The sequence below is a fragment of the Cyprinus carpio genome, chromosome A8 (genome assembly GCF_018340385.1).
Source record: "Cyprinus carpio isolate SPL01 chromosome A8, ASM1834038v1, whole genome shotgun sequence".
NCBI classification, from domain to species: Eukaryota; Metazoa; Chordata; class Actinopteri; order Cypriniformes; family Cyprinidae; genus Cyprinus; species Cyprinus carpio.
The window spans coordinates 2,681,949-2,754,037 of record NC_056579.1 but is presented as its reverse complement, the minus strand read 5'-3'; the positions used below and the strand labels follow the sequence as shown (position 1 = coordinate 2,754,037).

The 72,089-nt window shown below is 37.5% G+C and overlaps 2 protein-coding genes across 2 annotated transcripts; one reads left to right on the top strand and one right to left on the bottom strand.

The window, feature by feature from the left end:
* Positions 1-23,516: 23,516 nt before the first annotated feature.
* lhx2b (LIM homeobox 2b) lies at positions 23,517-32,728 on the bottom strand. Its single transcript, XM_042761600.1, has 6 exons — positions 31,790-32,728; positions 30,290-30,492; positions 30,105-30,106; positions 28,752-29,120; positions 25,766-25,971; positions 23,517-24,841 (listed from the first exon to the last, which is right to left on the bottom strand). Exons 1-6 carry the CDS (start codon positions 32,000-32,002, stop codon positions 24,551-24,553), a joined length of 1,284 nt encoding a protein of 427 aa, XP_042617534.1. The 5' UTR covers positions 32,003-32,728; the 3' UTR covers positions 23,517-24,550.
* LOC122145894 lies at positions 32,687-44,739 on the top strand. The gene is made up of 2 exons (XM_042761599.1): positions 32,687-32,868; positions 43,865-44,739. The coding sequence occupies exons 1-2, from the start codon at positions 32,844-32,846 to the stop codon at positions 44,446-44,448; spliced, it is 609 nt and encodes a 202-aa protein (XP_042617533.1). The 5' UTR covers positions 32,687-32,843; the 3' UTR covers positions 44,449-44,739.
* The last annotated feature ends 27,350 nt before the right edge of the window (positions 44,740-72,089 follow it).

Here is a 72,089-nt window from a genome sequence, read left to right as displayed (position 1 = left end):
CTCTGACACTTTCCACAGATGTAAAGTTGAGTATTACACTAAATGTAACTAACATACTTCTACATACTAACCCTGCTGAACATTTATCAGATTGGAGATCAGATGTGTGAGGTGATCCTGTGTATATATCGCTGTGTTTAAACCTCTGTAAATATTGCAAGAATAAGGTCATTACGTCAGATGCGGATGAAAGGAAAGCCATGTCTGTTCCTTTAAAATTTGATGTCAGATTTATAGAGTTCAGTGCTTTTCTTTCATGTATTAATAAGCCTGTGAACATCTGAACATTAGATATTAAGCTCATTATGAACAAGTCTGCTTGTGCTGATTTGATCTAGACCTTTACTTTTCATCTTCCTGCCCAAAAGAAACACTGACGCTGCATTTGGCGAATTTCAGACTAAATGGTTATAAGAAAAAAAAAAATGTATGTGTGTGTATATATATATATATATATATATATATATATATATATATATATATATTTATATATATATATATATATATATATATATATATATAATAAATCTATCTATTTATGATATATCATACATATGAACATATTTAAATATATTATTTATTGTAATAGGTTTACAATTAAAAAGAATATATATATATATATATATATATATATATATATATATATATATATATATATATATTATACTGTAAATTTTTTGTTATATATATATACACAATAAAACATGAGTTGAAAAAAACAATATATTGAACTATATATTATTTTTATCGTTATTACATACAGTCTGTGTGTGTGTTTATAATGTATTTTATATATATATATATATATATATATATATATATATATATATATATTATATATATATATATATATATATATATATATATATATTCAACTATATAATACATAAATAATATATAATTTTTGATTAACAGTCAGCATCACTGTTGATTGTAGTATTACAGGTGTATATCTTTCAGTTTGATTTTCTATGCAGGTCCCAGAATCGTCTCTCGTCTCTCGTCTCTCGGGTCTGAAAACATTAAAAACCGATCTGCGTATAACACCACTGTAACATGCAGACATGAAACGGTAACACAAGAGCATGATGGGAATTGCTACAAAGACTCTACATGTTTCATTCAAATCAACACAACCGTGCGGTTCCTCTGGAGACGAATGTACATCACACACCCGGTAGATCGGGATTTATTTTTACACAAATATCTCGCAGCAGTCGAGATGTGAGTTGAGCCGGGAGCGATTATCTGACATCAGCATTTGTGAATCTAATATCTCAATAGTTTCTCCTGTACAACAATGGAGAGCAAATGGGACTTGCTTTAACTCTCCTAATTTTTTCCTGTGAAAAAGGTCTCAGTAATCTCACCTAAAATTCCTAGAGTTGTGTAAGAGATCTAAATAATGCCTCAAACTGTGCACAGGTTTGCCAGGAAACCAAAGTCTGCAGTCAAAAGAGATCTAAATGTGAACTCAAACATTTCTCATCAACTTCAAATCCGTATTATTTTTTTATAGCTTGGTACTCTTACTAAAAGCTCTTACTATTGACTCATTTGGGTGTTTTTATTTCCCTACAGGAAGTTTAGGAGAAACATCTGACACAAAGGGAATGCTTACATGATATTTCAGAGCAGTGTTATTTTAGTTTTATTCATATGCTATTAATTTATTAATATTTTGAATTAGCTTTAATTTTTATTTTTAGTGTGTTACTAATCTTATTATTTGCTTTTTTTTGTATTATTGCTTATTTGTATATTTGTATTTTTTTATTTGATTAGCTTGCATTTATTTTAGTTTTAGTAATTGTTTCTTTTTCCATTTTTCTTTTCTTTTTTAAATATTTCTGTTTAACTGCAATTTATTCTAGTTTAAGCTTTACTAATTTTATTATGAGAATTTTTAAAATCTTTTTTATATATTTCTGCTTATCTTTAGTTTTAGTAATTTTATTGTGAGTTTCTGTTCATTTTATTCATTTTTGTTGTTTGTTATATTTCTATTTAGCTTTAATTTATTTTAGTTTAAGTTTAAGTAATTTTATGCTCTGATTTTTTATTTTTTATTTTAATTAATTGTTGTTGTTTTTTAAAATTTGTATTTATCTTTCATTTTGTCAGGATTGTGGACATGTTTTGTTGTGTTTTGCACCTGTCTTTGTTCCTGGTTTCCCTTATTTGGTCATGTTCCTCTCCTCGTTTCTTTAATTAGTCATTCAGTCCACCTGTGTTTGTAAATATCCTGTGTTTATAAGTTCCTGTCTGTTCCTTTGTTTTTGGTCGGGTCTACTCGTTGTGTACATGTGTTTGCTCCAGCGCCCTTTGTGTGGATTTACCCTGTGTTTTTTGGATCAAAGACTGTTTACATTTCCTCATGCCTCCTGCGTGCTCCTTCCTACAGCGTACCGTGACAGAAGACACAACCAAGTACAGTTACTTCCGTGTGTTCCCTCCGTTTTTGTTTCCGTTTTTCCTCAGTGTTTTCTTTTGTTCCCGTTGTTTCCATGGGCCCCCTCCTTTGCCCCTAATTCCTCCTCCTCCTGCTGGAGCAGTGGGACAGATCTCTCGAGGACCATACAAGACTGTTCCGGCTGTTAGCTAGCACCACCAGCTTCCCAGACGACGTGCTCTGCTCATTCTATTCAGAGCACTGTCGTCCGAGGATGGTCCTCGAGAGGATTTTGTTGCCTTCGTGGAGTGGACTCTGGTGAGAAATGGATCGCCATCCACCACCCGCCCCGTTGATGATCTCGTCAGATCCACTCCAGACCCATAACCAGCCCACCATCTCCCTGCGGTGCTGAGCATCAGCCCGAGCCCACCGATGATGGAGAGCCAATTGCCCCTGCGATCAGCAAGCCAGCGCAGAGCTGAGTGACTGAGCAGAGCATCACCCCGGACGTAGAGCTGAACCTGTCAGACCAGGTACGAGAGCTTGTGACAATGCCCACCACGAGGAAGAAAGCCGCAAATGGTGTGAGCGCAGAGAGGAGCTCTGCCCCCTGCACTGCGGCTGAGCGAAGTATGGCAGGGCGAATGTGCCCAAACGAAGAGGAGAGGGCTCCAGTCCCCAAATCCAGTCCAGAGCGCCCTCCAGTGCCTGCTCCTAGAAAGTGCCCTCAAGTGTCTGCTCCTCCAGAGTGCCATCCTGTTCCCGGTTACAGCCTAGAGGGGGCTCCCGATCCAGAGTTTAGCCCTGAATGCCCAGAGGCTCACAAATGCCCACCCTCTCACCAGCTCCTGCCTCCTCCACTGCTGTTGTCTGGCAGCCCCTCTGCTCGCCCTCAGTCCACCATCATTACGGTGCGAGCTCCGCGGGTCTGCCATCCTCCAGCATCGCCATAGCTGGAGAATCCCTGGTTTAAATCGTACTTATATGACCACCATCAATTCATAGCAGTGAATGAAAAAGAGGTATTATATCGATCACAAATGCAGCATGGAGTACCTCAAGGCTCAGTACTAGGGACGTTGCTCTTCACGCTTTACATGTTACCCTTGGGAAATATCATCAGGAAACACTGTGTTAGCTTTCACTGTGATGCTGATGATACAGCTCTATATTTCTTTGCGGCCCAGCGAAACATACCAATTTGAAAAACTAACGGAATGCATAGTCGATATAAAAAACTGGATGACGAGTAATTTCTTACTGCTAAATTTTGAATAAACAGAGGTGTTAATTATAGGACCTAAAAGCTCTGCATGTAATAACCTAGAACACTGTCTACGACTTGATGGCTGCTCTGTCAATTCTTCGTCATCAGTTAGGAACCTAGGTGTGCTATTAGAAAGCTTAGAAAGCCACGTTTCTAGCATTTGTAAAACTGCATTTTTCCATCTCAAAAATATATCTAAATAACGGCCTATGCTCTCAAAGTCAAATGCAGAAATGTTAATCCATGCGTTTATGACCTCAAGGTTAGATTATTGTAATGATTTATTGGGTGGTTGTTCTGCACGCTTAGTAAACAGACTCCAGTTAGTCCAAAATGCAGCAGCTAGAGTTCTTACCAGAACCAGGAAGTATGACCATATTAGCCCGGTCCTGTCGACACTGCACTGGCTCCCTATCAAACATCGTATAGATTTTAAAATCTTGCTTATTATTTATAAAGCCCTGAATGGTTTAGCACCTCAGTATTTGAACGAGCTCTTGTTACATTATAGTCCTCCACGTCCGCTGTGTTCTCAAAACTCTGGTAATTTGATAATACCTAGAATATCAAAGTCAACTGCAGGTGGCAGATCGTTTTCCTATTTAGCACCTAAACTCTGGAATAACCTACCTAACATTGTTCGGGAGGCAGACACACTCTTGCAGTTTAAATCTAGATTAAAGACCTATCTTTAATAGGTCTATCCAAATCCCTTAAAGAATTTTTAGGCTGCATTAATTAGGTAAACCGGAACCGGGAACACTTCCCATAACATCTGATGTACTTGCTACATCATTAGAAGAATGGCATCTATGCTAATATTAGTCTGTTTCTCTCTTATTACGAGATCACCGTAGTCACCAGATCCAGTCTGTATCCAAGTCAGAGGGTCACTGCAGTCACCCGGATCCAGTACGTATCCAGACCATATGGTGATTCAGCACCTAGAAAGGACCTCTACAGCCCTGAAAGACAGTGGAGACCAGGACAACTAGAGCTCCAGATACAGATCCCCGTAAAGACCTTGTCTCAGACAACCACCGGGACAAGAACACAGGAAACAGATGATTCTTCTGCACAATCTGACTTTGCTGCAGCCTGGAATTGATCTGCTGGTTTCTTCTGGTCAGAGGAGAACTGGCCCCCCGACTGAGCCTGGTTTCTCCCAAGGTTTTTTCTCCAATTCTGTCACCGATGGAGTTTTGGTTCCTTGCCGCTGTCGCCTCTGGCTTGCTTAGTTGGGGACACTTCATTTACAGCAATATCGTTGACTTGATTGCAAATTATTGCACAGACACTATTTAAACTGAACTGAGCTGCATGATGACATCACTGAATTCAATGATGAACTGCCTTTAACTGTCATTTTGCATTATTGACACACTGTTTTCCTAATTAATGTTGTTCAGTTGCTTTGACGCAATCATTTTTGTTTAAAGCGCTATATAAACAAAGATGACTTGACTTGACTTGATTCACTTCCGCCTCCAGCCTCCAAAGCTCGGACTCCGCCTCGGCCCGTAGACCCATCAGCTCCACCTCGGCTACTAGCTCCCTCGCCTCCACCGTCAACTGTTAATCCTCCAGCTCCACTGGGCTCCCTTGTCCCTCTGGCTCCACCTTAGTCGGGTGTCGACTCGCCATTGTCTCCGCTCCTCCTGCTGCACCTCGTCGCAGGTCGCCAGAGCCCTCGGCTCCACCCTGGCCCCCAGATCCTCGGTATTGGCTTGGCTCGTTGGCTCTCCGTCTCCACCTTAGGCTCCTGCTCCACCGCCATTGGTCGGCACCCTGGAGTAGGCAGCCATTCCTCCTCCATGGCTCCTCCCTCCCACAGCCCCACCATGGGTCGACATCATGGCTGTGGCCTGGGTCCAGCTGGGCGACTCCTGCTCGAAGTCCCTCCTGTCTCCTCCCTGGACTCTGTCTGCCGGCCCCCTCCCAGGTGTCTGTCCTCCTTCTGAGCTGCCTCACAAGTTCCCACATGTGGCCCCCCCACCCCATTGTCCTTCCGCGCAAGGACGCGCCTTCTGGGAGGGAGGTGATATGTCAAGATTATGGACCTGTTTTGTTGTGTTTTGCCTGTCATGTTCCTGTCCTCGTTTAGTATAATTAGTCATTCAGTGCACCTGTGTTTGTAATTATCCTGTGTTTATAAGTTCCTGTCTGTTCCTTAGTTCTTGGTCGGGTCTACTCGTTGTGTATGTGTGTTTGTGCCAACACCCTTTGTGTGGATTTATCCTGTGTTCCTTGGATTAAGGACTGTTTACATTTCCACATGCCTCCTACGTGCTCCTTCCTACAGCGTACCGTGACACATTTATTTTAAAGTTTTAGTCATTTTATTGTGATTTTTGTTTTTGTTTTAATTTTTATTATATTTTAACATTTCTGTTTAGCTTAATTTTTGTTATTTTATTTCAGCCAGTTGCAAAAGCAACATTTAAAAAAAAAGTTAACTTATTCATGTAAGATTTAAATTGTATTTTATTTCAGCTTTATTTCAGTTAACAGAATTTTTAGGAAGTCAAATGTAGCTGATCAGTCTTGATAACATCAGTACAGCATGTGAGTCTGTCTGAGAGAAGCATTATCGTTCAGTCACCATATATTTCGACTTCTGTTTTTGTGTCTCCTCTGCAGGTCATGGCTGTGGTTGGCGAGGGTGAATGTAAAGATGCCTCCGTCTTCATTTCCATTTCCACAGTTGTCCTCTTTCATCATGGAGCCAGTGGCCATTTACCTCCAAACATCACTTCAGTTTTCCCAGAGGAGCTCCGTCACAGGACCACGGAGCCTCGCTTTGATCATCACAAAGACCCCAGAGTCTCTCAGGGGGACAGGTCTCTGTTTTTTTTCTCACTCTCTTTCTTCAAATCTCTTATTTTCCCCTGAGAAACTCTCATCTCTCAAGACAAAAAGGGCCATGGTGGTGAGCAGTGAGGCAGAACTGGTTTTTCCCAAGTAACAAACCAAACCAGTCCTACTTAGCTCTTCATCACAGTTTAGGTGAGAAAATCTCAAACAGTAAGCTTCTGTTCAACATCATACATGTATTTATTTTTCCCCTTGAGATCCAACTAGAGTGCTAGTCAAGACTTCAAATCACATAATAATTTCCCATTCTCTTTCTGACTCTTTGATGTCGTTGACATGCAGATGGAGACGTTGTGTTAATGGATTCATCTGTTTCTCCAGCTTAGTTTTAATAGATGGTGTGTTTCACAAAAGATCATGTAAAAATGTGACTTCAGTTTCTGTAAGATATTTATTAATGGTTCTGAATAAAGGGTCTTATTACTCACCAAGGATGCATTTATTTGATCAAAAATACAGTAAAAACAATGAAATATTAAAATTTTAAATAACTGTTTTCTATATGAGTATGTTGTAAAATGTAATTTATTTTTGTGATCAAAGCTGAATTTTCAGCATCATTACTCCTTAATCCTTCAGAAAGCATTCTAATATTCTGATTTGTTGCTCAAGAAACATTTCTGATTATCAATGTTGAAAACATTGAAACATTGAAAACCTAATGTTTTTGTGGAAACTGTGATTACATTTTATTTTTCAGGATTCGTTGATGATTAGAAAGTTCAAAAGTACAACATTTATCAGAAATATAAATATTTTATAACATTATAAATGTCACTTTTAAACAATTTAATGCATCCTTGCTGAATAATATTAACCGTAATATTACAAACACAAAGAATGTGAGGAAGTCAAACCTGAACCAAATTTCATTGTAACATCAGCCGTTAAAGCTCTCAAGGCCTTGTGTGGGTAATCAACATTAATTTCACACTGAATGAGCATGGAATTGTTAGCAAACTGCAAAGCCAATTTGTCCAATATAATCAGTCCTAATTGCCATGCATTTAGTGTTTCCTCTAATCAGCAATTGACTGACAATAGAATATCCATCTCACTGTTTTAGTTGTAATCAGGGGACTGGGTTAAACTTGTCTACACTCATTTGAATCTAAATATCCCTTCATTTGAAAGAGACATATTAAAAGACATATTGAATACAGTCTAGTTTATGGGTTGCATTAATTGGAAAACATAAAAAAAAGTTTACATTACAGTATATATTGATGTACATGGAAAGAAATGTGGGATTGATGCATCCCTGTACAAATACAGCAAAACTTGTCTGTCTTACTCAGTATTTCCCTCTTGTTTTCCAGAACAAATATCTGAATATTCTTAAGTCAAGCTGTGTTCACTTAAGATGCAAAATGACTTAACATATTAAGCCTAATATCAAAATTATAGCAAATCTTATATCTGATATCAAAATTAATATCAAAAACAAGTGAGCGTATACTTAAAACAAGAAAATATGTCCACAAGTGGTGTTAAAAACAAACAAACAAACAAACAAAAAATCTTGTTTTCGCTTTTAAATTAATTTATTTTTATTACCAAATTGATGGATGTGTTTTCTTGTTTTACGCATAAACTCACTTAATTTTGGTGATTTATTATTATTATTTTTTTTTTTTTCAGAAAGCAAAACTTAATATTATCAGTCATTTTGCTTCTCAAGTAAATATATCTTCTTGATATAAGGATATTTGTACTAGATTTTTAGATATTTGTAACTGGAAAACAAGACAAAATTTATGATTTGCAAAACTTAATAAAATCATATAAAATTACATAAATAAATATAATATTATCATATTAAATGACATTATGAAATTTGTTTATGTTTGTTTACATTATGAACATGCCCTTTTTTAAGTTGATTTACGCATGCAAGTAAGTTTAGGAATATCGACTTTAAAAGTTATGTGAATCTCACAGAAACAGCTGATTTGAGCAGAAAATCATAACCGGGCCCTTTAGCTTTCAGTGTAAATGTAGCCGTTGTTTCTCTCTCTCTGTGTCCTTGATGAAGTAAGACATGAACTCTATGCAGACAGGATGGATGTCACCACTTAACTTTGCAATATATAATAATAGCCAGTGAGGAAACCAGTGGAAGCAGATCGCAGGCGCTCCTGAGCCGATGTGTGTGCTTTCTGAGATCATTATGTCCCATTACGTCTCTCAGGGCTGCTCCTGCCTCGGCAGCGCTCGCCTTCAGTTGTATTTCAAGGTGGAAAAAAGAAAGCTCTCCTTTATGAGAATAATTTATCACTATTAGAACAGTGACTCTCTAGAAAACAAGCTCAAATGCTTTTCCAAAAGAATTATGTATCAGAAATTAAGAATGCAGTGGTTTGCCAGCGTGCTCCGGCCCGTGGGGAACCATTTACGGCACTCGAAAGAACCCGCGCTGCCAGGACGGCGTAATAAAACATTTGTGCTTCTAAGCCGCTCAGGATGGCTCTCGTTTTCCTTCCTGTCAGCGAGAAATGCAGTATGAACACAGCCGTGTGTGCATCGCCCGTAAATGCTTTCATAATTCATATCTGTGCAACTGGAAGTCGAGTAAGTTGTTTTGGAGATCTTTAGCTTTGCATGGCTTTTGTATCGCCGGCCTGCAGGTAGATTTGTTTAGTTAATAGCTTGATATTGAAATTACTGGATCATAAATACAGTGGGTATAGACAAGAATCACCCTCCTTTAAAATAATCACATTTTGTTGCTTTGCAGCCTGAAATGAAGACAGACACAGTTTTTCTTTTATCCAGCTGTATTTACTCAGTTCAACTTATAACGTGCCAGTGAAAGATATAATGCCAACATGTCAGAAGAAAAATAAAAATAAATAACTGAGTTAGAAAAATGATCACCCCCCTCCAATAAATGACTTGTAAACTCAATCAGATGTAGCTAATCACCTTCTCAGTGGCACACAAAGCCAGCTGACCTTCATCTGTGATCAGCTGTGGTCATTTTGATTAGCTCTGCACGCTTTCCTAAAGCGTTTTAGTCATTGGTAGTGCAACTGAAGCAAACAATCAACTATGACACTGTCAGAAATGTCTCCGTGATAAAGTTGTGGACAGGCACAAGTCAGGAGATGGAGACAAATAAATATAAAAGGCTTTATCAATGCCTAGAAGCACAGTAAAGAAGTTGAAGGTATTTGGTAGAACACAGACCCTCCCTGGATCAAGATGTCGCTCCGAACTGGATGAAAGAGCCGGAGGAAACTGGTCAGAGAGGCTACCAAGAGGCCGACAGCAACTCTGAAGCAGCTGCAGGAATTCATGATGAAGAGTGGTCATTGTGTGCATGTGATGATAATATCACAAATGTGGCTTGTGTGGCAGGGTTGCAAGAAAAAAAGACACTCCTCAAGAAAGGCCACATGCAGTCAGATTGAGTTTTGCCAAAACACACCTTGAAGATTCTGAGGCAGATGAGACTAAAATTGAATTATTTGACCTCAACACCAAATGATATGTCTGGTGGAAATCCAATACAGCTCAGCATCCAAATAACAGCATTCCTGCAGTAAAGCACGGAGGTGGTGATGCTCTGTTATGAGGTGTTTCTCTGCAGCAGGGACTGGAGCACTTGTTAGGATAGAAGGAAAAATGGATGAGGCAAAAAACGTCAAATTGTTGAGGAAAATCTGCTTCCCTCTGAAAGCTGTCAATGGGAAGAAGGTTTACATTCCAGCATGACACTGACCCAAAGCACACAGCAAAACTGAGCACACAGAGGCTGAAGGAGAAAAAGGTGAATGTCCTTGCATGGCCTCATCAGAGCCCAGACTTCAACCACACTGAAAATCTGTGGAATGACTCGAAGACTGCAGTCCACAAACACTCACCATCAAATGTAACTGAACAAGAAGAGCGGGGTGTGTCAAAGTCTGTCAATGAGGTATGAAAACTAATTTTCCCTTTGAATTGAATTGATTTTTCTGAGCCCGTTGGTAGATAATTCTTCTTTTAATCATAAAGTTTTAATCAACTACATTACCTTTTTTTCTGCTTTTTTTGTAAAATTAATATAAAAAGTAATGCTGAAACAATTAATTTTCTGCTCCCTAGACAGTTACATTTAGATGCTATTTTGACGTACTGTACTATGTTTTCTTTAATTTGGTCCTTGAATTTTCTTTACTTGGTGTTTAAAAGAAACCCTTAACTCTTAAATTGACCTTCATAAAACTTGCAGAAACTGTTCTGATTATAGCTGTGATATAAACTTCCATTTGGTCAGAAATAGAAAGATTATTAATACAACTTTACAGTTATCGATTTTGGTGTGAACAGGCTTTATGATTTGCTCACTATTACTATTGTAACTGCTGTAAGTATTACATTTTGGCATGTAACTTGTAATTCTTCAAATTAAAGTAGTTAAAATCTAGTTTTTAGTCCATATTCCTTACACATTTGTGATTCAACACACCATTGGACATTTTGCAGAGTTGAGTGGTAATGTTGGTGGAAAGCCCCCTCTGTAGTGCACTAGATGAACTGTCCCATTGTGCACTGCGATCTGTCACAGAGAGAGAGGGGAAGGGGTAGATGCTTGTGGCTTCATAGGAATGTGAGCTTTTTGAAAGACATACACGAGACAATGTGACACGCAGGACTGTGGACACCTCACACCCTCTTCACTGCTGTCTTGTGTTTTGTTTTTGTTTTTTTACTTTTTGTTGCTCTAGTAAATCACCAAAGGATTTTGTATTATCTTGTACTAGCTAGTTATGTCATCCAGAATTGTTAACTATATTATCGTCCAGTGATATATAATACATCCTACTTTACCTGTGTACATACAGTACACTCACATTAAGCAATATATACTAAATGACAAATCTCATCTGTGTGATTGTTTTATATCATTGCAAAAATATTAAGTGTGTTATCGCACAGCTCTATATATATAATGTTGGGTGTTTATTGTGTCCAACATTATCCACATGCATGCATACAGTATCACATGAAGCAATATATACTCTATGGCAAATTTCAACTGCCTTTTTTTTTTTTTTTTTTTTTTTTTTTGTCACACATTGGACCTGTTATCACCCAGCTCTTTATATTAAGGTAAAAATATAAGTATGTCATACTTTATCAGCATTAATGCAGTGTATATACACAAATCTCAGCTGCTTGTATCATTTCTAAATGTAAAACTATATTATCACTCAGCTCTTATCTGCTAAATGCAACTATAATGCATGAAAATTTTAAGATATTGTAAATAACATGACTTTCTGTAAAAAGTTGCTTTGAAATGATGTGTACTGTGAAAAGTGTATAAATAAATTACACTTGATTATTCCACCTGATTCCAAAGTTTGTTAATCATAAAGTAGATTAGTCTTAAAGGGACAGTTCACCCAAAAATTATCATTCTCTCATCATTAACTTGCCCTCATGTTGGCCAAAGGAAATATTGTTAAACTTTTTTTTTTATTATTGACTGTGCAGAGACAGTCCTTGAGGTCCAAAACAACACTGAACCCCATAAACTTTCATTATAAGAACAAAAATGCACACAGACATTTTTCAAAGTATCTTCTCTTGAGGGTGCTTTAATGGCAGAAGTTGTAATTTTGTGGTGAAATTTCCCAAGAAATGAAAGTTACAGCACTGTAATTGTGATGCTCAATTGTGTGTTTAACATTTTATAAAGGAAATGTGAGTGTTGTTTGCTTGTGCTAAAATCTCCAACATCAGTGGTTGCCAGGGTGTTGTGACTGGTTGCTAGGTGTTTTCTGCATCTGAGTCCTGCATCCTCTCATCTCTGTGATATTCTGGTTTCTTGATATGACTCGGGTCCTGAACTTCACTGGTTAAGTATGAGCTTGGCTTAACAAACATGACTAATTATCGTATTGTTTGGAAGTGTTTAGTGTTGCTGAAGTGCTCACACACCCAAACACCAATCCTCAAAGCCTGTTTGGATTTCTTTGCGGGAAGGGGGTCTCGAAGTCACATGTCTGTTTACAAGCAGAAACAGTGAAAAGATACACCTGGACGTCTTCGAAGGACACCGTCCCCGGTGATTGGACGCCAAATCCTCCTCATTGTATTTCGCTACATTTCTGATGCTAAATTCACGAGGGAAAGGAGATAGGCCTCAATAAACATGAGTCGTGGTCCATTCAGGCGGCGAGCAGCGTATTGTTTGTTTGCTATGGCCTGGTTTCCAGAGACCCCAAGAGTGGCCCAGTGAAGAGGGTTCAGAGAACAATGGCGCTTCTCATTGAACGGGGCGAGGACCGAACACCCTCTCTGGAAGTATCGCCTGGCCTGTGCTCACGGATGAGTGACAGCTGAATCGCTGGGTGAATTTTTCCCAAGCGCGGGCTCATAGAGCTTCACTGCGCAGGCTGAGTGTGTGTGTTTGAGCGAGTTGGTGGAACTAGGGTGAAAAAGTGTGTGGCAAAGGGAGCGAACTTCCCATTGCCTCTGTGTGTGTGTGTGTGTGTGTGTGTGTGTGTGTGTGTGTGTGTGTGTGTGTGTGTGTGTGTGTTGAGGATGCAGCTGCGGATCTGGGAGGTCCTGTGCCATTGTCAGCCACACACAATGGTAAGAGGAGCAAGAGATGTTTCTTTACAAAGCGACTGCACTCGCTGCCACAGAGCGCCGAGCACCAGGAGAAAAGAATAAAGATGTCATTGATGTACAAAGAGGCTGCGTGTGATGACTCATGTGAATCTGAGACGCTCACTGACTCAAACACACACTCACATAGAGATAGGGCAACAACACACATATCCATAAAGAATGTTCCTGAGCTCGCTCTTTTTGTATCAAGCTACCAATTAATAATTCCCATTAACTATGTTGAGTAAGAATACCTTAATTTCTAACATAAACATATTTTTAAGTTTCTGGTTCTGGAACCCATTTATATTATCTTTTTTTCAATTCAAATCCACAGCTATCATAGCACGTGCAAAATGTAACTTATTTAAGATGTTAACTGTCACTTGCATTAGCGCAGTCGCTGCTAATAGAGTCAATGTAGTATTTACTTTCATGTGCTCTACTCTTTAGCACAATGGTAACCACAAAAACTTCAACATAACAGAAACTCTTTAAAATGTCAAACATAACAGCATTAATCACTAACAGGTTTTTCCCTTTCTAGTCCTATGCAAAGCATGCTGGGAACTAGAAATCCTTAAAGTTAACAAGTTTGTTGCATTACTACAACTTAATTTTTAAAGAAATTCAAATAACGCAGAAATTTGAGTTTAAATTATAAACAATATTAAAGTTAATGCACTGATCAACATTATGCCAACTGAACTCACCAAAATAATTTTTGTAACTTAAAAGGTTTATTTAAATTATTAAATTAGAATGTTTAACTTGCAACCATGCATTTATTTCAGTTGTGGTAAGTGGTCCCCTGAATCATTTTTTCAGAGTGCATGCAGCTTGTGTGCAGTTTTCTGAAGTCGTAATTGTTTTGTGTGAGAAAACGACTTTCACTCAAAATCTTGCTCTTTGTTGCAGTTCTCACATCATACGCACTTCTGCGTGTTTAAACAAGCGGTCACGGGACACATGAAGGACACCGTTTGACATCAAACCTGGTTTTCACATACTCAGGTATCAAGTATTATTGAGATTTTAGAGCTACAGCATAGAGAAGATATTTCTAATTATTATTATAATTAGATTTATGACCTTTTTTATAAAAAACAAAAACAATATATGGATTATTTTATATGTATATAAATAGACACACACACACATATATAACAGTTTTATAACTTTTTATTGTTTCTATAATATAATTTGAATTCTGAGTTTGTTTTTTCTAATATATATATATATATATATATATATATATATATATATATATATATATATATATAAAATTGGATTCACAAATACATACAAATGTAAGAAATTTAACTGTAATAGTTATAATTTTTTAATTATATATATATATATATATATATATTATAATATATATATATATATATATATATATATATATTATATATATATATATATATGTGTGTGTGTATGTAAACATATATTTATTTGGATTTAAAGTTTTTGATTTTTTTTTTCTTTCATCTTTTTCTCCTTGTGCATGCTGGTAGAACTGAATAGAGGAGGGTGACACATCCTGACATGGTTGTTGAAAAAGTAACTGGACAAATGTCTCAAGCATTTCTCCACCAGTGTCAGTATGTGCCAGCAGCAGATGAGACTCGAGCACGTTGCTCAATTTAAGTTGTTGTTCTTTAATCCACAAACTACTCAAAAGCACAAATCTATTTCTCTAGCTTTTTTTGCGGTTCATCTTATTATGGCTCTGCTTCTGTTGTTCCGCAGGTGATGCATGCGGTGGGGCTCCGTCGGCCCGCGGCCTGACCTCGATGCAGCTCCATGGATCAGCACCGCCCTAATAGCAGAGGCAGCGGCGCATGGCCTTTAAAAGCATGCGTGGAGTAAAGTTCAGGTGTCAGTAGTTCAACTGATTTATAATGGTGAGGCGCGTCTTGATTAAGTGCTGATGTCACCGGATTCCTCAGCGCTCGTTTGCCGAATCAAGTTGTGCAGATCCAACAAACAAGACAAATGGCCGAATGAGCCACAGTAACCTTTGTGCTTCCCTTTCAGGCTTCATCCAATCATGTGCCAGCGGAAGTGCAGTGCTCTCCCATTTGTTTTATTTATGGCTATGCTCCTGGCGTAATGCACAGTCGCGGGTGCAGGGACTTTGGGGAGGAAGCAAATACAAATGAGCAGCGTGTTTTCATGCACGTGTGTGTTTTTTGCTCTGCGGGCCTGTCACGGCGACAATAATCAGCCATTTTTTAAAGCCCGTTCTCCTCTAACTATCAGCCGTAGACGTGTCACCTGCCGCAGGTATCTTCGTTTCACCCTCCCGTTCGCTCTCTGCTGCCGTCAACGTTCAATTATTCTCCCCCGTCCTGTAGCACCTACAAAGGGAACATCACAGGCTCATTCGAGGGGGGAAATGGGTAAAAAAACCAGCAGCGACACAGATCGGTTGGCGGCAGTGTCATTTGTGAATAAACAGCATGTCAGTCTGACTGGCTTTTTTCCTCTGCTGGTTGCAGACAGGCCTGTCAGCCGCTGGAGGATCCTGACAGCTAGTGCTACAGCGCTAACCAGAGCACATTACACCACCGTTCACCTCCGAAATCATGAACAGGCATCGGTTTGGTCAATGATGACCTGGTTGAGAGCGTTGATTAAGGATTATTTTAGTTAACTGAAATTTTTTGATTTATATTTCAAATAAATGCTGTTCTTTTGAACTTTCTATTCATCAAAGAATCCTGAAAAATAAAATGTATCACAGTTTCCTCAAAAATATGAAGCGGCACAACTGTTTTCAACATTGATAATAATCAGAAATGTTTCTTAAAACTGTTTTAAAACCATTAAAAAGCATTTGTTTCTTTTAATAAAATATATGTTAGCTGGAATGTTATACAATAAAATATATTTTAAAAATGTTAATATATATATAAAAAAACACAAATAAAAAGGAAAAAGTTTTAAGACGTTAAATTAAAATGAAAACAGAAAATATAAACAAAAATATATTACCAAAAACTAAAATATTATCTCGATACTAAAATAACAGGAATTGTAAGTGACAAGCTCTAACCTAATGAGCTAATTGATGGGTTTTTAGCATGTCTTTTAGGTTACATCAATATAAGCTGCATTACATGAAAAAAATTATGAGACTTTCTTGTGAAAAAGAATTAGCATACATGTAAAAAGAGCACTTATTATGGAAATAATGTACTTTAAAACAATGTACTTAAGTGCAGACTGAATGTTAAGAAACATACTTATGAAAGTGTAACTCTTTAAGTACACTTAAGTACGCTTTTATTAAGTACACTTTTGTTTAATATTACTATCCGCAAGAACAGTTTTATACTTGAAGTACACCACAAGTGCACATTCAGTACTATGAAGAACACTTATTTTTTATATAAGGGCAAACTTAGTCTTAGTATATAAAAAAAAACCTAATAATTAGTGATTTTCATCTCAAGTAAAATTCATCAAAGATGCGGCGAGAGCTCACTATTTAAACGCTCCGGTTGGCTCCCATTGTCCTGTCTGGAGATGGGAATGACTAATTGGTCATAATTGTTGGTAATTCCCCATGCGTCCGTCTCCTTTAGGCCGTTCCTGTGTGGTCAAGAAAGAGATATCTGTTATTGATGTGACAACGCAAAATTGAAAACCTTTGGCGGCGCATCAACCCCTAATTAATCGCTCTAATTTAATCTCACCATGGCTCTTCAGCCATCAAATGAATGTGATTACGATGGCGAGAGCCATTTTGTTGCTCAAGCACAGGAGGTTAACCATGCTAATTAGTGGCTAGCCTGGAGAAGACAAGGGCCTGAGGGTCGGCCAGAAGAGCCTAAATAGGGCTAAACGGTCACATAATGACCTCAGGAACACGTAGCCATGCTCGGTCTTATTTTCATAATGTATTTCACTCAAGTCCACTTGGACACAATGGGGCAAGAGGCAGTTAGCAAGCGCTGTAGGGCTGTGCTAACCGATACTTAGCCTCCGTTTAGTCGCATGGTGCTCATCTTAATGAATTTTGGTCTCATGGTCATTCTATGAAATGGCCTAGTTTGAGGATTAAAGTAAGATTTTGAACACTTTTTATTAGAGAATTTGTAGTGTTAATGCATTTATACAAAAGCATCAGAGATTAACTCTTTAATTTGACATTACAAAGCTACAAGGACAATTTAATACTATTATTTTTTTTATATGTACAGTATTCATTTGGTTACTATACAAAATTATGGTAACAGAATTGACAATGAAACACAATAAAGTGGTAAAAGTTGCTGGATTTTTTTTATAGCAATTAATACTTTTATTCAGTAAGGATGCATTAAACTGATCAAAAGTGAGAGTAAAGACATTTATAATGTTACAAAATATTTCTATTTCAAATAAATGCTGTCCTTTTGGACTTTCTATTTATCAAAGAATCATAAAAAAAGACGTATCACAGTTTCCACAAAAATACTGATAATAATTGATAATAAAATATTAATTAACATTGATAATGATCAGAAATGTTTCTTGAGCAGCAAATCAGCATATTAGAATGATTTCTGAAGATCATGTGACACTGAAGACTGGAGTAATGATGCTGAAAATACAGCTTTGCATCACAGGAATAAATTCAATTTTGAAATATATTCAAACAGATAATAGTTATTTTAATTTGTAATAATATTTCACAATTTGTGCTGTTTTTATTGTAATTTTGTTCAAATTAATGCAGCCTTGGTTAGTGTCTCTCTCTCTCTCTCTATATATATATATATATAAACACATACACACACACACACACACACACACACACACACACACACTAAATCCAGGTTTTATTTCATTTCTATGTGAAAATTATTTTTCCTCCAATTTCTTTTTCTCCACCAGTGTATAAGCCTGGTTTATTGGGACTTTTGAAATGAGGAAAATGCAATAATCCATATCATTTTCATTATTTAGAGTGAGCGAGAGAGAGAGAGAGAGAGAGAGAGAGAGAGAGAGAGAGAGAGAGAGAGAGAGAGAGAGAGAGAAGATGGGAATGCAGGGAAGTCTAAAGCATCTAGAAAACATTTAGAAAAGGTTATTGAATTCTAGTCAATGTTGTCAATTTTGACACATAGTAAATTTAAAATCAGCTATTCATTGTTAAAGGCTTTTTATCCACATGTACATGAGAGACGAATGGCTCCCATTTTGCAGAAAGTGTAGTGGACTATTGGTCTTTTCATTAAAAGCGGCAGACAGGCGACGTCTTGCAGCCGTTCCCTCAATATGCTTAAGATTTAAACGCTTAACATTTAGTCAAAGATCAATAATTGATCAGGGCATGTTTATTTAATGTGCTGTAATGGAATATCACTCTCTTCGCCGTACACACACAGGCCAGAGAGTTTACTGCTTATCACCACATGATAAATATATCATGAGAACATCCTTCAATTATTGACATAATGCAAGTGCTCAGAATGCCACCATTGGTTGGCATCAGAGTGTGTGTGTGTGTGTGTGTGTGTGTGTGTTGTATGTTGTGAAGGTGATGTGTTTTCTGTGGATGGAAGTGCTGGAGAGTGACTAGCAGAGGAAAGACGAATGCTGTCTGTTTAATGATGCCCACCAGTCCAGGCAGAGCACAGACACGCTCACGTGTGCTAGAAGCTGAAGGAGGCCGAGCGGTGCAGACAGGTAAAATACCCACCGCACATCAGCTTTAACCAACACAGCACCTTTCTGTTCTATAATTATATCTTACACAAGAAATGGAAAAAATATCTATTTTAGATTAAATATAAAAAGTGTGTTGTGCAAAGTTGTAACTAAAACTTTTTTTAACAAGAAAATACTATTTCAGTTTTCCACTACAAAATTTTACGTTTAATTCAATGCGTTATTTGCCATTTCTTTGTAATTGTTAGTGAAATTTTTTAGCAATTTCTGAGTGAAAATTGTTTTGGAATTGTACACTCTAAAAAATTATCATTATAAGTTGAAAATAAAACAGATTATTGAAGTACTTTTTACATAAACATGCAGCTTCAATCTTTCAACTATAAAATTCATGTTTAGATAAATGCGTGACATGGTGTTTCTTTGTAATTATTTGTGTGAAAATTGTTATTAAGTAAATAATACACTCTAAAAAACGATTTTTCTAAGTTGTAAATAAAACAAAGATTAATGGAGTATGTTTTGCAAGAAAATACTGTTTCAGTCTTTCTACTCCAAAATTTCACTTTTAATATAGGAAATAACCCTTATTTATTGGGACTTTTGAAATAAGAAAATCATCTTATAAGCAATAATTCTTTAAGCATAAAAAATCTCTCAGAAAAATACTGGATACAATAGTCAATTTTGGATTAAATTGAATAAAAATTGTTGTTATTACTCTTCAGTACTTACTCAATAACATTTTGTAGCTATAATCTACATTTCTCTTGCTTGTCCACCATCTAGGATTTATTATTTCAGTCTTAATCGTAAGGGTTTAAATGAGCAATGCATCCTTAATCAGGTGCAAAAGATTTTATGCGAGATCTTTTGCACCTGATCTTTTATTTGTTTATTTATTAAGTTGTAAGTAAGATAAATATTATTAAAGTATGTTTTACAAGAAAATATTATTTGAATTTTCTACTTTTTAAAAAAATCATGTTTAATTCAGTGTGTTACTGGCCATTGTAATAATTTTTTTTCCCCTATTGCATGTCTGTGGCAACTCTTCACAGCAATGCATACATGCAAGAAGGAAGAAGACATTGCGGCTTTCACGTCGATAGAGAGCCCTACATTGCTGTCTAGGTATAGCTATTAAGCAAATCTGAGATCAGTTTAAACTCCTAATTATTTTCAGCAGTGAGTCTGCCAGAAGCTACATGAGGATGGTTAAATGCAGCTTGTAGCCAATCTGTGCGAAGCCTGACCCAGACCAAGGCTAAGTTTGTTGTTGACTGAAGTCAGTCTGCTCTGAACTGGGGTGGACTGTTGCTTTGCCAAACGCTGAGGGTTTTGTAGCCAAAGGCAATGACCATCCTTTGCCCTGGGCAATGATATGAGCGATGCAGCGAGCGAGGGCTGAAAACATAGCTGCTTCTACAGAGCGGATCTCCTGCCATCACTACTTACGAGGCATTGCTTATATTAAAGAGAAAATTACATCTTGCTATACTGTTTGACATATATATGCAGTAATTATTATTTTAAGAGTTGCATGCCAATGAAACCGAAATCAAGAAAAAACTAGAATGTTATCACCATGATTTTTTTAGACATTTCATTGCAATACCAACTGCAAAAATAATGTTCTTTTTCAGTATTTTTGTCTTGTTTTCCATTACAAATATCTAAAATAATCAAAAATCAAGATACATTTACTTGAGAAGCTTAATGGCTTAAGATATTAAAGGTAGGGTAGGCGATTTCAGAGAGGCTAGCAATAGCAAGCTAGCTTTGGAAGCATAAGATCCCACCCTCCCTGCAAATCACTCTCCAAAGCCACGCCTCCTCCAAAACACAAGAACGCACACAGGCAGAGCAGAGGCTAACCAGCGACACGATGAAAGATGGCATTGGTGGGGGGTTGAATGCAGCTCTGTCAGATTACCTCACCGGTGAGAATACATCACAGTACACAGAGCATAATATTACAATTATAACACCTTCCGTTCTCGCTCGTTCTGCAATAGCATACTGGAACGTGCTAATGACGAATAAAGAGGTATGCAAATACATATGTTGACAGACAGGTAGGACATGATTGGTGGGATATGATTGGACAAACATTTTATGGTCCTACGCCTTTCACAGATGATATAAATACATGTACAACTCTGAACTTAGTGATAACTATTGGAATGTGAAGAGACTTTCAACCAGAATAACAAAAAAAAAAAAAATTTTTTTTAACCAAATCACCTATCCTAACTTTTTTTTTAACCATCAAAATGAAGTGAGTTTTTGCTTAATTCAAAGGGAATGTAAGATTATTTTTCTTATCCTACTGGCAATTTCTTTCTTGTTTTGAGTATAATTTTGATCTATATTTCAATAAAAAAGACTTCATATCTTAAGTCATTTTGCTTCTTAAGTAAATGTATCTTGATTTAGGAAAGTTTTGATATTTGTACTGGAAAACGAGAAAAAATACTGAATAAGAAAATCATTTTTGCAGTGTTGAAGTGTCATGTAAATACCATGGTATAAAATTGGTAATCATTTAGTATGATTGTATATATTTTAGTACCATGATATTGCACCATGATATTTTTTGTGATGCCATTTTTAGATTTGATTAAATAAATGTTTATCGGCCAACTTCACAATTATAGGAAATTATATACACTTATTTCTGGTAATTTTTTGAAGGATTTCCCAAGGAAGCACAAGCAGAGATTGACCTATTGCACTTTTGTGATGCATATTTAGCGGACACTTTTATTCAAAGATCAACCTCTAATCTCTCATTTAGAAAGCATTTCTTATTGTATGGCAGTCGAACATTTAAATTGGCCTGACCAGGGTTATGTTTCCCAAAAGCATCTTTAGCTAACTATGGTCGCAAGTTCCATTAAACTCTTTTGTTAATGACAGAAGTTGCAACCAGTTGCTTTTGGGAAACGCACCCCAGATCGACAAAGAAAACAGCCCTTGGAAAAGATCTGTGAAAAACCACAGACACTTTGCATGGTCTGAAAGTCTTTGTCGCATATAAGTGCACGTCACAAACATCCGAACCGATGCGATGAGCCTCGGATTCTGCATAGTCAGAAATGAGGTAATAATATTCCACATTAAACTTTATTGGAGCAACTATTTCCAAAAAGGCTGTAGTGTGTTTTAAATAGAAGGCTCTCTCTCCATTAAAGTCTTCATTGTGTGGCTTTTTGTGGGAATGCGCTGTACATCTGGGCACCACATTGGCTTCCACGGTGGCTGGCTGGCTTTGGCACCCATCGTAAGCCCATTACAACCCCAGTCTACCAGGCCTCCAGGAGCCCGAGCGGTGGGCTGCACGCCAGACCACTCCACACCACTCACTTCAACAAACATTGGCGAGAGAAACCCGAGATGCCGAGAGTCACTGACCTAATGTTCATTGAGACCAAGGGCCAAGGCCTAGTTCACACTGGGAAACATCGCGTGTCGAGACGGACGTGTTGATGTGCGTGAAAACAGGAGTTTCTGCTTCCGTTCAGCGGATGTCTGTGAGGGCCAAACATGCAGGTACGATGACTGGGCGACCATATATTTCACATGGGCTGTAATAAACTCACATTCCAAATGCTCCACCGTTCAACCATTTAAAAATAATTATCATAATAAAATCCAATGCAGGTTTTCTACTCTACTAGTCACTGGAGGTTTTCAGCTCAGAAATAACACACACACACAAACACACACATGTTGTACAAGGACACCAACAAAACAAAACCAACAACCCAAGAACAGAACATTTTGATGCATTTTCATTTCTTGTCATTTAAAAGGCAAAAATTTATTAAAAGTGTTATTTTTATTTATTTTCTCAGTTTTATGTATAGAAGACTATTTAGATTGCTCTCCTATTAATCAAAGCTATTTTCATATTATCCCATTTTTTTCCCTGTGATGAAGCCAGATATTGTTCTGATTACAGGATCCATAGGAACTTAGCATGGTTTCTCTCTGATCATAAACTTGCCAAAACCTGGCCTTAGAAATTTTTTTTTTTTTTTTTTTTTGATAATTAATTCAATCTGACTGGGTTTTTATTTTATTTTATTTTGTTTTGTTTTATTTTATTTAAAACAATTAGAAAGAATTTCATCAAACACTGCAAAATACACTACAAAGACAGTGGTGTTTCACATTTGAACATGTTTTTGCAAAAGAGAAATGTATTATAATCTATTAAAATACATGTGATTGATTTTTGGTTATGTGTATTTCGGTCACTTGGATATCACTTATATACTGAAATTGTTCGAATTATATATTTGTGATATACATACACACACACACACACACACACACACACACACACACATATATATATATATATATATATATATATATATATATATATATATATATATATATATATATATATATATATAATTATTTTATTTATTTATTTGTTTGTTTATTTATTTTTGTTAATTGAAATGCAACCACATAGTGTGTGTGACAAGATGTGTATTAACAAATCACACTAAACTGCATTTGGTTTTGGGAATCTCAGTTATAAATTGCCATGACAGCTAGCATCATCTTAATGTATTAATGTCCAGTTAGATTGGGTTTTTGTCTTTAAGCACTAGATTTGTGTTAACGCTGTTTGGCATTGCTGTTATGTAAAATGCTTTGAAACTGGTGAAATAATGAGGACCACAAAAAATTGTGATTGATTTTGTTTTATATTTTTTACAGAACTGAAGATTTACATCAAAGGGGACACTGCAGGGAGTGGACTCAAAATTTCTCAATAATCTGTCAAAACTGTACAGCATTTCAACAAGCAGCCTCTGGTTACCATGGAAACATTTACCCTGTCTCCAACACTGTCACATCTTAATGGTTGAGAAAAAAAAGGGGGGGGGGGGAGTGTTTCATTCCATAAATCAGTGTTTGTTTGTCGTGAGCTCCATTACATGACGCTTTCTTCCAATCAAGGTTTGTCTTTGTACAAACTCATCATACAGCCGCTTTCTCTCCCAGTGCATGAAACGTGTTCTCAGGTTTCATATGTACTGCTATCATATCCAGTGATTTCTGAGTGAGGTAATATGTTGGAATGCGAGTATATGATCAGCTCTTCCTCGTGTGTGTGTGTTTGTGCACGTGTGATTTACTCAACCATTTTCATCATCCGACAAATTAAAGTACACATTTTCTGATGTAGTTCATTTAGCGCTTCCAAAGGGGCTTCAGTGACTACACTGCAGGATAAGGCACGTGACAGTCAGGCTAGATTACTCTGTAATTATTCACATTATAATCCAGTTTCCTCACACTGACTCCTGTGCGTGAACATAAATAAGAGGTTGACGAACAAATGCGTTTCCCAGCTCAGTCTCTCTCTGTAAACATGGTTGGGGGAAAACATGAAAAAAAATAAATAAACAGAATGCCAATCAGTCTCTTATCAACAGGTCCTTCAGTGAAACTTGAGTCTGCCCCAAAATGCAATACTCTAAACAAAGAGTTTCTCTTTCGTGTCTCGTTTTTTATAGTCATTTGAATCGGACTGGCCACATTTGTAAAGTTCCTGGCCTGTACAAAAAATGCCCAGGTAGATCGGTTTACGTATCAGATAGATGTAGTCTGTGAATGACTAGCATGATCATTGATGCTCACGCTTTATTTCTGATCTAGGTGGCTCCACGAATGGTCTTCGGAGGAAGGAGATGAAGGTGACTCGTCGAATCTGAGCATCAGAAGAGGCTGGTTAAGGTGCTCTGCGATGGACTCCGGCATTCGTGAATGTCCAGGCTGCCCGGGACGGAGGTCAGTACGGAGGTGACGGTGGGCATTGTGGGGTTGGTCAGGTCTGTGAGGGTCGTGGGAGTGCTGGACGGGCTCATGGAGGCGTTAGAAATTTCTGAGGCCGGTCCGGACGGCGTTCCTCCAGGCAGGGTCGACCCATCCGAGGCCTTGTCCACACCCGTGTTCTCCTGGCGCAGGAGGTTTCGTCTGAACTTAGCCCGAGCGTTCTGAAACCAGACCTGAAAAACCGAGACGGCAGACGTTAGAAATAATCCCACAGACCAGAAAACCACGTGATGCTCAGGGGACGAACATTAGTCTCATCAAAGCCGAATGACAGCCGATGATAATTAGCGCTTTGAGATTTTATTTTTACTTGAATATTTCATATTTTTACTCTCCGTTTGTCCCCTGATTGTTTTGTCAAAGCAACTGTGTTTCATTTTTCTGGTTCCAATGATATCTGACAAACAGCTGTTTCTTTTATTTCCAGACATGCTCTAAAACCTTGTGTTTTATTTGTGCAAGTAATTAATTCAGATTTCTAACTTTCAGGAACAAATTAATAGCGTTCCAGACCAGGCTTGTAAATTACATTTGATTCATTCCTTAAGTAATTTTTTTATCAGTCTAATTTGCTGCTGATGTGAAGGAATGTGCTGTTTTTGACAAAATGTCTTATATATAATGGGCTATATAATTATATTAAGTCCAACTTTGTTTGCGTACATACAGTACACTCACTGTAAAGTGATATAGCTAATCTCAACTGCTTGACTTTTTTTGTAGCAAAATTTAACAATATTATCATGCAACTCTTTATATAAAGTAGAATATATGAGTATCTTCTGCTTTATCTGCATACATACAGTGTATACTAGTAAATCTCAACTGCTTGATTGCTTGTATTGTTGCAAAATGTAACTATATTATCACCCATTTCTAATCTGTTAAATGCAACTAATGCATGAAGATATTAAGATATTATACACATTAATGATTTTCTGTAAATCTGCTTTTGAAACAGTGTGTATTGTAAAAAGCACTTTACAAACAAATTGGACTTGGCTAATATAAATCTAAAGGCTTACATGGTCAGAATACTAACATCTCAAAGCTGAAATAACATTAAGCCAAAACAGTTAGTCCAACAGTTTTCTGACCTGTAGGACCCGCTTGGTGAGACCTGTTTTCTGGGCCAGCTGCTTCAGATCCTTGGCGTCAGGATTGTGGTTGATGGCAAAATACGACTTCATGGTCCTCAGCTGATGGTGTTTAAATGACGTTCTCATGCGCTTGGTCTTCTGGCTGCTGCTGTACTGTGAGTCTCTGTCCATTGGATCGCCATCGTTCTCATTGCAGCTCAATGCTGAAACAAAAATTGCAAAATAGATTAGCTGCATTGCTGTTATCGATGCCAAAGTGAGGTTTTCTATGGTTCATCCATATCAAAAGCTTAAAACTACACATTTAAACGACATTTTCCATAATGCTACATTCATATAGTGTAGCAGTGAAGTTCTGGTTTGAATAAATGCAGAAATCTGAAACTCAACAATAAATACATGAGATGCAATGACAGAATGATCAGACGCTGTGATGAGAATGATGAAGCGCCTCTCAGATTCTTTTGTTTCTTTGATTGCACTACAACATTGTGTTTAGTCTTGGATTTGACTACATAAAGGAGCCACAGCACCATCATGTTGCTGTGTTTGCAACTTACTGCATGCATAATATGCATTATGCTGTAGTCTTACATCATGCTCTTTTCATATAAAGAAAACATCATTTGATTCTAAATGCAATAGACATGTTTTAAGAGCATGCAAATCTGCATCATGATTTTTATTTGATTTTTCAAATCCTTTTTTTAAAAAATCAGAGTTAAAACATGGTGGGTTTACTCATTTTTACAGCAGCCCCACCCCCCACCTATGGCCATATCTTTGTTTCTGTTTTCTATGGTGTCTTGTGTAGGATTTGATTGTGAAAAGCCCACACTATCCGTCTTGGACTCAAGTGTTTAGGAGATAGGCCTGTCTGAATGTGTCAGAAATGTGTTCACGCCAGTTCCAAATTCTTGGCAGAAGTTTATGTGTTGCTAGACGCATGACAGTTCAGAATTATGTTTTCTCTGACAACTACAAATATTAGTCATTGAAAATGGTCTGATCAACACTTCAGATAATTAACCTTGAATGCTTTACAACGCTGCACATGGTGAACAAATGTTTCCTCCTGATATAAATATGGCCATTGAGAAATACTGTTACCTTTACTACAGTGATGCACGTCAAGAGCAGTCATCTTCACTGAACATTATATTCTTTATGTGTACGTGATATGATGAACTGTGTCTTTATTGTTCTTTTTTCAGGATTTGATCTCGCTGTGCTTGTGCTTGTGTTCGTGCTGTTGTTTAAAGTGTGAGCTGATGGGGGCAGCAATGATCTGACTGTGTCTGACTCTCAGAGAGCAGAGAAACACCAAAGTTCACTCTCTCTAGTTAACTCGTGTTTTTGTCAAACGGTTGATCTGATTTCAAAAAGTTTATTTTTTTCTGTTTTAAGTCCATGTAAGTTTAATCATTCTTCAGAAGCTGGTTAGTCCACCAAACAAGACCGCAATTGTAGTGATAAATTTGCCAACTTTTACATTAAATTAACGATTCCAAAGCAACCAAACAATTTGAGTTTAAAGTGATAAAAAAGCATCGCATTTACACATTTTACAGTGGATATATAGCTTGGAGACATAATAAAAACTCGTGATAAAATTGTATAGTTATAGTCTTAATCTGACTCAAGCGATTTCAGTATGTGCATCCTGTGATTAAAAGATTTAAAAAAAAAAACTATTTATTTCGCTTTATCTCAGTATATCTGACATTAAATCCTGGAACCAAAGAAAGTGATGAATATTCGTACAGAAATGGTTATATTGTCTTATTTAATTAAAAAGTTTTCTATACCCTAAAATTTAGACGCGTGCATAAATCTTTTTATAGGCTATAGCGAAAAGCATAGTAAACTAATTCGTCTGAATTTGCCTAGAAACGCTGAAGATTTTCCCTGTCTTTCTTTCTTTCTTTCTTTCTTTCTTTCTTTCTTTCTTTCTTTCTTTCTTTCTTTCTTTCTTTCTTTCTTTCTTTCTTTCTTTCACTTGTATTTAATCTTCCGGAGGTCTCGACTAGCATCTAAGCCATTTTCCACTTGTCAGTCTCTGTAGTCGTCATCATTCCTCTCTGTTCGGTCCTCAAGCAGGGGCCCTAATGCCCTGCTGAGGGGCCCGAAATGCCCGAGCGAACAAGTCACGTTGTTCCAAATTGTTCAGCAGAGGCTCAAGTGCTTTAGTAGAAATCTGTGATGTGTATCGATTGTCTTTAAAAAAAAAAAAAGTGGCGCATTTTTGTCTTTTACCTAGTAAAGAAGTGAGCATAGCATATATATATATATATATATATATATATATATAAATTCATGTATATATATATATATATAGTAAATACGAAATGAAATATTTAATACAGTACTATGATATAGTAAAGGATAGCGCTCTTTTACAAAACTATCAACGCATAGGCTATGCTTCATGAACTTTATATATCTTGTCTAAAACGAATTTGTAATGCAAAAGTATTTTGAATCTAAAAGTTTTTTTTAATTAACCTAAATTAAATAGCCAACTGAAATATAATTCAAACAGTGAAATATTATTAAAACTAAATATATATATATATTTGTTCCCCGCATTTTTACAGATTCACACATTTATGTGTACTTTAATAAAAAACAATCATGTTTATAAAAGTCGTACTTTATTGTTCAAATTGTGGCAGCTAACAGTATTGTTTAAGCGAAATTTCACTTAAGGTTTTTAAATTCATCAGATTTGTTTTCATCTTGCTCTGAAACATTTCGTTGGGTATTCAGTGCCGCGCAAAAAGTTTCGGAAATTCACCGAGGTCGCAGGGAGCCACTAGGCTAACATATAGGATACGCGCTCTTAAAAACTTGTTCAGATAGGAAATATGAGTGCAACTCGTTCAAAAATAAAATAAAATGAATGACAAATAATGTTTATAAAAGAATAAAACGAGCAGTTAACCAGCAACAACAACAACAAAAAGTTTAGTGATGGTCTCACCTGCATTATAAGCCGCCAAGTCCGCTCCGGGCCCAGGGCTCTTCCTCTTTCGGGGCCGGCCCTTCTGCACCGTGTTCACGCCGTTATAATAAGACAGTCCTAGAGGGCCCGTGCTGCCCAGTCCTTTATTAGGGGCTACATCCGTGTGATTGAAATGCGTGGGGAAGTCTCCCTGGATGAGCGTTTCAAAGTGCAGCCTGCAGTACACCAGACTGTCTTTCATGCCGAAGTGGTCCCCAGTCGTTAGCATTTTGTTGCAAGTCGTGCAGGTGAAACAGTTCAAGTGGTACACCAAATCCCTGGCCCTCATGACCATTTCCGAGGCCGAGATCCCGAGGTGGCACCGGGCACATCTCTGCACCGAAAAACCTTCTGCGGGAGAATAGAGCAGCTGTGACCTTTCAGCATACTTCAGCCAGAAGGTGGGCCCACCACTCATGAGCCTGACATTAAATGTGCTGCTTCTCATAATAACATTGGATAAATTATAATTTGCGATTATATATATATATATATATATATATATATATATATATATATATATATATATATATATATATATATATGGCCCTATGAGACACGCTGAAGTAAAATAATGCCTTAAACAGCCGGATGCATGAACAAATAGGCCGGTTAACTCGTGTAGTGGAATCTAGTCTCGCCTATAATTACGTCTCGAATAATTACTAAAGAGCTTGCAATTGAGATTGACGTGTGCTGCAGCCTCAACTGAACATAGAAACCGGTAAACCTTCACTTATATGATTGTCTTAATAAGCCTCTCGCCTCCCTCTGATTATTAAATTACACAATGACATAATCAGTGCACAGTCAGCTAAATATCATGCAACATCACAGAGTAAGACGTTTTTCTATAGGTTTTGCTGTTTTCTTTTCTTCCGAATACAAATGTTGTAATTCATGCAAAGTAAGATTATAGGTAAATCGTTTCTGGGTAATTTAGTTTTAGAATGACGTCCAAAATCACCTCACACTGCAAAATATATAGAGAGACGACTTAGGCATGTTTTGCTTTTTTAACTGTTGCGAGAACAGAGTAAAATCGTGGAGCAGGTTTAGTAGTTTCTGGATTGTTGTAATTGTTAACGTATTTATTAAATTGTTTCATGGCGTCTTCATAGCCATCTAGACAGAAAAAAAAAATGTCACTTTGCTAGAGAATATTTCGTTTTTAAACAGAATTTATATAGAAACGTTTAATTTCAGGCAAAAATTATGCTTTGAATAACTTTAGAATTTTCTGTATTAATTTAAGTATTATTAGTCTGATTGTTAAACGACGTTTTCACAGGTATCAAGAGAAAAAAAAATATTCTGACATTTTGACATTACGCCTTTGCTGGATTATTAACGTGCACAACGACGAAACCACGTCAAATACAATCAACAGACAAAAAGCAGGCTCTCTCGACAGGCTTGCCTTTTTATTAGGCTATTTATCCACAAACGAAAACCTCACTCCAGGCAAAGGAAAGGCCGTAAGATCGTGCAACTTTTAAGTAGAAGAGTTTGCTCACCTGTAATAGTCTTCTTTGCAGTAGATGCTTCCGTCTTTGCTGAAGCAGGTGAGTTCAGACTCCAGGTTGAGTTTACACTCGCAGCACTTCAGACAGCGCATGTGCCACTGCTTATCCACGGCGAGCAGGTAATAGCGGTCAGAGATCTTCCCTCCGCACCCCGCGCACAGAGCCACCCGGTCCCCGCTGATCGAAGGCATGTTCTGCACAAACACAGGCGAACAGCGCGCTCATTAAAGGCAGGAACTCAAATCCCAGCTTCATCAAAACACTCTTTTTCTTCACCATTATCTACGGTGTTATACAAATGAATATTTCTAATGGCATATTAGTAAAACATAAAAAGAGTCAGGGTTTAGGAATGAGTGAAAACTCTATTTTACGCATTTTCTGATTAAAAAATGTCCAAAGAGTGAGGTATTACTAGTGTTCATTTCTGTGGAGAATGGGAGGGGCGTGAGATTCAGAAGATAAATACAGAAGTGTATTCAGTAAGTATACTCTGATTTGTATTTAATATTTCCCGTGACAGCGGACTGCCATGCATAAAAAGAAAATAACCACAAGAAAAGATCATATCATGCATGACTGCATTCACGTCGTTTTCTGTTTAACAAAGGCACAATTTTGGAAAATGTGATAGATATGTATAGCAAATTAATCAAAGACTGAGTTTGTTTTATTGTGTTGACGTTTGGCGTGTTGTGTGGCCTTACACAGCAAACACACTCGTAATATATGTAGGCTCTACACACACACACGCGCGCTATTGTGTAATAAAAATATTTTTTTAATCTTTATAATTTCTTTATTGTAATTTTGGATTTGCCATCGTATAAGTTTTGAGATGCAGTGTTAAAATGTCAAAACAGTTTTATGCGTCGTAAGTGTAGGCTATTATTGCTAAAGTAATATTGTAATGGCAAAAGAATAAATGTAAAGGTTCAGCATTGTCTTCTTTGTTGTTAATCACATATATTACGGCCCAAAAAAATGTCAGATTATTAACAATATCTGCTAATTCTTTTATCATAATTATATCACTCGTATATTATGAAAAAAGAAAATGTATTATTTTCGCGTCACTTAAAGTTCAGCAGCACTGCATACGCATTTATAAAATAATTAGAATTAGATCAGTATTTGTATAAAAACAAACATGCATTTTCGTGCTCGCTAATTCCTTTTTATTTCATCATTTTTATCGAATACCCACACTTTTGCAGTCGAAATTAAATTGGGCTACAGGCCATTTAAAATTGATACTGTATCTCGTAGCTTTCTGTAACTGTTTGCAAGCCACACTTGACAAAAGATTTACAAGCAATGCATTGAAGACGAGGCCTGTGATTTTGGCTTTAAGTTTAAAGTTTGTTTAACTGGACAAGACCCGAATCATCTTTGGGCCTCTATTGCGCTGTTGGAATAACGGTTCAGTTAATATAGGCTGTTAGGATTTCCAAGCAAGCGCCTGGAGCGAGAGGCATGGCTTTCTCCTACCGTCTCTGTTTCCCCCATATCTATGGCCGAGCTGATAGTCGCCGAATCGCTCTTTCCTCTCCGCTCCATTTCTTCCATAACACCATGCATCTCGCCTCCAGGCAGACCGTGGAAAAGCATCGTTGCCGCAGATGAGACCGAATAGCACGTGTTTCCGTCAGATCTGCAACCCAAGATTTCCGTGAGACGCACTTCTAGCCCTGTGCAGTTCATATGACCTCTCTGGCTCTCATTAAATAATTCCCGTTTGGAGGATCTGATCGGTCTAAACGGTATTCGTTTATTTGAACTGTCAACTCCGTATTCTGATAGATTCTTTTAAATGCATCAGAGTATGAGATCGCAAAACATGCACCCAGCACAGATTGGTTTAGCCTCTGAGAGCATTCCGGAGCTTTGAGGACATACCAGCTACTGAAGCCCCTCTACATGTGTGACACTGGACCCTCCTATTTCTTCGTGAGTAACTTTCAGTTACCACATTTTGGACATGCATTTGTCAGTGCAAGATCTCAGACACACACAAAAAATCCGTTATTGCATCGCAGAAGAATTAAAAAATAAACATAATCCCGAAATGCCTGGGAGGAAGGACTACAATGACGATTCAGATTCTGCAAGTGGTTATATCTTCATCCACGTCTCTTCACCTCCTCCACGACAGTTTGTCATCACACACGCACACACACACACCAAAAATGTCCAATTTTAGTAGGCTTCAGCTTGGGTAAAAATCAACTCAAAAGCTTGTTCTAAAAATGAGGTGGTTGTCCTGTCATTTGCAGCATTAGCTGTTGTTGTTCGTCCCGCATGCAGTAGGATCAGCTTGTAAGCAACTGAGAAGGAGGAGGAGTTGAGGACACTTTTGGTTTGTGTAATCCAGTGAAGACAGTGAGGTTCCCTGCGCTCTTCCCTCTCCGAACGTGAGCAAACCCAACGCGCCTTTTCTACCGGGACTTTGACGTCACGCCGTTCCGTTCGTGATTATTGGCTGTTCGAAGTCCTGATATACGCAGTAGCCTACGCACTGTATCGAATTGTTGCAGGGATTTTGATGTCAGCTGGACCGAAATTTGATGGTAATTCGAGACTTTCTCAAATCAAATGACAATTTTTCGACCGAGGATTTCTGTTCATTTCTTTTTCTATAGATAACTCTAATGCGTTTGAAAGCTTAAATAGGCCTAATTCGTTTTAGTGAACATCGGCCTTAATATGAGCGACGTGCAGTGCGATACAGAGATTTAAACTTTCGCGAACTGGACATTTCAAGTGAGACGTGAATCGCTCCGATTTGTGACTTGATTTCATTAATTCTAATTAAGCCTAGTTTTTAATATGGAACCGTAAGTCGATGTCTTATGCCATGAATTGCTTAATGTGAAAATAATAATTTGCTTTCTTTTTACCATTGGCTCAAACCTATCAAACCTATCTTGATCTGCTTACCAGACAAACCGCCTCGGTGTAATAGATCCCCGGACCCGGACTTAAACAAAGGATCCAGAAGAACGGAATAGTCTCTTGTGACAGTATTGAATGTACATCTAAGAGTATCTGAGAAGTCCAATTAACGTCAGTGTCACAGTCAATTCGGCTGTTTCATCAATTTAACCTGCTTCTTGCACTTCTATATAGTATTGTTGCCAAACGTTGAGAAGATGCAATACTAATAATCTCTTTTATGTGCGTGGTTTTGCTCACATTAATATTTTTCACATTTATAAGTGTAATATTTTCTTAATTTTTAATGTCGTTCTGTGAGCATTATATTTCCCCAAACTCCCAAAGCTTGCATATATTATTATTATTATTATTATTATTATTATTATTATTATTATTATTATCTTTCTTTAAAACATCTCAATGAGGTGAGTGTTTGGAAAGCTAAGGAAAACACTCACAATGAATATCTCAAATCGTCCATTATTAATGGCCGTCCTCTTTTGTACCTCATATGGACTGCTGTGAGCCACTGGTTCCAAATCCCAAAAGGCCATATATTTGTTTTACTTATTCAGTCCATCCAGTATAATAGGTGATGATTCTAACAGCGCAAAGAGAGACACTTCTCTGATGTCCACGCAGTGAATAAAGGGGTGGAAAAAAACAGAAAGAAGCACAAAATAGGTTAAATTTAGCATATATTATAGTCAAGTCATTTTCTTTTTAAATTTTAGTCCAGTTTTTTATTTCAGTGTTTTTGCACTCATTTCTGCGTTGGCGTTTTCAGTTGCTCATTTAGATTTTTTTTTTTTTTAGGTTTTGTTTTTACTCTAAGAATTCATAAAGCACTTTTAATTGGCGCTCTGAACTTAATTGGCGAGACAGTATTAATTTCGAGCCCTAGAGAGCTGCGGACCTCAGGAACAAACCAGAGGGAGACAAATTCATACAGCCCCCACGTGACTCGTGTTTTAACAAAATAGGCATGATAGTTCGACGCAAAAATCAATAGATTTTTGAGTTAACATATCATTGATGCTCTGCAGAGAATTGGATTTATATGTTTTTTAATGCTTTTATATGTTGTATTGTGGAGTCCATATGCTTCACTATAATCACAGCAATGCTTTAACCCAATTAAAAACAGAGCTTTGCAGAATAGGCGCTTTAATAACAAATATTGCTGCTCATTCAAGCTTTGTTAGTACAGTATTTGCTTTCGGCTTCCCATTTGCATTATAGCCCACTGAACACGAAGCATGCGCAAAATAATAAATAGAGCAAAATATTTTACATTTTGTGCAAAGGTTTTAAAGTAATGTGCATGGCGCCAAAATAGAAATGCTTAAGCATTGTGTTTACACTAGGTATTAGGTTTAATATTTAGGCTACATGTGAATTTTTTAAATGCCAAAACTATTGGAATTTTGTTTGGGTTTAATTAGTACAATTCATAATCAATGTTCTTGTACGTCGTGTTAAAACCAAAATCCTTTTTTCGAGAGGTTGCGGGAAGAGCTCGTTAGTTGCTCAAAAATTGTCATGGGTGCTTGTTTATTCTTCAAAAATCCTCTGCGCCCTCCAATAAGACAACCTGAATGTAAGCGTGTTTCCAAACAGCACAACAGATTAAGGGAAGGCATTAACTCTGACACATTATCAGCTTGTGTCTTATAAACAAACACCAGGCTTTTTGACAAGATCATGAGCTTCACATACATTGCTGGGGAGTGTAACCGTAGGTAACTGTGTATTTTTATTCAGTGCTGTGAACGAAGGAATTAATAAACATTCTTTAAAATGGGCCGTTTATTGTATGTGGCTCATAAATTGTAAATGATGTTGATGTAACCGATCCTCATTAGCTATATAATGTACTTGAAGGGTATGGCACAGGTTCAGCTCACTGAAAAAAGAAAAGTCACTGCTGTTTTGTCTCAAACATACAGACCATTCAAACGCTTTAAGAGGAAAATTAGCCTATATGAGTGAATTTAACCCATCGTTTTCTAGCAACCGACCTATCACCGAGGGACGTTGTCCAAATGATTCTCGTGAATTCCATCGTCACACAATAGTAATAAGAAGGGGGAAACTGTCAGCAATACAGACATGCAAGAGAAAACAGCAGGACACTACAAGCGAACTTGTTTTTTGCAGCAAGTGTGCAATAACGTCCTATTGTGGGAATCTGGGGATCCCTGGTATAAACACTTGACTGAAAAAAGCCACACATTTGTCCTCTGATCCAAATATTTAGGCTACTCACTCAATAAAAAATTATAGAATGCTATCCCTTCCAAAAAAAAAAAAAAATACATAGGCTACTAACTCTGCCATGAGAGAAACAGGTGCAGCTACTGTTTATGTAGAGTGACAAATATACCAGTCACAATTTACCACAGTCCTGGCAGTCATTGGGGCCCATTAAGCTGATCTGAACTGTGATGATAGATATAGCCATAGTAATGTAGACAGATAGACTATTAATAAAAGTACCAACGGCATGGAAGGGCGCAGGCGTTAATATTAAAGTTTTATTGCACAAATATGAAAAGGCATGTTAAGCTCCAAAATCCTTATGCAAATGAAATCCCGTGTAATACCCTTAATTGAATACATGCATATTTATAATGTGCGCTCTCTGTCTAGTATAATGTTGGCTTATACATTAAACATGTAAGTCCGTGATATCGTGAGGCGTGTGCGAAATATCGTGATTCCGTCAAATCTAAAAACCGCGGATAAGGACGAAACACATAACCTCTAACACTTAAACTGCACCTACAGTTCTGAGTATAGGCCTATATGTAGGTTGTTTACAGACAGTGTGCGAATTATAGGGGATTTCGGAGGATCAGACCCCCTTTTAAGGTTTGAATAAGGAAAGGGGGCGTCTTAGTAAAAGAAAATATATATTTTAAATACGAACAAATAGGCTATTTGTATGTATCAACAGGGGTTTTCAAACGTTTCGTTAACGCTACAAGTAGGCCACAACTACAAGTTAGTCAGAGCGCATAGCGATTTTCACCTGTAGCGAAATTCGCTAGAGGGAGGTAACCATAGCAACAGTACACTGTGCACGCGCTTACTAATAGAATCAGTTTGCGTAAGCATGATTTTTTTGACACTTTTTTGTAGAATTAGATTTACATCATAAAAATAACTAATAGTTTTTAAGTATTTTAGAAAAACGTTTTTTTTTTTTTCAAAATTAACCTGAACAATTGACATTTAGCTAGTTAGTTACACGCCAAATTACAATTTGCATTGCGTGAGACGAACCTCCACAGATTATGTCCTGAAAACTACCTTTACAGTTAGCCTAATACATTTAATAATTTAAAATCCCCTTTTGAAAGTCACAGTATAACTAGTAAACTGTTTATAGCCTAGGCTATTTCCCCCTTTTTTATACAATTATTTAGGCCTAGTAAAACTAAGCCCCCCAAGACTTTAGCCTACCTATTTGGTTCGTCAAACAACGTCTCTGATTTGATAAACGCCTGCTTCATATTCCTCAGTGCTGTTTGAGTCAGATCTAATAACCGGAGCTCGGTGTTTAATATGGTTTGTACTCAAACACCAGGGAAAGCGAGCGCGTTTTGTCTGCCGCCTTTGTATCTCTCCCCGTGATAATTCTATCCAGCTCTGATCAAACCACTGATAATTCTGTGCTGAGATTTGGGGCTTTCACTATGAACGAATAGAGCAACAGTGACCCACTCCCGGTGAACGGATCGTTAATCATTTATCCAGAGAGAACAGTGAAAGCTGGGCTGAAAAAATACCGACAGTATATATTTTACATTAGTAAATGACACTATAAAAATACCAGATATTTTGAAAGCGAAAATGAAAACCCAATAAACCTGTTTATAGGTTAACACAACTAAATAGACTGAATGAAACGATGCTTGACTAAAAAGGATGCTGTTTTACACACAGAGCATCTGTTGGTTGTCTTGTATGCGCATTCTCTCAGCTCTGAATTAAAAGTGGATGGTTGGTGCTGTTTCGTGGCCCTTCTTTTAACCTGTTAATGAGTTCAAGGTTTGCCCTTTACCTTCTATCTGAATCAGGTTCTTCCGATGAGGTGTGAGGGCGGAAACCAATAACAACTTCCTCATCATGACACTGCTCTTCTGACAAGACTGATGCTGAGTTCAAGATGGACGAGAGGAACGAGTGTTTATAGACTACTGGACTATTGCCAGAGTTGTTCGTAGCTATGTTTAGGCTATATCTCGAGAAAAGCCATTCTATTTTGAAAAATATGCAAAATGTAATTCTGATTGACTTAATGGAGAAATATCAGAAACGTTAGTATGTAATTTAATATTTATACAGTAGGCGTATGTTATTATTATTATTATTATTTTATAGGCAACCCCTTAGTTTTAAAAATAATGCAGACTTAAATGGTATAAATGCATGAAATAATAGACGTGTAAAAGGATGTCGTCTCTCTCTCTCTCTCTCTCTCTCTCTCTCTCTCTCTCTCTCTCTCATCCTGCGACCAAAGATTGTTGCGACTGGTTTCCTCGTGTTCTGAAATCTAGGCTTTAACAGATTGCATTTACACAGTGCATGATTAAAGAATAATTTGTCTAAATAAGATTAAGCTGATATATTCAGAGCTTTATTGGCATGTATGCTAATACAAGGGTTTGCACGCATAACGAGAGTTCACAATGAAAATGTAGATAATTAATGCACGTAAAAAAAACGGACAGTTTCATATGCAGTCTATTTTATATCAAAATAAAGCTATTGTCTCTTTTAATATTCTTTGACTAATTAGAAGCGAAAGTAGTTTTGAAGTTCTGGTTCATTCCCCAGGTATCGCGATAGTTCAGGTGCGTGTTTAAGTCAGTTCGAGGAGCGAGAATTACGATAAGTGAGTCTCGAAAGTCATTATAAACATCCAAACTTCAAAAAGCTAGTGTTTTAAACGCTGAGGGCTGGGACACCAAACCAATTAGATGTAGGATATAGTGACCATTCTGCTCATGCCCATTAGCGGCTGCTGTCTCATTATACAGTCACACCATTTGGAATTGATTATAGATTAGCTCGAGAGCGCGACTGCCTTCAACTTCTAATATTAACCTGTCAGTCTGGGGCCAAAAATCAGGAAGACAGCCGATGATTGGGGGAACGTTTCAGAAAGACACTAGCTAATAGCACCTAGCTTAAAGGGTGCATATTAATTAGAGAAAATTTTTATGGTAAATAAATGGTGAGGCTTCTGGGCTGGGAACATGCAACTCTTGTAGATAAACATACTAATTTAATTGGTATAAAGTAAGGTTCATTAATTAATGGATGTGACCGAGGTGAGTATACCATGAACTTTAAAACATCAATAATCACCTGGAGTCTTATTGATTATTTTTCAACTTAAATATCCCAAAACTCAGACAGAAATAAAGCCAATGCTTTGAGAACTTTTAGTTTGTTCATCCAATCACTATTCATGAGGAGGAACTGGCACACAGAAAGCGCTTTACAAAGCAACATAAGCTTTTAGCTTGTCTGCTTGGATTTGTCCCACACTTTTTGGAGAACCTCTGGCTCAGTTTAGACCCGGCGGGGGGAAAAGAGAACATTTCTTTTGTTTGCCTCCATCCTTTCTCTGACTATTTGTCCCTGTAAGAGCAGTGAGCTTCTTTCCAGCATCTGCAGGCTGGATTAGCCAGAGGAGACGGAGCTTGTATTATATCCTGAAGGGGCTTGTACTGTAAAGGTTCACTACAAGTTCCCTCTCCTTGCTTTTCTCCTCCTAAACATACCGCCGACTTGAATGGGAGGATAACTCTTTGTTAACAGGGCAACTATTAACTCACATGGAGTTAATCAGAGTCAGTGGAATGGTGTATGTATTAACATCTGAATGGGCCATAGTCTCCACTCTGGTCTGCTTTATACGGTGGGTCCTCAAAAGGGACAAGGCTTTAAATACTTCCTACTTCCCAGTATTGGTTTGGCCTGGAAGAGAAAGCTGTGTTTAAAAGTAAACACTTACAGAAGAACGCTTCATGTGCGTGCTAATGTCACTGTTATCCAGATCCAGGATACTGGATCCAAAGTAGATGGATAGTCTTTGATCTTTGACATCCATAAAATGCTCACATCCAGTCCTAACATGCAGTAAAAAGAGGATTCTGTCTTTAAAATCACAGCCAGTGACTACGTTTACAACGGCAGCTCTGCTGAGAGGAAATTCTGAGGAGCGCTTTGGATTTCTTTCTAAAAATGGACAGAGCCGTGTTTAATTGCAAAAATATTCCAGAGCACAAATGTGCCCGTGCCCTCCCGCTCCGTTCCTCTCTTTCCTTGATGACAGCAGTGCTAAGCGCTGGCTGGTCAAAGACAATGTGTTCTGTCTTTGTCTGAGCCTTAGGTACACAGATAGCGTTGACCTCTTCATTCAGACCCCTGGACCGCCGAACAGGAGGAAACACTAATTAACATCTTACAGCTCTCAACACCACTGGAGAAGCAGAGTGTGAAAGCGGCTGTGCGTGTGTGTGTCTGTGTGGTTACACATAAAGCGAGTAAACAAGTTATCTAGGAGCGTTATATTGACATGATATGCTCTTTTTTGCCGTCTTTTTGCAGAAAGCATCTTCCAGAAGCTTGACCCCAGTTCGGCCTCCTGCAGAAGTTGCAGGACGTCACGGAGGATTAGATGAGGATGGTAAAGTTGTGTATATGGTATCAGCTCCTCTGTTCTCCTCTGATTAGCTTGGCATGGTCTATTTGCTAAACCAGTGGCCCCATCTTCTTGGAGGCTTTGCTTATTTGTTCTTGATCATTTTATTGAGTCGCTGGATTGTTGTCGGGGGAAAGTAAAGCTGATGTGGAAACGTAGACTTAGTGGGATTTATCCATGGGAGCGAAAAGGGCCTTTTCTCTTGTTTTGTTGGTTTAAACCTTGTCTTACCACCCAACCACCCCCCTTCCACCCACCAGCCTAAAAGCTTTTGACATCTTCATCTAGTTCACAGTGGGCAGGCTTTGTTTGCTCTTGTCAGGAGAGCGGATGGGGTTTTGCCCCTGTGAGCCTAGTGGCACAAGCGCAGGACTTTACGTGGATGAAAAGGGAAGGGGGTTGGAGGGGGAGGCTTCTCCGCTCCAGCTCGGGCCAAAAGCGGGGCGCTTCCCTCCACCCCCCAGATCCCCACAATATGGTCATTGTCCGGCGGTGAATAACGTGGCCACTCCGGCGATGTGGGCCGCTTCTCGGGCTTTGACTATGAACCAGATTTCTTTCTTCAGCGTGAAAGAAGTCTAATCCATGTAAATATGGGGATTCTGTAGATAGAGCTTTCGCCGCAGAGGGGTGGAGAGGGAGGGTCAGCAATTTAACCTTTGACCTGACAAATAAGGAGCATGAAAGTTCCAGAATTGGCAGACAAAAAGAGGCTCCCGCGGCTGATTGAGTTTTCTTTGTGCCTCTCGGCTGTACGAGGATGACTGACAGATGACATGTTGTGAAGACGAAGACATGCATGACTGCTGAGGGCATCACTGTACATGCAGCACAGATAGGTGAGGAAACTGCTGATGTGGTTTGTTTTTTTCTCGGCTTTAAAGCATTTGATTAAACTTAAAGCACACAGACGATCTGGCCAAAGTCAAACTATGAACTTAAGAGTCTGTTTTCCCCCAATGCCTGTATCTTGCACACTTAAAACAGTTTTAGTGTTCTTTGAATATAACGTTCCAGAAACCCCCACAAACACACAACACCCAAATGTCACTTGTAAAACATCAAGGGAGTCATAACTTAGCTGGTAAAGACACAAAACACCCCCTATACCATACACGTGATATATCTACACATACAAAATTGCGCGTAGAAAAAAACCCCCCCCTTCTTCTTAATTAATTTTTTTTTTTTTTTTTAGGTGTGTACAGTGCAAAAAAAATATACATATACACTTTCCTACAAAAAAATAAATAACATTAAAAAAAATGTAAAACAATAAATAAAAATTAATAGCTAAAGCAAAGTATTTAAATAAATGCATGGAGATTGTACATTATGTACAACTACAAAAAAAAAACAGCTAAAATAAACCAATTAAATATAAATAGATGGGGAAACGGCCCATCTTTTTCACTGTTTTAAACATGCAAATGTACAAAACAATACAGCTTTAACAAAATATTAATTATATAAATTTGAATATAGTGAAATTAAAATTGTCATAGTTTAACCAATCTCAGTATGTTAGGATCAAAACAGTTACACAATTGGTCAATTCTGCTAATTTCTGGTTCGTTTTCAACTTATTGTTATTATTATTATTATTAATAAAATTATTATTATTAATAATAATAATAATATTTAAAAGGCTTTTTTTCCTTTTTTTTAGATAGAGAACATTCTTTTATTCTCCCTTGTGTCTTTCTTCTGCAAAACTCAAAAGAAGATATTTTGAAAAACATTGGTGTCCAAAAGACCCTGTGATGTGACATACAGCCAAATATGGTGACCCATACTCAGAATTCGTGCTCTGCATTTAACCCATCCAAAGTGCACACACACAGCAGTGAACACACACACCGTGAACACACACCCGGAGCAGTGGGCAGCCATTTATGCTGCAGCACCCGGGGAGCAGTTGGGGGTTCAGTGCCTTGCTCAAGGGCACCTCAGTCGTGGTATTGCCGGCCAGAGACTCGAACCCACAACCTTAGGGTTAGGAGTCAAACTCTCTAACCACTAGGTCACAACTTGGCCACGACTGGACCACCTAGTGACTTTCATTGTTGAACAAATTTGTTCAAAATATCTTGTTTTGTATTTTCCACAGTAGAAATAAAGTTTGTAATTGCAGGTGGGTCAGAAAACGATGACAGAATTAAATTTTTTGAATAAACAGTGTTTAAAATGGGCAGGTAATATGGCTGCAAACACCCAGGTAGCTGTTCATTGAATCTCTCACTAAAACCAGTGTGTGTGTATGTATGTGTGTGTCATAGTGACCCCACCTTATCCAGACCTGTTCCTTTCATGACTTCCTTCCTGCTTTTAGGGTTTTATCGTTTCCTCTAGGAAAAGACAGTTTAAGAGGGCTGTATGGTCGTTCTTGTGTGATGCGTGTACTAGATCAATCAGTTAGGGTTTGTTCTAATGTATTTTAAATATAGAAATGTATCTGGTGGTGTCTGAATGCAATGTTGCGATTGATAAATCATCATTGCAAGCTTGTAATGTAACTTTGCTGGACAAAACACAGAGCTAAGAGTGTGTGTGTGCATCGGTGTGCGTGTTTGTGAGCTCCTTGATTGGCTTGTATGTTTTCTTTTCCTTTCATGTGTTTTTAGTCTCCAGTGCTTTGTTCCTTTTATAATTACAGCAGTGTTCTCCTCCGAGAGCTCTGGTTGCCGCGGTGAGGAGCAGCACACACACATCCCATCACACACTCCCCTCTCTCCTGCAAATACCCATTAACGTGTAGAGCGAAAGCTGTCTGTTTATACCTTTTATACAGGGGCACAATTAAAACAGAGCAAGATCAAAAAGATATTGAAGTTTTCTTTTGGGGGGGGATATGGTTCAAAAATGCAGATTTAGATATTGATGGAAAGACTTTTTTTTAATCATTAGGGAGACGATGATCGTTAAAGCTACCTCAGCAATTCAGTGTGCACACACTCATACTGCCCCTCTTTAAAAAATTGTGTTGAAGATATATGTAATTTTAAAAAATAATGGCTGTTTTCAGACAGGTTTCCATCGAACATGCCATTGGTTGAGGCAGTTTGCTGTGTAAGATGTTCAAACAAACAGAGCAACGTTTCTGGGAAATCAATCTAAGCATTGTTTATAGTTGTTTCAGCATATGAATCTGGGAAACATTGATGAAAATACAGCTTTAAAGATGAACGATGTCATAGAAATGGAGGCCTTGACATAATCTGGAGACTTTTTGTGTTGATTTCAAGGGATAATCTCCAGAATGGACAGTATTGAACTTGAAGGCAACATGCTACAGGCAAAAATGCAGGTTTTTTTTTCATGTAGTAGTCAATTTGTGATTTTAGGCTATTTGGCCTTTCATAAAGTGGTGTTTCACTAGTGGAAAGGATAATACACATTTAAGTTTTTATTTAATTGCATTTTATCTGTAGATTTTAATTACAATATATAACTTCAATCAGTTTTCTTAAAAAGAAGCGATAGAGAAATCTTCACTTTAGCAGCTGCAATTTTTTTTTTTTTACAGAGGGGTTTGTTCTTATAGCATTTTCTTGATTTTATACATTTTATTTCTAAAGACATTCAATTTCTTCAGATAGTTCAGATTAATGCATCATTTGCATATTTAAATATAACATTTAAGAAATCTTGGTGTGTTATGATATCTATTAGTTCAATTTTTAGCCAGAGTATTATATTTGAAAGTATCAAATTAATTAAAAATTATTTAAAAAGCAAGTATACACTGTAAGTGCATGTGGGATTGATTTCTGTAGCTTCAAGTAAATACATTTGTTACATTGGGGCCTCTGAATGAAATAAGTGCATGGTTTATGGTAAGTATTTGTGACCCTTGCATCTCTCAGTGTGGGTTTGATGACTGATCCAAACCTCTTTTTTTATTCCAGGAGTTAGTGGTCTTGGCTTCTCTGCTCTGGTGGTGACGGCCTGGGGAACCGCCAACATGGAGCTGTCCTGCTTCAATTCACACTCATCTTCCCTGTCTCATGGGTGTGAAATTATAAGCTCCGAGGACACCTTCATTCACATTTTACAAGACTACAGGTTATTAGCCAAACAAGGCGTGCATACACTTCTCTGGTGCCACAGTTTTCACAGTGGAGGATTTGGATCTTTATTCTCATTTGCCCCTTGTTTTTCACCTCTCTATCCTCCTCATTTATGTCCGTCTGTCTCTGAGAGCCCGTGTACGAGGGTTTCCATCGGGTTTGACTTGAGTGAAAAATCCGGCCGAGATCATGCCCCCCTTTCCGTCCGTCCTCACCGCTGCTCTCTCCTGCCTCGCACCTTTCATATGCACTTTCATTCAGATCTCTCTCAGAACAAGGGAAAATGGTTTTTGCCACGTCCATTTGTTCTCGAAAGAGGAGACAAATTACAAATGTGCTCACGAGCCTTTGTACTTGAAATGGCTTTTTCATACGCGGAGAGGAAACTGATGAAAAGCGTCGAGCACATCAAAGTGGTTTGACGCCAGGGCCGATTGAAAGGTTTCGAAAGTTTCGCCCTATCGCAGGTCGCCCCACTCTCTTTCTAGTCCGATTTTAGTTACGGGCTCATTTGAATTAAACTCACCCGTCAATTAGCATGACTTTTACCCCGGCTCGCTGGACTTCAAGGGCGCAGAACTTTCCTAGCGCCGCGTGTTGTGTGAAAGCCTTGCATGCTGTTTCCTTCCTCTTACCAGCAGCTCGTAGGAAATGGTTAATGGTCTGCGTTTGGCAAGATGGGGGGATTGGAGAGGTATTTTACGGGGAGTAGAAAAGGGGGGACGTGTGTGTGGGGAGGGGGTTTGGGGGGGGGGGGGACGGGTAACAATGAGGAGGGCAGTATAGGTGGTGACAGGTGAGTCAATCAAAATTAAAACATATGCTGCCCTACCCAAGACCAGATGCTCTGGGAGAGGGCGGGTTGTGGGTGTGTATGTGTTTGAGACAAAGACAGAGTGAGTTTGTGTGTTAGTGTGTGTGTGAGAATAGGACAGAGAGAGTTTTTGTTTCTCAACTAACTGCGTGGGGGCTGGTTTGTGGCAGGGGAGGTGGTATATACGTAGAATTAAAACTCGTAAAAACCTTGACTGCAGCCTCTGAATCACGTTTCCTTCATGACGGAAGGCTGAATGTGGCCCTTATGGCATGTGTATTGTTTTTCCTCTTTTAATGTCCATATTGGGTTTGATAAAACTTAGGCAAGACACTACAGGCAAAAACAATGTTTTTTCCATGGAAAGAAAACATCCAAATTACACTTTTAAGTGTTTATTTTATTGGACTTGCAAATAAGTGCACTATTAATTAGATAGTGCATCATTTACATATTTAAACAACATTTTAGAAAACTTGTAATACAGAAAAATGCTTTGTATTTTGCAATTTTGTATGTTATCAATCAACTAGGGAAATAAGATAATATCTATTAGTTTCTTTTTCTTTTTGTCTTTTTTTACTCTATTCGCCCTAGTTGCTTGCATTAATGCAACAGTCTTTTTTATTAACTTAATAGCTATTATTAAACTTTTAATACTAGTTATAATTGAGTATATAAAACAATATTAGCGCTATACTAATATTCCTTAGAAATGTTTGCTAAACTGGTTCTAAACCTAATTAACTGAGCCCGAATTGCTTGATATGCAGATTAAACCTGTGTATTGTATATCATTTCAGTCTGTGCTGTCTGTTTTTGGTCAACTTTATACATAATTTTCAAAGTTTTTATGAAAGAAAAAAAAATTAAGATTTAATTTTGGAAATATCCCATAGATTTACAGTGATAGAATGTTGAACTGACAGTGATGTTGTCATTATATTATTTGCATATAATATTTTCCTATCAGATTTCATACTGAATTGTGATTGATCTTGTTTCCCTAAACTTACCTAAATCTATAGGTGTGCTCACAACGAGTGTTGCATTCATATGCATGCAAACACAATAGGTATATTTTGACTAAATTATATTTTAACATTTGGAATTAAATACAGGTATTTGGAGGCATTATTGATAGATTAAAAACAAATAGTGCACGCCATTTTATCTCATATCCCATATTGTTGTGATAATTTGCTCAAAGCCTGTAGTATTACATTACCTTAGCATATTTATTTTGCTGCTTTGCATGCACTGCTGTTTCCTTCTAGAAATGCAAATATAGTTGATAGCAAGTGTACCATTATATAGCATGCAAAAACATGCAGGTCATAAACGTACACAGGACTACTTGAAAAATATAAACAAACTATATTTTTGCAATTGCATAGTTGTCACTGGGGTGGTAACTTTTCAAAGGGTACACTTTTGTACCTTATTTACCCTTATAGTTACATACTTGTACCTTAAATGTACATATTAGTATCTTTCGAAAGGGTACCACACCAGAGACAACTTTTGTATCCTTTTTTCTGAGAATGTACGTCAAAACACATACAACTTACAAAAGGTTCTATACTTATATTTAACTTTCGTGTTTGTGTCTGCTTTAAAATGAACCGTAAGAGCAGTGATGTATGACAATAAGCTAATTAAATGTTTGAGGGGACCATGAGAAGACGAGTGGAGGGCTGAGATGATGAAGAGTGTGAGAGTTAAACTGAAAGAGCTAAAAGAAAGAAAGGAGACAGAGGGGATTAAGCTGTGAGAAAGAAAAGGGAGGGAGAGAGAGAAAAAGTGTCTGTTTGTGTGTGTGTGTGTGTGTGTGTGTGTGTGTGTGTGTGTGTGTGTGTGTGTGTGTGTGTGTGTGTGTGTGTGTGTGTGTGTGTGTGTGTTTGAGCGATGTAGTGCACACTGGGAGTTAAGGTCCAACACGACGGTTAAGCTCCTCAGGGGGACTTTGGGCAATATCCTGTTAGAGTGGAATGCAAATCTGTGTGATTGTGACCAGGGGCCTGGCACCACAGTTCACATACGCACACCTGTCTCCCTTTCTCACTGTCCTCCTTATCCCATCAAAAGCCCTTTTTACCTGTCAGGTTTTTTTTCTCTTGCAAACATTTATAGAAACTGGCATGTTCAGTACAGGTACCTCCGAAAAACTGTGCACCTAGCCACCTGATGTAGCACGGTTTAGTGAGGCCCAAGGGGGCGCCTGTGGCAAGACTGACCTGAATAGTCTTACAAACAAAACTACCGTCAGGATCTTTAGAGCATCTGCAGAAAAAGGGCCATGCATGCCTCTTGAAGAAGTAGTTCACCCCAAAACCAGTGTTCATCATGTGCTCAACTGTATTTTGTTCATAATCCTCATTTATTATATGGAGCGCAAAACTGTGTTATATTTTTGTCTTGTTTTCCAGTACAAATATTTACATATTCTTAAATCAAGATACACTTATGTGGGAAGGAAAATTACTTAAGATATGAAGTAAGTTAAGTGACTTTATGCTTTAAAACAAGAAAGTTAAGTCAATTAGTGCTTTAAAAAATAAAAATATCAGTTTACTGAGTTAATGCTTTAAAAAATGAAAAAATATCAAGAAAAATAAACTTAATTCAAAGTGAAAACAAGATTATCTTTATTATCCCATCTGCAGCTTTTTCTTGTTTTAAGCAAATAATCACAATTTTGATTGCTTTTGCAGAAAATAAGATATAATATCTCAAATTATTTTACTTCAGAAGTTTATTTATTTATTTAGTGCAGAATGACTATATGGTCTAATATACTCCATAATGACATATCCATATGACAACACTGAAAAAGTGTCATTTTCACTAGTAATTTTCACAAAAAAAGGGCAATACATTGAATTAACCATGAAATTTTATAACAGAAAGACTGAAATTGTTTTCTTGTCAAATGTAATCTAATAATCTAATATTTTTTACCGTGTATGTGCTATATTCAAAGTCTTCTAAAGTCATCATATATAGTTTTATGTGTGGAAGAAGACTGAAATGTAAGTTTTTATTCACTGAATCTTCCACTTCACTGTGACTTTCAAATTTTATGTGCTACCGCATATTCAGAACTTTTTTTTTTGTCACTTTAGCAGCTTGTCAGCCATTGATCAGTCCAGGCTTTTATTGCATGGAAAAGAGCAGCGTGAACATCCTTCAAAATGCTTTGGACCAACATGAGGGTGAGTGAAAGGTTTTTGGCTGAACCGAGCCTTATTTTTATTGCATTTCTGTTGTCTTATTTCTCACATTCTGTAATTTTAGTGCAATTAAGTAAAGCTCTTAAAACTCAGATCTGTTGCGTGGTTTGTGACTTTTCACTCCGGAGGTGTTTGGTTGGGTCCGTTCCAGGCTGGAGTCTGCTTTAGGTAATGAATAAAACACCGAGACACTTTCATCTGTGGTTGATATTGTTCAGTCATCTTAGTCATGCGTTCCTCTCCCACGTCTTCATGAGTCACGCCGGCTCTTTTTTAGGTCACCCTCTCATTTAAATGACCACCAGGAAGAAGTGGGAACCTGGTGGTTTACAAACAGACGTTTATGTGGAGGAAACGTTGCTGTTTTTTATTAGAAAATACCAAAGGAACTGTCTGGGACGCTCTTCAGAAGAGTTGAGAGGCTCTGTTTCAAAGGGCCTCTCCGCTGGCAAACTCTGATAGGAACTGATCTCAAGTGCATGTTGGAAACATGTTTGAGTCTAATGGGTTAATTAGCTCCAAGTGTTGCTCTGTCTGCTGAGATTTAGCCTGCCGTTGCAGCCAATGCTGTAACATGACTGTTTAAGGGGCTGATCTCTGCTTTAAAGCAATATTCTGGGTTAAATACTTCAGTTCTGTCAATGGAATCTGAGACGTGTTGTTGATTCAGTAACACACTTACAAAACTAAACCAGAGCCTGCAGGCCGATTGCACTGGAACATTTAAAAACATAAATAATTATTTTTGTTTTAGCATTTACATTTATGAGTTCAAATAAATTTTTCATGATCGACAGCTGCTGCTCATTGAGCTTTATTGCACTTAACATAGAATATTGCTTTAATGAAATGTTTCTGCATATTAACAGTTTGTCTTTCTATATCTTTCCCCTCAGTTTAGTATTTGTTTGCTCTTGTTTCGCATGCGTTTGTTTTTAAATTAGTCCTCGCCACACCACAGTTAATTGGATTGAGCTGCAGAATCCCAGATTTGGAGCCATACTCCAAACAGAAGCACTCTTCAGTGTTGACTTGGTAATTCGGTCCAGCTCTGTATGGTTTTGTATGGTCTCTGTTGCAAAACAGCAGCAGCACTCCAGGCCCTCAGCCCCTGAAAGGAAGCCCAGGGCCATGCTGGTTAGTGCAAACTCCCTGAGGATCAGAGCAGGAAGAAAACAAGCCGAGAGATCATCCTCTGGTGTGATTGACACGGTGCTGGCTTGTCGGCTCCAGTCTGCTTGTGTCTAAAGAGATGGCTTGGGACACACCATGTGCAATGTTTAGCTTGTTTTTAACAAAGTCCAGTACTCTGTGCAATGGAAAGTAAGCGATGTACTGCATCGGCCAGCTGCATGTTTGAGTTTTCACAGTCAGCTTAATCATCTCCTTTTTCTCTTCATCCTACAGTTTCCACACAGTTCAGAGATGCCAACAGCCGACGCTCCCCGTGTTACATGGGTTGCTTGGAAACCAGCGCATTGGGAGCATGTAGTGCAACACACAGAGGCACAGGATGCAGTGTGTACAGAAAAACAGGCACTCAAAGCACACGTGTGGACAGCATCCTCCAGACGCTCATGAAGATGTCCCACGGACTTCAGTTCAATCAGTGTCTGCTAGATTTTTACAATGCTGGATTTTGCCCATCTGTTGCTAACAAGAACACCATTGTGTGATGTGATGTTTCGGTTTGAAGAATGTAGACTGAGATGATCATTCGATAATTTATTGCATTCAAAAATTATTTGGGCCTAGATTAAAGTTTAAAATTCCCATCCATTGGGACACAGATTTAACATAAACAGCCAAATAAACTTGTGATGCATTATATAAAAATGTAATGCATACTTGTCAGCATGCATGAATAAAGCAAAGAAAGAGTTAAAATTTCTGCACTCATATTACCTGTTTGAATCTGCATAAATGTGTTCATTGTAAAAAACAATTAAGGTACGAATGGAAAAAAATGGCTAGCTGTCAGAACAAGCCATATTCAATTAGTTTAAATGTTTCATTTATTTGTGACTGACAAATTTGCATTACATTGTTAATTAGTTTATGTTAAATGTTAACTGCAATTCAAACACATTCTAAATTTTTAAAAAATATATATTTAATTTAATTTATTTTTATAATTTAATTTACTTTATTTTTTATAATTTAATTAAATTTTTATGTATTTAATTTAATTTAATTTAATTTAATTTAATTTAATTTAATTTAATTTAATTTAATTTGTTTATTTATTTTAATTTGTTTATTTATTTATTTATTTATTTATTTATTTATTTATTTATTTATTTATTTATTTATTTTGGAGTGTCCAATGATAAAAAGTGCCAATTCAAAGAAAAAGAAAAAGTGTTCCCAGACATTGTGTGGCATTTAATACGTTTGATTGATTGATTGTATATTTATTTATTTATTTATTTATTTATTTTCATGTATTTAAATACTATGCTATACATACTGCAGTGTTCTTTGTTGTTTCATGAATTAGCGTTTTTAATTATATTTAATTGCTTTCATGGTGTCTTTTTTTGTCAGCTAGGTCACTTCCAAATAGTTTTCCCTTACAGTCAAGTGTCTTATTAAAACTTTGTGAATCAGTTCAACTGAATCGTTCAGTTCAAATAGGAGGTTTTGTTCACAAATAATTCCTCACTAGTCTATTTTGACCTTCCAACCACTCAGACCTGTGAAAATGTGTCATTAGCTGCAAGAAATCTGGAAACTGAAACAAACTTTGTTGTGCTTGCAGGTTCACACAGTCCCTCCGGTCGTGGTGTCCCGTGGACGGATCAGAGATGTCATCTGGTTGTCTCAATTTGTGGAGTTTGGACTTTGGCCGGCCTCACCTCCTCCCGCTCAGAGGATAAAGCCGGATCAAGATCACATCCCTTCTAGTATCCATGGGCTCGAGGAGGATACAGACCCTTCCTTCCCGCTCCACATGCAGTGCAAAAAAAATAAAAAAACAAATGACGAACTGATAAAGGTGAAAGTAACATCTTCCTTTTTTTAAGTTTTTTGCACTTTGTTTGTTTTAAGTGGGTTCCTGCGGTACAGTGAGTTTTGCGCTGTTGACTCATGTATCATGGGTTTCCATTAACTAAAAGCAGAAAGATTTGGGTATTTCTTCATCCTCTAGGGAAAGAACAGTCCTTTTTATTTAAACAACCATCTAATTCACCATCCCATTGTTATGTCTTTATTTTTCATGCATCCTATTATTTTATTGCATCTGTATATTTGTGTGCTTGTCGTAATTACGTCCATAACTAAATCTCCACTTAGAGCAAGTTCTATCTCCCTCTTTTAATCGAAGGATGTACTGTAATCAGACTTGTGGAGACGTTTTCCTAATGATGTTTACTTCAAACCGGTTCTAGTGGCTCCGAAATGACTCATAATGATCCTTGGCAGTAAGTTATATTATAGAGGAAACTGAGACTTTAAAGAGCCATTTCAGAGAATGGGCTTTCTGTATTAATCACTGACATTGTTAAAGCATAGCTTCCAGAGAAATGAGCTGTCAGTCCTCCACTCCTGAACACTAATGGTGGACGCTGCTGTATGAAGTGTTCAAAGTGTGTTATTCTAAAGAGCCGTTCCCTTCATTTAGCTTTTCTCATTAAGACAGTTTAATATGTTTTTGTTTCTTTCATTTATATTCAGGGTTTTTTGTGCACAGACTGATGGGTCTGTCGTCTCTTCGGCTGTGGCCTTGGAAAATAGCAGGAGGATTTACCGAAAGTTTTGCAGCTGTCTGGATATTTAGTGAAGGGAAAGATCTTTGATGAAGCTTGTTATGGAAAATGATTCTACATATCAGAAATGCTGTACTGGTTAATATCAAATAGGCCCTTTTATTTCTTGTTTTAACATCTGTTGAAGCGTCTCGTGTGATTTTGAGGGACACCGATTTTATAACTATACATTAGTCACTGTGCATGTTGATAAAGCACACAAATTTCCACAGACAAAGCGTTGATCCCAAATGTACTTTTCATCCCACTTCAAACATGATGTTTCAAGCAACGCTCATTTAAATGCAGTACCTGCATTAACGACTGCTTAGTATGATTTTAATTAATAGGGCTTTTTTAATTTAATTTAGAAATCCTTGAAAACAACAGTTTTTCTCGTGCAGAAACACTGAATAAAATATTTTGATTTGTTTTCAAAGATTATATCTTATGAGTGTTCTGGCTTTAAGAATAAACAAGTTTAAAAAAGTGGGATAAAAGGCAAAATATGTTTCCAGTCTGTGCAATTTTTTTTTTTTTTTTTTTTTTTTTTAAATATTTTATGGTGTTGCTCATCTTGTTATAAAGACTTTTAGGTAGACCTTTAACTGGAAAACAAAACAAAAATACACCTAAATGCTTTTTTATTTATTTTATTTTATTTTATTTTTTTATTCATTCATTCATATATTTACTTTTATTTTTATTTTATTTTATTTTTATTTATTTTTTTGTAGTGTGCATATCTTACAAATCATAAAACCTGAATGTGGTTTTATTGAACCATTGCTCATCGTTTAGTGCTGTCCAGTTATAAATATGGAAGCTTATTTCATCCATGGAATAAAAAATGTTTTTTTTAATTGCGATGGTTTATCTCACAATTTGGAGTTTTTTCCCATTTTTATCTCTCAGTTCAGATTCTGAGAAAATTGTGAGACAGAAGCACAGAACTGCAAGATATAACATCTGAATTGTGAGCTATAAACTGGCAAAAATAAAAAATTGCAATTATACCTTTAAATTATTATCATTATTATTATTATTTTGTATTGTATTGAAGTAAGCTTCCATAGTAATCAGATCAAATAAGGGAGATGTCCATACCAAGAGTAAACTTGAAACTGAGCAAAACTTACTGATGCTCCCACTTGTTTCTAAATGTGTGCTTTGTTTCTTGTTTCCCATCGCAGATCTAAAAATCTGGTGCCCCAGTCCAGGATTAACACAGCAGCCTCTTTTCAGTAGAATGACTGGTTAAACTCTATGAAATCAGGCAATGAGATTACAGGGCTTGACTTTCCCAAAAGCGCTTACACAGTCTGCTTCAGATTCCCACCTCTGTGCCTTTGTCCCGGACGGCCTCGGCTCTTTCCCAAACCATGCTCTCGCTGTTAAACAGCGGCCTAACATAGAACATGTGTTCCTGTGTTGACAACTGCACTTGACAGAGGCGGAGGCTTGTGAACGACAACGTGAGACAGGGGAATTGAAGTCTGTTTCCAGATCTGTCACAAAACCAGGAGCTTTGATTGGGATTTGGATTTGCTGTTCGGAGATCAGCGCTTGGCACGGAGGGTCTGCTGTGCTCGTCAGCTGTTGATTATTGACACTGTCTCGAGGTGTCATCGCAATGAGAGACATCTGTGTAGAGTAGACGAGCAGTTTGATGCATGTTGACGTGCATGAATATTAATGCAAGGCCATGAACAATGATGATGTGGGTGAGAGGGAAACATCATGGAAAAAGGGGAAAAGTCTTACTTTTGAGTCGGTCTGTTTAGCTCATCTCTGGTTTTGGCCTAGAATCGCCACTGACGACTGTTCAGCTTTGGCGCGGCTCACTGCGGAGATTTGGGACGTCCTGGTTTAATATCAAACTGGGCAGACGCGTCTTCATTTAATAACCACTTATGCTCTTCTTAAAGGGACAGTTCACCTGAAAATGAAAATTCTGTAATTTACTCACTCTCTACTTCTTCCAAACCTGTTTGTTTTTTTCACCTGTTGAGCACAATAGAAGATATTTTGAAGAATTTCGGGAACGAAAAACTCGACGGTAGCCATTGCCATCCACCGTATGGAAAAAAATATATATTATGGAAGTCAATGACTACTGTCGACTGTTTGGTACCAGATACAGGTTTGGAACTTGAAGGTGAGTAAATGAGAGAATTTTCATTTGGGGTGAACTATACCTTTAAATTGTCTTTTGAGTCATGGATGTAGTGTACGTAAAGCTCGGGATATCCTCATTATGGTTTCAGGCCATGTTTTTGACTTTCCTAAAAGCATGACTCCAGCTCATGTCCCATAATTCCAAGTGTTTTCCTTTGTGTTTTAGTCCCAAATAAATGTCAAAGTCGCTCAGTTCGTATGACATCCAGGAGACCATTAAATGTCTTGAATTGAAACGCAGCTGAGGCAACGTGTGTCACGCAGAGTTCAGATCTGCTGAAGCCTGAGACTGTTAGAGCAACTTGGATTAGTGATTCAGAGAGGACGGAATAAAATTACTTGTTCACATTAATCCACATTAAAGAGACAGTTCCTGTAGCTCAAACAGTGGAGCATAGCACCATAGCAATGCCCAGGTCACGGGTTCATATCCCAGGGAATGCTGTAAAAATATATATATTTTTAAATATTAAATATTTTTGTAAATTAAAATAACTGTTTTCTATTGTAATATATTGTAAACTGTAATTTATTTCTGTGATGCGCAGCTGTATTTTCAGCATCATTACTCCAGTCTTCAGTGTCACATGATCTTCAGAAATCATTCTAATTTGCTGATTTGCTGCTCAAGAAACATTTCTTATTATTGTCAATGTTGAAAAAAGTTGTGCTACTTCATATTTTTTTGTGGAATCCATAATAACTTTGGGGTAGGTAAAATAAAATAAAAAATATAATAATAATAATACATTTATTTCGAAAGAATGCATTAAATTCAAAAGTGGCAGTAAATACATTTATAGTGTTAGAAAAAAAATTCTAATAAATAAAAGGTTTTAAATAAATGCTGTTCTTTTAAACTTTTATTCATCAAAGAATCCTATCAAATCCATGAAAATAATGATTATTATTACTCATTTTATAAATCATTATTATTAATAATAATTGAGTACTACTAATTATTGAGCACCAACTTAGCATAATTTTGATATTTAGAATGATTTCTGAAGTACCGTGTGACACTGAAAATTCAGGAATAAATTACATTTTTTTTTTAAATATATTGAAATACAGTGTTTTTAAGTTGTATCAATATTTCACAATATTACTGTTTTCGCCATATTTTTACATCAAGTAAATGCAGTCTTGGTGAGCAGAAGAGACTCTTTCAAAAACATAAAAACCTTTTGACTGGTACTGTAAGTCTCTATATGCATGACTGAAAAAACATTTATTTGTTTGGATGGCTGACACACATGCACGCTTAATATGCATTTTTATGCATATTCGCCCGGGCCTAAAAAGGGTGATGTGATCGTCATAGAGCTGACATCTTTAAACCTTTGCGTGAAATGCCCAGGGGAGCGTTAGATCTGCGAAACCGCAGAGGAAACGTCCTTCGTACACACCAACCGCCTGGTATCTCCGTCACTTTCAAGGGATTTGACTGAACAAATGACAGCATATGGTAGATGCAAGGAGAGCTGGGTATTGTTGTGACTGTCTCCCACCCCCTCCAAGCTATTTCCTCATTGTGTTGTCACAGACACACTCCTTCCAGTGCTTTAATTAGCCTTCAGGAGTTCAGCGGCTGGCCGTCCGTCCGTGTGCTGGAAGGCTTCCACTAGTCTCACTGTCTCTTTCACGCACGTTTTGGGCCGTCGCTCCTCCTTCAGTCTCACCGAAACTACAAGCAGAAGTAGTTTGAAAGTCAGTCTGATATCTTTTTCTATGTCTCAAATCATCCAGCCGGCAATTTGCTGCCAGTGGGAGGTGAGCTGGTCTAATGCTCAGCGCTGTTTCTCCATCCCTGTGATTCTGAATGGTTCTATTACTCATTATTTTGGTTTTGTTTTCCAATACAAATATCTAAACATTCTTAAATCAAGATACATTTACTGGAGAAGCAAAATGACTATATTTAGTCTTGTTTTCAGATCACTAGCACACTAATGATAGTATAAATAATCAATGAAAAACTCAATGAAGAATCAGTCAGAAAGATAATCAATGACAACTTTATCAAATGTGAGGAAAAAAAAGTCAAACTGTGCTTTAAAGCAGCTTTCAACTCAGTTCAGTGTTGATTCAGTTCAATTTAATAAATGTGTAGAGTTAATCTATTATGAAACAATCAAAATTAAAATTAAGTGCTTTATTAAAAAAGAAAATGTATCTGTAAATGGGGTCAGAAAAAAATCATTTTGTTTTAAATTTACTTTTTTGACCCAAATGGCAGATAGTATCCTGTTTTAAGCATAAACTTTTGATGAATTTTTCAGTAAACAAGAGTTCTTATCTTAAGTAATTTTGCAATCTTGATTTAAGAATGCTTAGATATTTGTACAGTAAAACAAGACACAAATACTGAGTAAGATCATCATGTTTTGCAGTGTAGTCTCTATGGCACGGGGTCTGTCTCCACCTCACTTCCCTTTACAGGGCCCTAATCAGCAAAGCAGGCCCAGCTGCCCCTCCCAGCCCCTGCCAGGAGTCGCTATCATCTTCTGATCAAATATTAATGCCACGATACTCTACTTGCTCACTAATCCACAGCCAATTAATATTATCTGTCAATTATTTACTGATCCTGAGGTGTGCAGCCAGGTCCCCGGAGGCTACATCGACCAGGGTTCAGAATGCATAATTGACTTCCTCTCCTCTCGCCCAGCCAGCCGAACCCCACCCTTCCCCCCGGAGCACCGTGTGCTCTTTTTATTTTCCCTTCCCCTTCCTCCTTTTTCATCTACTTTCATTTTTTGCCCCCTTCTTTTATATTTCTCCTTTCCTTTCTTGTTTATGTGTGTCTTTTAAGTCTAAATGGCTGTCTTTGTGGTGTTTTAACAGGGCTGTGCGAGGGGGAGCCCGTTGGTGGCATTAGCATAGCGAGCGTCGGAGGTGCCCAGAGTGTCAGGAGGAGGGGGAATTTGACGAATCTCCGCAGAGATGTGCGGCTATAGAAGTGAACACGCTTTATAGGATGTACCGTTACATCTGCAGCAGAAATGTGAGACCCCCGATGATCCCAACACTCTGATGATAAAAATAGAGGCCGAGTTATATTTGTAACGACACTGAACTCAGCACTTAGTCAGCTGAGAAAGTTTAGACAGCTTCCAGCCTCCTTTATGATGGATGGATGGCTTGAACAATATATAGAGGGACAGAGACAGTTGTTCTTCCATCCATCCATCCATCCATCTATCTATCTATGGTTCTGTAGTTCTATCTATCTATCTATCTATCTATCTATCTATCTATCTATCTATCTATCTATCTATCTATCTATCTATCTATCTATCTATCTGTCTATCCTATCTATCTATCTATCTGTCTATCTATCTATCTATCTATCTATCTGTCTGTCTATCTATCTATCTACTGTATCTATCTATCTATCTATCTATCTATCTATCTATCTGTCTGTCTATCTATCTACTCTATCTATCTATCTATCTATCTATCTATCTATCTATCTGTCTATCTATCTATCTATATATATATATATCTATCTATCTATCTATCTATCTATCTATCTATCTAGTCTGTCTATCTATCTATCTATCTATCTATCTATCTATCTATCTATCTATCTATCTATCTATCTATATATCTATCTATCTATCTATCTATCTATCTATCTGTCTGTCTGTCTGTCTATCTAACTATCTATCTATCTATCTATCTATCTATCTATCTATCTATCTATCTATCTATCTATCTATCTGTCTGTCTATCTATCTATCTGTCTATCGTTTGTTCTGTCATTCTATGTGTGTGTGTAATGAGAAGCTTTCCCCTTTACTTTACTCACCTCCAATCACAACAAAGATCCCCCTCAAACACACACACCTCTCTCCATCACACACTCTTTCTTTTATCCCCACTGAAGCGCAAACAGCTCTCTGCCTTTGTAAGTTGGCAGCCGCAGCATATTTGCTCAAATCACAAGCTTCTGTTGTCATTTGTGAGGAGTCACATTGGATGTGGACTCATTGAAGTGCCGTTGATGTGCTCGGGATTATTTGAACTCACTGACACAAACGCCTCAGTCAGCTCTAACTAGTCGGACATTTAAATTTTCGACCTCCAACTAAGACAGAAATGCACACAGTAAAGGGTTTAAAGGGATAATGCATTCCTCGATTTAATGGGCTGTGCAGAGGTGATTTCTGTTGTGCACGGATAAAATGTTGCTGTTGGTTTATTTCACACTTTTAAGAGTGTGGGTGTAGATTTTAGCAACAAAGCTTCTTTGCGAATCATTCTTAGGAATCATGTGACCATGTGTTGCGTGCCGCGCACAGCGGTCCTCAGGGAGGTCGCTGCTTTATTTTCACGAACGCTTCACCATAGCCAACACCCCCGAGGGCCTCTGGCACCAACGCTCACGGTCACAAACATCAGCCATGGGAACCTGCGAGCGTGCATCACCTGTGCGCTGATGTCGTGGTTAAGACGTGCAATGAAGGATTCAATTTACCAGACAGAACACCTGCTTTCACATATGCTTGAGGAGTCCCAGCGAAGGGACCTGGCAAGAGAGGAGAGGAAACTGAGATTCATGTACAAATGAAAGAAGTGAAGATGAAGATGCACCAAAGGTTACATCAGGACTGTTTGATAGATACGTGGCAGGGCCATCTCAGAAGTTGATGCTTTGGGATGTACTGTATAAGCTAGATGCTTTTGGTTCTCTTATGATTAACAAAGCTTAGAGGTTCAAAAAGTGTGTTTTAAGATCTACAGGGAATTGCAGACTCTTTAAAGACATTGTTTGCTATCCACATCACATCTTACTTCTGTCCTGTGCCATATTTCAGAGTGAAGATACAGTGGACCAAAATAAGATACAAAACGAGATCCATAAGATACAAAAAAATCTAACAAAGTGGCATTTGTAAACAATTGTCAAAACTAACTTGACTTTTTTTCTTTTTAACCAGCATTATACTAACAATAAACATGCTCTACATAATTTTACAAATATTAAGAATTCTTTCTTAATTTTTAACAATAATTTAAACAGCTGTCCATTGCTTAATATTTTGAACTTTTAATCTAAATTTGTGATGTCTTGATTGAAAATGCAGTGCAGTATATCTTTAAAGTAAGTGCTACTTGTTTTGATATATAATTGAAAGGCATTTATACATTTATTATTATTTATTTATTTATTTATTTATTTTTTGTGGCTTAAGTGTCCGATTACTTTTTGGAGTCGTAGTTTGTATAAATCTCCAAAGATAACAAAATATAGGAGGTATGATTGGGTTCAGTACAAAAACTTCTTACAAATGATGTTCTTACTCTGTATTTTTGTCTTGTTTTCTAGTATAAATATCTAAACATTCTTAAATCAAGATACATTTACTTCAGAAGCAAAATAAAATCAGATATTTAGTCTTGATTTCTGCAAAATGATTTAAAACAAGAAAAAATTATCTGCTAATGTGGTAGTATTTCTTTTTTCTTACTTTATTGTCAGATTTGTTTCTTAAACATTAACTCTCTTAATTCTGATACATTTTTCAGTTAACAAGACTTAACATCTTAAGTCATTTTGCTTCTAATGTAAATATACATTTACTCAAACTCATATCACACCAAAAAATTCTAAAATCTCACATCAAAACTTTCTCCCTCATGTTGTTCCAAACCTGTATAAGTTTCTTTTTTCTGCTGAACACAATATATATATATATATATATATATATATATATATATATATATATATATATATATATATATATATATATATATATTAAAGAATGTTGGTAACCAAACAATTGCTGGTAGCCATTGATGTGATTTACATAGTATGGACAAAAAAAGAATACTATGGAAGTAAATGGTAGCAGCTGTAAATCAGCAGCTGTTTAGTACCAACATTTTTCAAAATATCTTCTTTAGTGTTTAGCAGAAGAAAAAAAAAAAGGTATAAGAGTTTTTTGGGGGGGAATATTCCTTTAAAATGCCTAAAGGCATCTTTTGTCAGCAGCAGTGAATGGAGTTGGATTCAGTGACAAATGACATCAGTGAAGTTATGCAAGTGCAACAAGTCTTGATGTGACCGTATGATTCCTGTATCTCAACAGTCAGTATCGGGTTTCTTAGAGAGCACTGAAGGGTGGAATGAGGCGGAGAGAGAGAAAGAGAAATCTTTAAGAACTGATGGCTGCTGTTTTATACCACCTGTGTTTCCGACGGGGCTGTTGGGGTCCTGAGAGGGCTGCCCCACCAGCTGCCCTCCTTCACGCCTGTTTGTCAGGAGCTTTCAATAAGTCTCACGTCCATCCAGCTTGAAGAGAAGAGTGAAAAAAAAGGAGTGAAACGAGATGCTTCCTGCCCTTTTACTGGCGAGTGGCTTCGTTAAGGGAACCTGTGAAATCAGTTTAATAGGCTGACATCACCTCTGGGCCTTCACGTCCCCCGAGACCTTCTCTTCTCTTCTCTTCTCTTCTCTTCTCTTCTCTTCTCTTCTCTTCTCTTCTCTTCTCTTCTCTGCTCTTCTCTTCTCTTCTCCCTTCCTCTCTCTCTCTTCTCATCCTCTTCTCTCTCCTCTCCTCCTCCTCTCCTCTCTCTCCCTCTTCTCCTCCTCTCCTCTCCCTTCTCCTGCCAGCCAATATTCACATAACTTCTCTTCTCTCTTCTCTTGTTAATGCTTTTTCCCTTGTTTTCAGGCAATTCCTGCAAAAATGAAAATTCTCATCCTCAGGCCAGCCAAGATGTAGATAAGTTTGTTTCTTCATCAGATTTGGAGAAATGTAGCATTGCATCACTTGCTCACCAGGATGCTCTGCAGTGAATGGGTGCCGTCAGAATGAGAGTCCAAACAGCTGATATAAACATCACAAGTAATCCACACCACCCCAGTCCATCAATGAAGCGAAAAAGTGAAGCAAAAAAAGCCATCATTAAGGCATTTTAACTTCAATCTGTAATATGCGGTTTTCCTCGCATATCAAAATCCACACACATATTTGTTTAAACATTGTTTGATATGTGCATATTTCTCTCCTGATTCTCTCCTTTTTCACTGCAGGAAGCGTTATTATGGAATATGGATTCATATTCTGGCCAGAAGCAATTTAAATGTACTAGTGGAAGCTATGTAAATGTACTATTTACATAACGACAAGTGATGCAGAACTGTTGTAAATATGTGGACTGGATACAGTTATCATGCAGTATGCTGTGCTGTGAAGTAACCAACTAGTATTGTGGTTATCAAAAATAATTTTCTGAGTTAACTGAAGTGTGTAATTTTTGTCATTATGGCACCAAATGGAATTTTCAGTGTAATAGTAATAATTTAGTATAATAACAATCAGTAATAATAATTATAATATAATGATTTTTTGTTTTCTAACAGGTTTCCCAAACACTACTCCTGCCCCTTGTACCTTCTAAAACCCGTCTTCCATTGGTCAGACAAACAGATACTCCATTTAAGCTGATAATTTTAAGATGTTCAAGTTTATTTTTTTATTTTTTTTTTTTTTTTTAGTGGATGCATGAAGTCAGATCTCCTCAAGTTCACACTGGTGTTTTAGCAGAGGTACCGCAGGTGTAGAGAATTCACTCTCAACATGTTCCACTATCCACAAAATTCTAATTAAATCTCTCCTACTCCAAGCATTTGAATGGTAGAATATCATAGTTTCCATAAAAAATTTTGATGATAATAATAATAATAATAAACAAATCAGCATATTAAAATGATTTCTCGAGGATCATGTGACACTGAAGACTGGAGTAATGATGCTGAAAATTCAGCCTTGATCGCAGAACTAAATTACATTTTACAATACATTTTTATAGAAACTGTTATCTTAAATTGTATTATAATATTACTAATAGTTTTTACTGTTTTTTAATCAAATAAATGCAGCTTTGGTCCACAGAAGAGACTTTCAAAAACATAAAAAAAAACTAAATTATTCCAAACTATATACTTTTCAGGTGGAGACATTTACACTTGTGAAGTGTTTACTCTCTTAAACTCATCAAAGACTGAATTCCAGCACCGGTCCGCGGCCCCTCCTTGCGTCTGACATTACTGAATAAAAGATCTTCTTCTCTTCTTTTCAGGAGGCAGGTCTTCTGAAAGGATAATCACTCCTTTTCTTTATTCTGCCTTTTCTCTTTGCCAAAGCCGAGAGAACAGGAGCAGAGGGAACGTGCACACTGGCTGGGTGAACCTGGGGTCAAAGTTCGGCCGTTTAATGGGGAGGTTCAAACGTTGCTCAAAGCGGATAGGAGTGTGAAGGTGTGATTAATGCCGAGCCGGAATGTTCCAATAAAAACAGCACTTCCTCATGCAAAGCTGTCCATAAAAGAGCACAATAAATATCTCATTAGACTGATAGCTGCTGGAACTCTGTATATATAGGACGTCTCAAAAGCACACGACGACATCCGCTAACAAGATACAGCGTGTGTTCCCTTTACGGATGATCCCAAAATATGTCATATTTCCAGAGACGGTGAAAACCCCAAGCATCTGCATTGCAAATGAAGCTTATTGTTCTTTATGGGCTATCTCAGGCTGACTTATGCGGTGACATTGCCGGTGGGTGAGATATGAAAGACATGCACAGAATCCTGTGCAGAGTGAAGTATGTCTGCAGATCTGGAAATCCAGCAGCAGAAGCACATTTACAACGCAAGCCTTTCTGTTCATGAATGTGCTGGAGGTGGCCTTGACTGTATGTGAATTATCGTCCCATCTCATATTTTGTCACAGCAGGTTTTTTGTGAGAAACATTGTATGTGTACATATACACTACCATTCCAAAGTTTCAGGGCTGGAAATGTCTTCTGTTCACCAAGGCTGCATTTATTTGATAAAAAATACAGTAATATTTGGAACTCTCAACTTCTCGTATACATGGATCTAATGTGAAAACTGTAAATTTATCACATTCAGCTTTTAATGTTGTCAGCTTTTCTAAAATCTTTGTGAAATAAAAAGATTTTATTGCTATTTATTTATCTATTATTATTCATTTATTTTTTGTTTGTATTATTACTATATATATATATATATATATATATATATATATATATATATATATATATATAGATATATATATATATATATTATTATTATTATTATTATTTTTATTTATGTATTTATTTTTTTTTAAGTCTTCCAGGGTTGGGGTGGGTTCTAAATTTGCACAGTTGCTTTTTGTTGTATATTATTATTCCTAGAAGAAAATTCAATAAACAGTTGTTAACAAAACAATTTTTAAATACGGTAATATTGTGAGATATTTTTTCAATTTCAAATAACAAAATATGTTCTAACAATTATTTTTCTTACATTCCCATTAAGTTGTGAAAATGTTTTTCTGAAAATCCAGGTTTTTTAAACATTTTAAAAACTTTTTTATTTTTATGCGAACGTTGAGGGAACATTCCACTTTATCACTATGTAAACATTATGGAATTGTTACTTTAGAATATTCTCTGAAATATTCTAAATGTTACTTTTGAAGGATCTCTGAACATTCTAAAACAAGTAGTAACATTTAAAAAACGTTGGAGGAATGTCCAACTAAAACATTTTAAAAAAAATAAACTTTTCCAAGAACGATGTTAGGATGTTTTTTGAAAACATAAGTAAAGACCAGATAACTGAACGAACATGTTTCTTGTTGCTGGAAAGTAGAGAACCCTTTTTTGCCTGACAAGTCATCAGAAAGTCTACAAACATTTGCAGTTATTTCTTTGCATGGAACTCTTTCAGATGAACCTACCACTAAAGAGCATTTAAAAACAAAATAAACACTGATTGGTTGCTTTAACTGTGTATATCTAATTGTTTTTGTTGCATTCTCACAGTGATGTCATCAGTGGATGCTCACTGGATTGCTGGTGATATGGAGATACACATGTATATGTGTATGTAAGCACATGGACGTTCTGTCCGTGTTGAAAGCTTGTAGCATCTGGCTCCAGCAGAAAACTCCCTCCCTCTCTGCTTCTCTTCTCCTCCACTTCCCCTTGTTTATCTAAACAAGCCGGACTAATCCCAACTATCAGGGGATGCTCTGTCAAAACGTGCGGCAGGGGCCCTAAGGCGAACAGAGCCGGTGAGCAGCGCGCGGCTCAACCAGCTCACCAGTGACAGAGCAGAGGGGCGAGATTAGCATAATGCCTATCGGAGTGTGTGTGTGTGATGGATAGAGAGAGGGAGAATGTTTTGTGTTTGAGAAACAGAGCAAAAGCATATATTTGGTATAAAAAAGGAACATGCAGGCCACTGTGTGTGTTTGCAGTGACCTGACGGCGTATTGCTGACCCTGTCTCATGTTTAGCATCTAACTTTACACTCTGCGAAGCACCATCCGGCCGTCTGTCTCCTCTGGGTCTGCGGGGCGGAGAAGAGCTCTGACCGCACCTACGGAAGCTGAGAGACGGAGCTTGTCTGAATATTCATGCCCTGGGCCCTCAGCACCACCCGAACCCCCCTAAAATCCTCGGCGCTCTACCCCAGCGACGTGCTCCAGGTTAAGGCCAACTCCAAAAGAGACACAGGCAGGAGAGAAGAACGAATTAGTGAGAGGTTTGATGAATGACTCTTCCTTTTTTCCTTAGCTCGCATTTCCAGGAATTAGAACATCTTGTTTTTTCTGATCTGATGTGTTGGGCGAAATGTCAGATAACGGAAAGAGGCCAGACTGTTAAATTTAATTCCAACTGATTACTTAATTATTCTTTAGATGAAATCACTTCGCTCTACTGACTCGGTGTGCATAAATCTGTAAAACTGAAGCTTTTTTTTTTTTAATATTATTTTTATTATTTTCATTTTTATATTTAAAATTTTTCATTACACATTTTCTTCATTCTATGGAAAAATCACTTTATCATGACACTTTTGTTTGGCAAGGGAACAATAATTTTAAGCAAATAGATTTTTACATTTTCTGTAGGAAATGTGAGTGGGTGCCTATGCACACACTGCTTGCTATGTGATTGTTAAGGTGTTCTGGGTGGTTGCCAGGGTGTTGCTAGATGGTTTCTAGGGTGTGTGGGTGGTTGCTAGGCTGTTTGTTGTGTGTTGTTTGTAGTTGATAAGGGGTTGCTTTATTGTGTATTGTGTGTAGTTGATAGGGGGTTGTTAAACTGTTTATTGGGTGTTGTGAGTGGTTGCTATGGCATTGCTAGGCTGTTTATAGGGTATTGTGTGTAGTGAATGGTGGTTTCTAGACTGTTTCTGGCATATTGTGGATGGTTGCTAGAGTGTTTTTGCTATTGTATGTAGTTGATGGGGTTTCTGGATGTTTATATGGTGTTTTGGGTGGTTGCTAGGGTGTCTAGGGTGTTGTATGTAGTTGATGGGGTTTGCTAGACAGTGTCCAGGATGTTGTGGGTGGTTACTAGGGTGTTGCTATGTGTTTATAGAGTGTTGTTGGTGGTTGCTAGGCTGTTTCTGGGGTGTTGTTTCTAGATGATGGGTGTTGCTAGACAGTTTCTTTGGTGTTGTGTGCATTTGATAGGGGTTTGCTTGACTGTTTAGTGGTGTTGTTGGTGGTTGCTAGGCTGTTTCTGGGGTGTTGTGGGTGGTTGATGGGGTTTCTAGATGGTTTCTAGGTTGCTAGGGCGTTGCTAGGCTGTTTGTGGTGATTTGCGTGTAGTTGATGGGGGTTGACAGTGTGATGTCTTATTTGGACACGTCCGGTGTTGTGACTGATCTGTTGTTGTGCGTTTAGGCGTCCAGCTCCTCTGGTTCTGTTGTGTTTAGCTGTTGTGTCGATGTGGATCACTAGTCTTGTGTTTGTAACTGGGCCGCATCTGTGAATGCACACTGGGCCAGCATGTGTGTGTGTGCGCGCAAGGCCTCATTATCCGAACACCGAGCACTGGGACACTGGCCTCTATCAGCAGCCCAGTCGCCCCCGGCAACTGTGCATCCCGACTGCCTTATCCACACACACACACACACACACACACACACACACAGCCCGATGCCAAGTGAACTCTAGGTTTAACATCGGGCCCAGGCAGATCTAGCGCCTCTTATTGTTTTCAGAACCCATGAGTGCAATGGGACCCAATTGGGGCCTCATTACTTTATTGTTCTGAGAGGGTTTGGATGCAATTTACACACAGAATATTTGAATAATTCCTAGTTTGTTTTAGTTCAGTTCAATTTCTTCTCCCAAGTTTCACAACCCTTTCTTCCAGTTTAAAAGAGTATCTGTTAGTTTATTTATGCGCAGAGCGCTTGTATCTATCCTATCAAACTTTTTGTAATATTAATGTCCTGAAAACTATCCCACCCGTCTCCCCCTCCTCACAATGTCAATTAATCTCTAATATTCACTGTGGCTCATTGAAACAAATGAGCGTTGTGTGTTTTTTATTGCCTCTAATGGCTTCCTAATGTGCTGGAGTCTGCCTACTTAATAACGAAGTATCAATATGGCCCCGCTCGGTTATTAAGGCTTTTCATCATTTGCTGGACACTTGTTTAAAAGCACCTTGATGTGAACCGAATACACGGGATAATAGAGCGGCGTGGCGATCATACATTAGGAGTCCTAATCAATAACGCCTCTGTTTTGCAGAGAAGAAGTCACGGATTAAGTTGTTGTGAGCATCTTAACAGGGGACGACAAAGACACGGTTTCGGCGAATAATGACCCGGGCTGTATCGCACGTACTGTTAAAATAAAGCCTGGGGGTTTATTAACATCTCGGACCCCTGTCAGTCATGCGAAGGCCCATCCCTGTGCCCAATTATCTTTGAAGCCAGGGCCTCGGGGTCTGGATGTGATCAATGAGCATGCTCCGTCGTCAATACGGGTGCAGAAGAAGACCTATTGATCAGCCAACACTTGTGGACAGCCGCTGCGAGCAGGATAATGTCAGATTGAACCAGCGAGAAGGTGTGTGTGTGTGTGTGTGTGTGTGTGTGTGTGTGTGTGTGTGTGTGTGCAGTACATAAGCCTATTTGGTCCTTATAGGTGTGTTGATGTTGTGCATTGGAAAAGTGTTTCTTTTATTGAAGCTGAGGCCGAGGTGCTCATCATCATCATCATCATCATCAATGTTGAAAACAGTTGTGCTACTTCATATTTTTGTGGAAACCATAGTAACAATTTTATTTTCAGGATTTTTTGATGAATAAAATGTTCAAAGAACAGCATTTACTTGAAATAGAAATCTTGTCAAATTTGATCAATTTAATGTATGATTAAATGTATGATTAATAAAAGTAACAATGTCTGAATGTAATTCCATTAGATGCAAACTATCAAAGCAAATGTAATTTATTGTAAAGAAAGATGCACACTTTTCAATTTCACTTTTATTGTGTGACATTTGTGTTTGTTTGTGGTAAATAGATCATGTTTATAGTGACTGTGATTCTCTACATCTGCGGTTCCTCTTTTACAACACCTGTAAGGCACAGAGACTTCAAAAATGATGGAGAAAAATGTCATTCCAGCAGCATTTGAGCTTATGCACTCACTTGATTTATTAATATAAAAATCAATGACATTTTTAAGTGTTACTGAAGTGGCCAAATACATAACGGGGCCTCTGTGTTTAAAACTGAGGTGTGTGTGTGTGTGTGTGTGTGTGTGTGTGTGTGTGTGTGTGTGTGTGTGTGTGTGTGTGTGTGTGTGTGTTCATTAGGTGGCAGGTGGGCAGCGTCAGGGCCAGGGGAGGTAGTGGCACCGCGGTAAAGCCCCAAAGCCCCGTGGGACGCTGGGATCAGGAGGAGGGGTCACGATCCGTCCCGCCCGCCCGCCTAACCGCTGCACCTCAGCAGGCCTGACATCCACGCTCAGGGGGGGCGACCAACAATACAGCAAGCCTGCACTGTAATTAAAGCCTGGTCCAGACGTGAGACCGCGGCTGACACGGCATGGGATGGAGCAGAGACCCAGCAGACTGATGTACATAAAACGAGTGCAAAACGAACAGACAGAAACAGACGCGCATGAGTAATGGACGCCGCTGCAGACTCACCGTAAAACACACACATGCGCGCGCACATGCAATCAAGATTATACACAAAAACACACTTTCTCACTCTGACAGGTCTGAATATCAAAGTTCCTCCGAGTTAACTGAAAAACCACTCGCGTGGTCCCGCAGGAGCCCAATAAACTAACAGTTTTTCTTCGCGGCATGTTCGCGTTGCACGTCGCCGCCTTCTCCAAGTCTGTTTCCCATTCCGCGCGCAGGGCCCTCAGCTGGTCCGGTGTCTCAATTATGATGGATGATTATTACAGAGAGATCGTTTTATGATGTATGCACTCGTTAAAACTAAAAGTCAGATTGTTGCGCTTGAGTAACCTTTCTGTACATCATTTTAAGTGTGAAACTAATAAAGCCGGCATTTTATTTGAAGGACAGGAAATTAAGACGCCTTGATTCGGCCAAGAGAACGGGTGCTCAATAATCATAAGCTGCCAGACAGGAATTGTGTTTTTCAGAAAGCCTTCCATGTGACTGGAATATTGGTCGCAGCTTGTTTGGAATCAGATGAGATTTTTAAGAGAGATGTATGAGGGGTTTATGAATGCAATATAGCATAGCCTATATAGACGCAGAATTACCCATGTGTTTATGCAGTATATAAACATATTCAGTCTCATATGCTACTTTGAGCCTGAGTTATTTATTTATTTTTTACTCGCCTCATGTTGTTTCCTTGCACCCAGGGAACATTCTCACAACTTTCTCAAACTTCTTTTAAAAGTCATATAGATGTTAGCACAAAATGTTCTAACTGATAATGGAGCATTCCTATAGCTTCATTAATGTTTTGATATACTTTCTCATAATGCTGAGAGAAAATGTTCTAACAATATTAAAAATTTACGTTCAAATAATGTTATATTTTGGTTGAATATAAAGTTAGAAGGTTGTAAGAAATGTTTTTGTAACTTTTAAATAACGTTCTAATCACAAGAAGAAAACTGGACATTTTAATGTTCTTAAAATATAAAAAATAAAGTTTCAAATAACATTCTGGGTGAAAATTAAGTTAGTAGAACATTGCAAGAAATGTTTTAGAAACCTTGAAGTAACGTAATAATCACAGCAGGAAAATTCGACGTTTTAACGTTCTTAGAATATTAAAAATAATTTCAAATAACGTTTTATCTTGGGTGAAAATTAAGTAAACAAGAAAACTTTACATTTTAATGTTCTTAAAATATAAAAAAATAAAGATTTAAATAACATTCTGGGTGAAAAAAGTTTGTAAAACATTGTAAGAAACGTTTTTCTAACCTTTGAATAACATTATGATCATGACACGATCATTAACGATTTAGAAACCTTTCAGAATGTTATTCCCACAACGTTTTCGTAACCTAAATTTGTTACCTGAGTGGTTAATTTTTATCTCAGATCCATTAAATAATATTACTCTAATTGATGCACTTTTTTATTTTAATGTATCAGTTAATGTTCAAATAAACTAAGATTAATAAACGTTTTAGAATTATTTTTCATTGTTAGTTAATATAATGTAGTTGACTAACGATAACAAATTCAGCCTTATTGTAAAGTGTTACCAACGCAAGGCCGTGGGTTCGAATCCCAGGGAATACATGAACTAAATGTAAACCTTGAATGCAATGTAAGTTGCATTGGTCTGCCAAATGCATAAATGTAAATCTGAAGTTGACATGTTGTGATCAATTGTAACGCAAATGAGAGGCAATCAGGGTCGGAAAATAACAGTGGTTTAAGGCAAAAATTCAGAAATTTCTCTGCACAATTAAACTGAAAATGTCACAATTAAAGTGACGTGAAAATTAATGAAACGTGACAATTGCAGCATTACCTTTAGTATCTGACGGACCATCCGTTCACGTCTAATCATATAAGTTCTTTTTATGTGTAGTTTTGCAGCACTGAACATTACAACCAAACACACACTTTTCTGTTGAGTGTATGAATGCAAAAGCCAATCAGAGGCATTTAGATTAGTCACCATTAATTAAGAATTCAACTGAAAATACTTGAGTTTTGTTCAGTGTGCACACTCAGTTCTGCATGAACAACAAAGTACAGATATGATATAAAGAAGAGATTCATTTTGCAATATATACTGCTTCATTGATTATATCAGGAGTTTTGCGAGAACGTATATCTCAGAATTCAGGCACATTCTTTGCACATTTCTTTCTGTATATAATGTAATCTCGATTTGAATAACCAATTTCTGCAGTTTCACAGAAGGTCATACAGGTTCAAAACAACACCACGGGTGTGTAGATGATTACAAATTTGAATTTTTTTTGCTTAAGGTTGTTTGTCGCTATAAGTTTGGCTCTCTTTGTACAGTGTCCATGTCCTCCACTCGACTTCCTGCCCTGGCCGTGGCCAGCAGGAAATGAAGCGATCTTCTGATGCAAATGCTACACATCAATGATCTTAAATTAATCTCACAAGTTTCACATACTCAGCTGAGGGCAACATCTCCCCACCCTGCAGCCATCAGACACACACACACACACACACACACACACACACACACACAAATTAACCCCGTGCTAGAAAAAATATTTAGCTGTTTGTCAACTAAAGCTGATCTCATGGATTTAGTTTTGGGGCCTAATGGTTAGAGAGTCGGACTTGTAACTTAAAGGTTGTGGGTTTGAATTTCAGTAGCGCCAGTGATTGTAGGTGGGGGGAGGGAATAACCAGTGCTCTCTTCCACCCTCGAGACCTTTGAGCAAGGCACCGAAGCCCCATGGCTGCCCACTGCCCCGGGTGTGTGTGTGTGTTCACTAACTGCTGTGTGTGTGCACTTGGATGGGATAAATTCAGAGCACAAATTCCAAGTATTGGGACACCATACTTGGCTACACGTCACATTGCTTTTCTCTTTCTCAAATCAAAAAATGTGTAATAATGCATTAATGAATTAACCTCAATTTTCATTGCTGTAATACAAAAAAAAAGTCTTATTATAAAGTAATTATATCCATGCATGCAAAACTTACATTAAAATATTTGTTTTTACTATAATACAGCAATATTTGTACGGTAAAAGTGTTCATTTGAAATAAATGAACACTTTTATTCCGCAAGGATGCACTAAAATGGTCAAAAAGATATTTAAAATGTTACAAAAAAGGCGTTCTTTTGAACTTTCTATTCATCAAAGAATCCTGAAAAATATAATGCATCACAACTGTTTTCAACATTGATAATCATCAGAAATGCTTCTTGATTGATTTCTGAAGGATCATATGACAATGAAGACTGCTGTAATGATGCTGAAAATTCAGCTTTGCGTCACAGCAATCAATTACATTATATTCACATAGAAAACAAATTTTACTGTTTTTACTGTTATCAAATAAATGCAGCTTTGGTGAGCAGAAGAGATTTATTTCAAAAGTCTAAGCACTAAGAAAAAAATTACCGATCCCAGACTTAAAAAACAAAGTTTTCTCTATTTTGCCTTTTGATTTTGAGGTGAAATGTGACCTGAATTGGGATTCAGCTTTGCAGTATATTATTATAAAAGTCTCTTAGTTAACAGTAGACTGCTTCTTTGCCATCACCACATCACTTCTATCAACTGTCAGCGTAACAAACCTCATTAGTTGCCTCGAGACAGTGATGCAGTGAGGTTTGAAGGTGTTGCTGTGGACACTTTCTAAGTGATTTCTAGTGAGATTAATGCACAGTAGAACTGCTTTACCTGCTCTATAAGATATATTGTGCAATCATAGCAATCCACGGTTTGACCTTTTGTGAGTATACTCACCTTAAACGAGTAAATGGCAACTGTTGCTGTCCACCATATTGTTTTATATTGTTAATGTTAGACTCAAACATTATTCGTTTTTTGGCAACATTGAATGCCAAAATCGATATTTGTGGGGCTAATAATGTAGCAATGAGTTAAATATGAATATAAATGGTTAAAAAAGCATATCAGGTAGCAGTAGCTAAAATAAACAAAATAGAGTTACCAAACTACCTTTAATGGCATTATTTTTTTTTATGACATTACAGCAGTCAAGTCAGCTTTGAGAAGATTCCAACTTGTATTTGTACAAGTTCAACAAATGTGAAACCTGACAAAACTG

What these genes read in the sequence shown, in the direction of transcription:
- lhx2b (XM_042761600.1), bottom strand. Translation starts at nt 32,002, where the DNA reads ATGAACTGCACAGGGCTAGAAGTGCGTCTCACGGAAATCTTGGGTTGC. An exon ending in ATATGGGGGAAACAGAGACG is followed by an intron (nt 30,493 to 31,789) that starts GTAGGAGAAAGC and finishes GTGTTTGTGCAG; the next exon opens with AACATGCCTTCGATCAGCGG. An exon ending in CTTGGCGGCTTATAATGCAG is followed by an intron (nt 25,972 to 28,751) that starts GTGAGACCATCA and finishes TTTTTGTTTCAG; the next exon opens with CATTGAGCTGCAATGAGAAC.
- LOC122145894 (XM_042761599.1), top strand. Translation starts at nt 32,844, where the DNA reads ATGTCAGCTGGACCGAAATTTGATG. An exon ending in AGCTGGACCGAAATTTGATG is followed by an intron (nt 32,869 to 43,864) that starts GTAATTCGAGAC and finishes TTTTTATTCCAG; the next exon opens with GAGTTAGTGGTCTTGGCTTC.